General features: G+C 36.6%; 2 protein-coding genes across 2 annotated transcripts in view; both read left to right on the forward strand.

Moving 5' to 3' along the window:
- LOC113331032 (putative vesicle-associated membrane protein 726) overlaps nucleotides 1-2,570 on the forward strand; it is a 3,173-nt gene extending 603 nt beyond the window's left edge. Inside the window, exons 2-5 of the mRNA XM_026577804.1 lie at nucleotides 1,040-1,181; nucleotides 1,294-1,414; nucleotides 1,596-1,658; nucleotides 2,077-2,570. Coding sequence (XP_026433589.1) covers nucleotides 1,040-1,181; nucleotides 1,294-1,414; nucleotides 1,596-1,658; nucleotides 2,077-2,220 — 470 coding nt within the window. The 3' untranslated portion in view covers nucleotides 2,221-2,570. The remainder of the gene's footprint in view (nucleotides 1-1,039; nucleotides 1,182-1,293; nucleotides 1,415-1,595; nucleotides 1,659-2,076) is intronic.
- Nucleotides 2,571-27,666: 25,096 nt separating this feature from the next.
- Nucleotides 27,667-54,117, forward strand: LOC113331046 (coiled-coil domain-containing protein 1-like). Its single transcript, XM_026577831.1, has 5 exons — nucleotides 27,667-28,033; nucleotides 42,419-42,460; nucleotides 42,831-43,223; nucleotides 43,368-43,498; nucleotides 53,572-54,117. Exons 1-5 carry the CDS (start codon nucleotides 27,667-27,669, stop codon nucleotides 54,115-54,117), a joined length of 1,479 nt encoding a protein of 492 aa, XP_026433616.1.
- The last annotated feature ends 17,972 nt before the right edge of the window (nucleotides 54,118-72,089 follow it).

Here is a 72,089-nt window from a genome sequence, read left to right on the forward strand (position 1 = left end):
GTTTGTTTGCACCTTGTTCCCGATTCATCTCTTTTTTGTTCGTTTCATTTATCTGGATTGATAAAAGTCATGTTGAGAATAGAATAAAACAGGTCAACTTGGTACATTCAGATCTTAGAGAAGCCCTCAGTTTGTTCATGTTTCGTATGATATACTTACTGATTTCAATCTCTTAGATCTTCAAATTTAAGTTTATGGGAGTAAAGTTCTTAAATAGGAGAATTAATATATGGATTTTTAGTTGTATTCATTTAGAAACATGTTATATTGTCTTATTTTTTCGTTGTTGCGGGAAAAAAGGAGTGGGGGTAGGTGTCATGGTTGTATGCGCGTCTCGGTTGCTGAAAAAGTCTGTTTTTAGTTGAGCGTTTTATGCTTATATTGGTTTTGTAGTGATAACGTCATTTTCTGAATTTGTTTCAAAAGGCTCATTATTGTGATTACATGTAGTCGCATTGTTGCTCTCCTATGCAACAAGGCTTTTGATGTATTAACTAGAAATGTCTATTTATCTTCTTTGAGTTAACATGGCAGCATCTTGGATCTGTAATGCCAGTGTGCCTGATCCTGACCAATATTTTGCATTTCTATATGTGTTTGATACTAAACTTTGGAGTTCAGTTTTTGTTGGCAATTAGATTTTCTTTATTACACATTCATTTTATCACAGTATTAGCATGGTCTGATTTTGGTTGCCATCTTTTTATGCATGCTTTGGTGTCTCATGCAAGTTAAAATATCATGTGTGTGAGGACAAGTAACCATAGTTTTGAATCCATTATCTGCTATTTAATTAGCCGGAATATCTCGTCAACGCATCCAACACTGCTGTGCCTACTATTGATTAATATCTTCACTTCTGTTTTTTGAGATCTCGAAGCCAGGGTACCCTTCTGTTCTTGAATGAACTTTTGCATTTCTTTTTTTGGGACCTCTCATTTTATGATACTTCTGTTATAGTTAGTCTATTTCCTCTCTTGTATTTGCAGTCGGAGCTTTGTCTTGTTTGTCAGATTCTTATGCTTTATGAATTCTGCAGCCTACTGTGTGGTCGCAGTCGAATCTGCCGGTAGACAAGTACCTATTGCATTCCTAGAACGTGTTAAGGATGACTTCAACAAGAGATATGCAGGAGGAAAGGCTGCAACTGCTGTTGCACACAGCCTTAACAAGGAGTTTGGGTAATTTTCTTACAATTTACCTGGCAATAGGAAACAGTAATGTTAGTATTCTTTTTAATCATAGCTGTGTGTGTTAATGCTAAAACCCTGTCACCGCCATCCACATTTTCAGGTCAAAGCTTAAGGAGCATATGCAGTACTGTGTGGATCATCCAGAGGAAATCAGCAAACTTGCTAAAGTTAAGGCTCAGGTTACTGAAGTAAAGGGAGTGATGATGGAAAATATTGAGAAGGTGAATAACAATCAGTAATATCTTCATTTGAACTGCAAAGTGCCGTGTCATTCAAAGCTGATTGTCCCTCTCTTCAATTTCGCATAAATCACTTGATTCAAGGCACACGTAGGATGTTCCATTTGGACATTTCTTAAAGTAGTGGGTTGCCTATCTATAAATGAATCTTTATGTCATGCAGGTTCTCGACCGAGGTGAAAAAATTGAGCTTCTGGTTGACAAAACAGAGAACCTTCGATCACAGGTTAGTGTGTCTGTGGCTGCAGCTGTTATAGTGTAGTTTACTTGGTGTCATTGCTGGCATCATTATTAGTTTGGTAATTACCGACCTTGTATATATTTGTGTAAACCTGAACTTCATTTGGAACCATATATTTGTTCTGGACTGTGGTGAAACCTTCGATCACAGGTTAGTGTGTGTGTGGCTGCTGTTATAGTGTAGTTTACTTAGTGCCATCGCTGGTATCATTGGAACCGTATGACATAATAACTTTATTAGTTTGGTAATTTCCGAACTTGTATATATTTGTGTAAACCTGAATTGTATGTCCCTGAAACTCATCATAAGAAAAACTTATGCTTGTTTATGTATGAACAGTGAATTATGCACTATTTATTCTCTTTTTATAGTAACGAGGACGGTATTATTTGGCTCTTGGCAGGCACAAGATTTCAGGCAACAGGGAACAAAGATGAGGAGGAAGATGTGGCTACAGAACATGAAGATAAAGCTTATAGTTCTTGGTATTCTCGTTGCCTTGATTTTGATCATTGTTCTTTCTGTTTGCCATGGATTCAACTGTTAGATGTACCCCTACAAAGAAGACAGACAGCGTATCATTCAGTCTCACTTTCTTTCCAGTTGCTACTCTACTCTATCCCTTGATTAGGAAAAACAAAATATAGCAGTCTTTACTAGAATTAGCGCGTGCATTATCCATCCGTGTTCTGTGAATTATTTGTCCTTTTTTTTCTTCTTCTTACCTGTGATTCCTTTCTGGTTATGGTCAGCAGTTCTTTTGTTGTTTTTTTTTCTTTTTTTTTTCTGGGATGGAATGGTTGTTTGTATTTTGTACGACTATTTGCGTGTATAGATAAATGTAGGCATGAATTCATTATTTTGCGGAAGTAGAAGAGCTACATTATATTTTGATCATTTCAGCAATTTGCATTCCAATTTTTACATTCTGCTAGTATGTAACCCATGTAACCAGTGCTACGCACCGTTTATGACCGGAACTGACCAACATGACCCTATTTGGTGAGGCTTTGCCCCGCACTGGAGGAGGTCCCAATTAACAACTGTAGTGTATAATAGATTAACAATTGGAATTGGGTCCAAAGAGCATAGCCGAATGGTATCCTATCAACTCCAGTAAGGAGGAAGTCAGCGGTTCAATTCCCGTCGCCGTAAAGGTTTGTAGTTGATTAGTTGTATAGTGGGCCGTAAAGGTTTGTAGTAGATTAGTTGTATAGTGGGTCCGGCTTTCTTGTATCAAAAGAAAAAAAAATTAACAATTGGGACCAAATTCACAATTTACATGTTGTTTAAGGTGTTAACCTTTGAAATTAGTAAGTAGTCCTTCAAGGTTAATCTTTGAAATTAGTAAGTAGTTCTTGACATTGAAAACATCAGTACTATTTGCACTTCAATGAAAAGTTACACTTGTTATAACTGTATTAGATACATTAAAAAGAAAAAAATATAAAATAGATTATCAACTCTAAATAGCACAAATCATTTGAAATGAAAAATTACACTTGTTATAACTGTAATAGATACATTAGAAAGAAAAAATATAAAATGGATTATCAACTCTAAATAGCACCAATCATTTGAAGTGCTCCTGTCAAAGAAGATGTAACAAAGGAAATGCCTTGATATATCTTTCTTTCCTCAGAATTCATATATTGAATACTCTCATATCAACCTTATTCATCTTAACCATAACTAGTTCAAATGACTCAAATGAAACTAGTTAAAGAGTTGTTCAATTGCTATATTCTCATAGAAGTATACAAGAACACAATTGAAGTAAAATCGGTTTGATTCACTCGAATCAATTCATGAACATTATATCCACGGTTTCCAAAGAATGCATTCCTTAATATATAAATGTATTAGTTCATGAGCCAACCGATTTTAGAACTTTAACCACTCAAGTATGCAAACGGGTACACATATTTAAGTAGCCGGTCTGGGTTTGTGTTCGCCAGTATGCAAATGGGTATGCATACTTAGTACACTTTCAAATCTTAGCAGAAATTCCTGGACGTATACCTTACGCAAGTATGCGTACCGATATGTGTACTTGGTACACGGAATTTCACAACTTCAAGTACGCATACTAGTATGCATACTTTAGTTCCGGTCATGGATCACATACATGTAAGAACGCACAATATGTTTATAATCCAATGATGGTTAAGTATTCTAAACTCTTATTTCAATCATTGAAACTTTCTTAGAGGATGACAATAGCCATTTTCACACACTATTAGCATCAAAGCAATTTTCAAGTTATTGAAATAATCATAACGAAACATTCCAAGTTTACACCAAATGATTGTATCACACAAACCATGTAAGATGTTACTCGGCGATTTTCACATGATCTTCAAGATGAACTTAATTGAAGTGAAAGCTTACCAACACATATCCCGATAAATATGTAAGCGAGTTAAACTCAGCTCGAAATCTCAAATGTGTATAATAGAAAACTATATCGTAACACGACTTATGTCTCAATATAGGAGATAGAGTAGAAATAGACTTTCCAAGTGATAGATGAGTTTCAGTCTCCACATACCTTTTGTTGATGAAGTTCCACAAGCTCGCCTTAGTAGTTCTTCGTCTTCAATTGATGAACGCCGTGAAGTCTAATGCTCAACTACACAATCTATCCTAGTCCGAGACATCTATAAGTAGACTAGAAATCAAGACTTATAGTTTTGATCACTAACATTGACAAACAAGCTTGAGATAGCAACTCTTGCAAGTTCGACCAAGAAGTGCTCTAACAATCTCCCCCTTTGTCAATTTTGCTGACAAACTATCAATACATATGGATTACAAAATAAATAAACTTTGTAACTTCTCATCCAAATGCTTGATCTCCTTGGTTCTTCAACATTACTCGAAATCTTCGTCACTTCCAAGTACTCCAATGATTCCAAATGTGTTCAGTTCCGATTCATTGTTGTTGATGATCCGTAGAAATAACAATGAGAAAAACAGTTGCTCTCAATCATTGTTATACAGTGTCATATTATCATTCTACAACATCAAAGTCCAATTGTATCACAACTTTGATAACAATACTATGGTGATATGTATCACTCGCCCTTAGTCAATACTTCATCTCAACATGAAAACATCTCCCCCTTACATAATGATCCGTAAACCATATGTATCTGTAGTGTGAACTACACATTAATTATCCCCCTTTTTGTCAATATAAATTGGCAAAGGTACGAAAACTAGTGGGATCCTCATGAAATTTTCATAGAGATACTTCATGACCAAAAGAGAACAACATATCAACTTGTTTAGATGCAATCATATAGTCGAAAATAAATGCATTCATCAAAGAGTTTATAAAGATACAAGATAATCCCTACAGTATTCCACAACCGCACTCCCCACAAAGATTTGGAAGTTAACCACAAGTTCAACTAAGAACTCCCCCCCATAAAATGCCATTCCCGAAAGAACAACAAGAGCGACCTTACTTTTACAAGAAAAGAAGGATTGCTTTGGACATTAACAAATCACATAAAAATATGAATTTGTATCCAAAAATCTCAATTGAATTAACCACAAGGAAAATGATCAGTTCAATTGGTCATGCTCAACATAAGAAAACTTACGGAACAACACAATATATGCACAAGGATGTGGATCAGGTAAAGACCAATACTGCGAAATAATCAAATATTCATTCCATTTTTCATCATTATTTGCACAATGACATATAATAGACTTGATTTTTGTAAAAAAAATTTCATCATTTCTTCCATCAATATTTTCATAATGACATAAAAATGCTTAACTTTTGTAGTCAAAAGTTCATTCTATATTTTATCAATACTTTCATACTGACATAATAGAGATAACTTTTGAACAAATATGGGACAATCAAGGTTCACAGACGTAAACTACATATCCCATAACAATTTGCAATATATAAAACCATAAAGATTAATACTGCAAAAATCATCTTCCAAATAAACTTTAGAATTTAAACAAATAGATCTAAAAACATTACAAAATGAAAACGTTGGCAATAGATATGTGTACTCACAATAATGGCTATTCCAAACCCTAGTTATCCTTCTTAAAAACACAAGAATAAATTCTCATAAGAAGTTTCCTAGACATTGAGATCTCTGAAAAATTCTTTATCGTCCCCGAACTCCTTGTTGTCAACAACCATGGGAACATAGGTTCATGAAGAAAAGAGTCAATTCTAACAAACCTTTTGAACTGATGTCGAACCAGGGCCTTCTGAATTTCAAGAGTTCTCAGAGAAATATCCTTTATTTCCTGAATCTCCTTCCTTGTTTCCTTCAACTCTTCAAGAACACCAGAAAACTTCTGAGAATTTGAAGGAACAACTCTTGGCTTCCTCACATTCTTTATTTTTATTTTCAAAGTTGGAGGTAACGGAGATTTATCTTTTTCCTTCATGATTGATGGCTTAAAAATCATATTAACATCTTTTCCATCAGACGACATAATGCTTGAAGTATCCATATGAGCGTAATTGTGAGAGAAAATCACAAGGTAATATCAAAAAGCAGTCTTATGATAAAAAGAGTTTCAAGAGAAGGAAACAGGAATATAAGGTTACAGAACTGAAAAGACGATGGTACCCAAATATACCTCAATCTAAAGCTTTTCCACATATAATTTCTTTCTCCGAAAGTGATTGTCTATGGAATGAGTCGAGACAATACAACAAATCGGTTCACACTTCGTGTGATCGTCTATGGATACGAGATTGAGACAATACAACAACGAAGTATGTTTACTTGATAAAAGGTTCGGACTTAACCAAACACAATATGATTGCTTATCAAGTAAATACGAATTAACGTTTTTGTAATTTACTTTAAATTATAATAACGACAATTACAATTGCGGAAAACAAAAGTAAATGACACAGCAAGATTTTGTTAACGAGGAAACCGAAAATGCGAAAAAAACCCGGGACCTTGTCCAAAATTGAATACTGTCAAGATTAAGTCGCTATACAAAATCAAACCAAATTCGTATAGTTGAGACCAAGCAACTAAACCTATAGTTCACCTAGTTCCGTCTGTATTCCCACACCTCTGACCTATAATAAGTCACGTACTTGGAACAATTCCTTTTGTTCGTATTTCAAACAGTAAAGGAACAACAAATCTGTTTGGTATCAACTCTTTTCAACCAAGTGGTATAAGTTCGACAAAGGCTCTTCTGTTTATCGTAATAAACTCCTTCATCAGGTTTTTAGATCTATCTTATTATCAACTACCAAAGTAATTGTTAAGATTTTGCAATCAGTACTTTTAATCACAAAGAATTGTATTGATGCCGATCAACACAACTAATCAATCTAATCTACCACAAGGATAAACCGATTATAGTTGGATCCTCTTTCACCGAAACAAATATTGTGTACACCAAAGATTATGAATCCCAAATCAGAAATCTTTAAAGTCTTTTTTGTCTTCAAATCTTATTAGATCTTCAATAAACACCTGCACACAATCAACTTGAATCTCTTGTGATCAATCACGCATAGAACGGAGTCTGTTAACAATGGATTATCACAAGACGTCTTTAGATCTACAAACAGTCTAAAGATCCCCGTCGAAACTTCGATCTAGTTTGAGTGAATCTTATATCATAAGAGAAGATTCTCAAGCATAAACAAACTATGTGCAATCAAAGTTCAACCACCGTTAGTCAATTAAATCAATCGAAAACAAAACAAAAACCGTAATTATCTAGTTTCCCACCAACAGTACTAATAGAGCTTCTCAATCCCAAAGAAGTCTTTAAACTGAGCGGCCGTAAGAGATTTCGCCTAATTAGGTTACTCTCCTCTCCGAATAGGCGGCTTCACCAGCAGCAGCACAACTGAGATAGTTCTTGCTGTACGAAGGATTAGTTTGCTCGAAATGCAAACTTTCGTATTAATAAACCAAGGAATTTCCATAACCGAAAATATTCTCAAGATATGCAATATATTCCAGATTCGGTTTCCATAATTCCTGTAAATGCTTTGTCCAAAATAATGACCGAAAATCTCTTGGAAAATCTCCAACTAGTAAATGCACATTTCTAATTTTTATTTTCCTAAAATAACATTAAAAACCTTAAATAAAAGATTCTCAATTTATTTTTTTCGATCTGGGATTTTTTTCCTTTAGCTATTAAGGAATAACTTTGAACAATATAACGAGAAGCGTTACTGCACATGTTCAAAGTATGTCGACATCCTTACTTTGTAAGTCCTCTTTCATACTTACAATCTTGAAACCGATTTGCCACACTTCCAAACAAGTTTAGAATTGGTTCAATGACTTTCAAGAACTACGTGATTGATCAAGAACACTCAATCCAAATCATGGGTTTAACAGTTCTACCAAAACAAGTTTCGTCTCTACCTCCATGTGAGTACTGTGCATAGTCACACTAGCTTTCCAAAATTCGGTTGACTAGGTACTAGGATCGGTTCCCCACATATATATGGTATCTAACTTGTACTTTCTGCACATGTCCATAGGATCGGTTCCCCTTTCTGCTAAAAACTTGTTGCACCTCATACAAGGATCGATTCCCCTTTGGGATAGATTGCACCTCTTACTAGGATCAGATCCCCTTTACCCAGAGTTGGTCATACCAATAACATAAAATCGATCATACCATCTCAGGTGATTACTTAAGATCGGTTCACTAATAAAAGTCATACCAATACAAAAGTCAGGCCTTTGTGAATAGTTTTACCAAGAACATCAAAAAGTCATGAGCGGTTATACTAATCACACATATTGGTAGTTCAAAATATATGCAATGAATAAGTTCATGAATTTACTTCCTTTAAACAAATGTAAAACTTTGTTTCCTAGGATGAAATCTTCACCTTATAGCCATACATAATCACAATAACATTCAAATGATTATGTGGATGTCTTATCTACATAGTTTAATGGTTAAGCAATAAACCTCGTATTGTATTCCTTAATACTATGTCTAAATAAAGTATAATCATTCATGCTTCGCAGTTTTTTTTTCAATATTCATGACTTGAAAGACACATTAGGAAATGAAACAGTTCAACTCAAATATCACTAACCTCAAGAGGAAGAATGATGTTTGAAAAAGCGGGGGTCTAACAACACCACCCAATATTTCGATTAGCAATTTGTATGGACAAACTCGAATATACTTTTAAGAGAATCAACAAGAATCAATCAATTAAACGTTTCAACAAGTTTATATCTCTCTTCTTGATTTGATTTACTCAAGCAAGAACTGCGAGTTAAAATCAAATACAAGAAATAACTTGGATGGTACCAAAGACCAATATCCAAGGATCAATCAATATCAATCAACAACCAAAGGTCGGATTTCCAATTGATTGATTCAAACACACAACTTGTATTATTTCAATTATATAAACAAATATAATGCGGAAATAGAAATAACACAGATACCGGAAATTTTGTTAACTAGGAAACCGCAAATGCAGAAAAACCCCGGGACCTAGTCCAAATTGAACACACACTGTATTAAGCCGCTACAGACACTAGCCTACTCCAAGCTAACTTCGGACTGGACTGTAATTGAACCCCAATCAGTCTCCCACTGATCCAAGGTATAGTTGTACTCCCTACGCCTCTGATCCCAGCAGGATACTGCACACTTGATTCCCTTAGATGATCTCACCCACAACTAAGAGTTGCTACGACCAAAAATCGAAGACTTGACAATAAACAAATCTGTCTCACACAGACAAGTCTATCAAAGGATCAATCTGTCTCCCACAGATAAACCCTAAAATGTTTTGTTCCGTCTTTTGATAATAATCAAGGTGAACAAGAACCAATTGATAATGCGGCTTATATTCCCGAAGAACAACCTAGATTTATCAATCACCTCACAACAATCTTAATCGTATGGTAGCGAAACAAGATGTTGCGGAATCACAAACAATGAGACGAAGATGTTTGCCATTACTTTTTATATCTTGCCTATCGGAGATATCAATCTCAAGCCAATAAATTCGATTGTATTCGTACGATAGAATATGCGAGATCAGATAACACAACTACGATAAAAGTAGTATCGGTCTGGCTTCACAATCCCAATGAAGTCTTTAAGTCGTTAACCTGGTTTCAGAAGAATAAAACCAATGGTTAAAGGAGAATCGACTCTAATATGCAAACTAGTATCACAGGTGAGGTCTGGGGATTAGTTTTGCACAAATACTAGAGTTCCCCTTATATAGTCTTTCAAATCAGGGTTTGCAATTAAGTTACCTTGGTAACAAAGCAATCAATATCCACCGTTAGATAAAAACATGATTTAGATTCAAGCTAATATTTCTCAACCGTTAGATCGAAAACTTATCTTGTTACACACACTTGATAATGCACGCTTTTAGGTTTGTTAACCGTACCCAAACGTATGCACTTGTTGGTTCAACAATAGTTAACCAAAAGGTTAGCCATATGATCATTTCATATCAACCACGTTAATCTTCACCATAACCAGTTCAAACGATTTCAAATGAACTAGTTAGAGAGTTGTTCAGGTGCAAGGAAATCTCATGTACTACACAAGACACAATTGAAGCAAAGATGATTTGATTCACTCGAATCGGTTCATGAACTTTTATAGCTACAGTTTGCAAAATGCATTCCTTACTCTTTTTAAGTTTAAGTTCAGAAATCATCTTCAGATATATAACCTTCTCAAGTTCGCATACTAGGTTCGCGGACTTAAGTTACCGGGCAGAGTTTACAAACTCCAGTAGAAATTCTCGGGTATGAGAACCTCTCCGGTTCGCGGACTTAGTTTCGCGCAAATAGTTTGTCAACTCCAGAAAGAAATTCTTGGGTTTGAGAACTTCGGTAGTTCGTGGACTTGGCTCACGTCATTCTTCCGGTTCTCTTGATCAACAAAGTTCGCAAACTTTGGTTCAAGGAATATGACTTATACATAAATGTGTTTCCATAACAATGCTTATGTCCACCATTGGTTATGTAATCTAAACTCTCGTTTGAATCATTGAAACATTCTTAGAGGACGTTATATAGTTGTTACACCATTTCTCGTCAAAGAAATTTTCAAGATGATTGAAACATATCATGACTTTCGTCACATGGTAAAGATAAACTTGGTTAAAGCGAAAACCTTACCAACTCATATTTCGAGATATAGATAGGCGAGGTATACTCGGCTCGAAATACCAAATGTGTATAATCAAAGTCTATATATATAGCATACGACTTATTGTCTCAAAGAGTAGGAGATAGAGTAGATAGACTTTTGAGTGATAGATAAGTTCAAGTCTTCACATACTTTTTTGTCGAGAAGTTATACCGGATTCTTGAGTAGTTCTTCTACTTGTATGATGAATCGCCATGAAGTCCTTGAGCTCAACTTTACTTTCTATCCTAGTCCGAGACTTAGCTATAATAGACTAGAAATCAAGACTTATAGTTTTGATCACTAACATTGACAAACATGCTTGAGATAGCTACGCATGCGATTTCGACCGAGCAATGCTCTAACAATTTCCCCCTTTGACAATTTTAGTGACAAAACTATCAATACATATGGAATACAAAAAAGATAAAGAAACTTTATTAGCTCCTATTCCACATGTCTAATCTTCAACATTCCTCGAAATCTTCGTCACTTCCAAGTACTCCAATGATCCCAAAGGTTGTAAGTTTAGCATCACCGCTGTTGAAGATCCGTAGCTATAACAATGAGAAAACATAGTTCTCGATCATTGTTATACAGTGTCATAGTATTATTACACAGCGTCAAAGTTCAATTGTATCATAACTTCAACAATAATACTTTGGTGATATGTATCACTCCCCCTTAGTCAATACTCCATCTCACATGGAAACCACTCCCCCTTACACAATGATCCAAAAACCATATGTATTTGTAGGGTGAACCACATATTAATTCTCCCCCTTTTTGTCAATAAAATTGGCAAAGGTACAAGAACGGGATCATAATGAAATTTCCGAGAGAGACATTTCATGATAAAAGGAAAAATACATACCAACTAATTTAGATGCAATCATAAAGCCGAAGCTAAATGCATTCATCAAGGAGTTTAAAGATACAAGATAACCCCTCTAAAATTCCACAGCCGCACACCCCTCAAGATATGACCATTAAGCACAAGTTCAAAAGAACTCTCCCCCATTTGATGCCATTCCCGAAGGAACAACAAGAGCGACCTTAATTTCGAAAGGAAAGAAGGATTTTTATTGGACACAAAAAACCATGAGAATGATTTCCTATATCCAAAAACTCAATCAAATTAATCACAAGTAAACCCATGATTAATTTAATCGGAATAAGCAATCAAATTAAACACAAAAAGTGATTAATTCAATTGATTATGCTCAACGTAAGAGAACTTATGAAGACACGAAAATACTCAACTAGACTAATTACAAGAGAACCCATAATTAATCTAATTGGAATACACAACCAAACTAATCACAAAAGTAATCAATTTAATTGTCATTTGTTTTGCTCGACATAAGAAAACTTATGGAGCAATAACTAAATAACCAAACAAGATGATTAATTTAGTTCAATATGCTCGACATAAAGTATCTCACGGAACAACAACTAAGCTAGAAATAATCAACTTGGTTGTATAGTGCTCAACATAAGATACATTACGGAGCCTCACAGTAATACATAAAATATGGAACATGGATGATCAATACTGCGGAATACACAAGGATTCATTCTATTTTCCATCACTGTTTGCATAACGATATTTAATAGACATAATCCTTGAAAACAAAAGATTTTAACCTATCTTCCATCAAATATTTGACGATATAGGCTTAACTTTTGTATTTATCAAAAGTCCATTCATTCTTTTATCAATACGTGAATACCGATATACGAAAGACTTTACTTTTGACAAAGTATGGGACAAACATAGTTCACGGACGTAAACAAAAATATCCCATAACAAATTGCAATATAACAAATCATAAAGATTAATACTGCAAAACATCATCCTTCAAACAATTTTAGAATTTAAACCAATAAACCTAAAAAATAACAAGATGATGAAAAATAATAGCTATGCGTAGTCACAATCATTGCTATTCAAAGCACTAGTTATTATTCCAACTAAATCAAAAAGAAGACATACTAGGCAACAACGTCTTTGAGAAATTCTTTATCATTCCCAAACTCCTTGTCGTCAATAACCATTGGATCATAAGGTTCGTGGAGATAGGAGTTAATATCAACAAACCGTCTTGGATGATGATGTCGAACCAGGGCTTTTTGAATTTCCAAAGATCTTAAAATGTAAGCCTTTATTTCATGAATCTCCTTTCTTACTTCCTTCAACTCATCAAGAACATCAGTAAACTTTTGAGAGTTAGAAGGGACATCCCTTGGCTTTCTTGTATTCCTCCTCTTTATTTTCAAGGACGGAGTTACTGGAGATTTATCTTTTTCCTTAATTGATGGCTTAACAATCATGTTGACATCTTTTCCATCCAAAGACATGATGCTTAGAGAACAGTTATAAACAACTGGTTTTTGTCAGTAAAATTCACAATCTCATCAAGCAGTCTTAAGATATAAAGGATATCAGAGAGGAAAAATGAATGTAGGGTTCGCAACCTTTAAACAGGTTCGTGGATGTCCAACTCTAAACCCTATAAAGAGTAGAATTGTCGATAATAACCCTTTATTTGATAGACATGAAAAACAACCCTAAGAAAAAAAACTTTTCCTAAAGCCTTAGCGGTACACAATCTTATCTCTTTTGATCAGGCACATGAGACAAGATTTATCAAACAACACAATTAATTTGTGTTGTGGTGAACGACAATTTGTCCACCATTTTCCTCTTGAGAGGAATCCTCTGACTTCTGTATATCAAAGCGATTTGACCATACCTTTTTCTATAATGGTCTTATTTTGTCTTTGGAAACCGACTTCTTAAACGAAGATAAAATACTACATACCTCAGCAGTCTTCTGGGCAAGTTTAAGCTTCCTTGCCAATCGATTTGCTCTTCGTTGAAGTTTGTTGGCGTGCCTCACTTGATGTTTGAACTTTTAACATCTTGATAGTTCATGACCCTTCTGAGAACAAAACGAGAACGTCAATCTTGGATAGTATTCAAGCATCTGTGATGTGAAAGCAGCTAGACACATAGTAGATCCTGAAACATTACAAACAGAGTTTCCAAAGGATGGATCAATTGATTCTTCCAGCTTGATTGGTTCTCTTCTTCACCGAAACCATCAAGGTTTATATATGTATTGCTACAACTATCAAAATCAATTTTTTCACACAGAAGCCAGACACTCGATTTCCTATCTTCATCAGAATCATAGATCTCAGACATCTCGTCAAGTGTTACAGCAAGACCTTTTTTCCCAGTGTATTTTCTACGATTTAGGCACTCGTTTGCAAAATGACCAAAACCTCTACACTTAAAGCACTGTGGCATATCCTCGTTATAAGCCTCGTCAGCATCCCTGTTTTTAGGAGGAATGCGATTGTGAGGTTTATCTGACAACCTAGGTTTGTCTCTTGAAAACCGTTTACTTCTCTTCAATAGAAGATCCCTAAATTGTCTTGTGATCAAGGAGACTGATTTGTCAAGATCTTCATCTGAAAAATCACCCTCAGACTGATCATCCTCAGAGACATAAACACTTTTACTTTTATCAAGTAATTTAGTGTTCTTCTGTGCTTCAAAGGCAACATCCTTTCCGATTTTGGATGTATGATCATGATCAAAGATCTTTAGATTTCCAACCAATGTATTTCTGGAAATATTATCAAGGTTATTTCCCTCAACTATGGCATGCTTCTTAGACTCGTATCTAGATGGCAGCGATCTGAGAATTTTTACCACAATGTCCTTTTCAGGAATAGTCTTACCCAATGCAAAAGATGCATTAATAATTTCAGACACTTTGTGATTAAACTCATCAAATGTATCTTCATCTGCCATACGAAGGTTCTCCCAATCAGAATTAAGGTTTTGAAGCGTAGCTTCCTTTTTACGGGAGTTACCTTCAAATACGGTTTCTAAGATATCCCAAGCATCTTTAGACCTAGTGCAATTTGACACATGGTGCTGAAGACTTGGGGGTAATGGCATGTATGATGGCATTCAAATCGTCGGAATTTTGCTTTGCAACAAGTATCTCGGCATGACTATATTCACCAATATTCTTGGGAACGTTTACATCTCCAATTGCCACAACGGGAGCACCATAGCCATTAACAACATATACCCATGATTGAAAATCACGCGCTTGAAGAAAAGCTCGCATAGCAATTGATAGACACATTTTTGTGTTTAATTTGATCTCAATACTATATATTGATGGCACTCGAGTTTGTACTAATTTTGGTGTTTTATGTGTTTGTAGGCACCTTTGGAAAATAAACATTTTTTGGAAAATTCGGCTCGAAATGTTGGTAAAAGCCCCGGAGGACACGTGTTATTCGGACTCTCACCGTTAGATAAGGGGCACCTCAATTACTAAGGGGCACCCCAGGTCACCCCAAAAGGCATCTGCTATTCGCACCCCAGTACAAGATTAGGGGGAGGTCATCTTCTCCATTTGAATTTTGTTTTTGGCGGGAAAATGGAGAACACTTCTGCAGATTTTTGATCGAATTGTTGAACGTGTTCTAGGGAGATTCAATGGATGATTTTTGGTAGATAGTTGTGATATGGCCTATTAAACACACTGTGGGCGTTTGGTTCGACCAGAATTGGCTAGAATCAGTTAAACAATTCACGGGTTGAAAACAGGGCAGTTCGTGTATATCACGGGTTTCACGTGATTTGGAGAAGATTCAACGTGTTTTGTGCGTGCATGGAAGACCCTCACAGCCTGTTGGAGCGTGAAGGAGTTAAAAATGGTAATTTGGAGGCTTGAAAACGCGTGAGAAGATGAAACAGGAAAGAAAATATTCCCAGAAATATTTTCTTTACTGCCGAGTTAAAGAGAATTATATGGAGTGAATGAGCGAGATTCGATGGGTCTGTTGGCTATAAATAGGTTGCTGGGGTTGAGTAGAAAGGGTGTCGAGAGTCTGGGGGGCTGAGGAGAGCCAGAGAAGAAGAAATTCGAGTTTTCCCAAACTCGGTTTCTTCTTCTGCTGCTGCTGAAGAACATGAAGAACACGAAGAACGGACCTGCACCAGCAGTCGTTTTTCTACAGTAATAACGACTCACACCTGTGGGTCGTACATCAGGCAGACTTATTTGCTACAGCGTTTGCGACACAGCTGCATCAGTCTTATTTTGTCACTGAGGGTCGTAGTTCTCTGGTTTGTAACAAATATAATTGTTACAAACCCGGTTTTATTGTATTTCTCATATTCTCATCATTTGTAAACCATTTTTGAGCATCAATGAAATATTTTGAGAGGTTTTCCAACATGATGAGCGGCTAATTCCCTCGTAACCAAGGAAATGGAGGAAGCTATTCACGCAACATAAATGGGTAACTATTTCATTTAATTATATAATTCACCTAATCGCTGCTTTTGCAGAGTTTTAAATTATTTGAATGATTGTCTTAATTATTTGTTATTCAGTTTGATAGGTTATGCTTGGTTTAATCTCTTGATAATCTATGCTTAAGGTTTACAAATAATGTTTGAGAATCTGTATGATTGATAGTGAATTAAAGATAAAAGAGGACTTAAGAATTGAATAGAGTTTTGAAATATTTATCATTCAATTTTGCATAATAGTGGAATCTAGTGTCTTGGTTACCTCTCGCACCCATTGTTAATATTTTTGTATATATAATTTTATCAAATATTTAAATTTAATCTTCACAAGTCCGAGAGTGTGAACCTCATTACTACAACATCATCAAAAAAAATATTATCATTTTGGCGCCGCCGACGCGGATTTGTTCTTAGGTCGAATTTTTAGGTTTTTATTATTTTTTATTATTCCATTTGTTCTTTTTACGTCTCTTTGGTTGTGTCTTTGTATTACAGGTTTGAAGTTGGATACTAAAGACCTTGGAATCAAAGCTTAAAGCTAGAAGAGAAGGAAAAAAGACAAAGCAAAAAAATAAAGAAAAAAGAGAGAAAAAAAAAGAGAGAGATTTATTTTATTTTATTTTTTTAAGAGACTTTCCATTTTTTTTTTGTAATTATTATTATTATTTTTTGTATTTCTTTTCATTGGACTGGACTTTGGACAATTTATTTTAATTTTAAACCCTACGGAAGGGTTATATAAAAAAAAATTAAATATAAACTGTTTGCAGGGAAGGACGACGATTACAATATCGTCTCGGCCCCTCGGGTTCGCACACTGACACCAGAGTCAGTGGCCCGAGTCGACTACAGCGGTTCTTCGCCCGTCTGGTACGGGAGGTAAACTTCTAAACACCCGCGAATCTCCTGTCAGCGGGTTTACTGTCTGCCTTAAGGTGATTATATGTTAAGGACTGAACCGACTACTTTAATTTCCTAGTAAAGGGCAAGAACTGGCCATATAAGATAAGGGTTCGGATTTCATCACCGTTCCCTTCTTGCCCGCCTTAGGTAAACGAAACCTAACGCGAACCCAAGCTTAAAATTTGATTAGAACGAGACCGATAGGGTAACGAGCTTGGTAGGAAAATCTTTCGAAAAATATTGGTTACTCTTAAGCATACTTAAAAGTTCTTGATGGTTTCTGTAAGTTGAATGCGTGACTGCGCCGCCTTGTACCGGTGAGGCTTTGTGTATCAAAGCTCCACTGAGCTTCCCTCGCCTCGATTCAACTTACTTTAACTTTGATTGATTCCAGAGGGGTTTGCTTAAATTGTAACGAATTCCCGTTCGAAGGATTAGAAGATGGTATATAAACAATCTAAGTGGATCCATCATGCTTGTTGTTTGCTAGATTTTATAGGTTTGATTTGGTCGAGTCAGCCTTGTTTGTGATTGTGTAAAATTCCTTTGCAATTAAGAATGTCGAACTGGTGTGATAGAAGCCAATACAATGATTATCGACCTGAATTTGAATATGGACATCATCCTTTCTATGACCATGTTGGGAATAGTGGTTGGGAACGCCATCCTTTTCAAGGTTATGGTTCATACCATAGTGAGCCCAATTACTATCCACACACGAATTGGTCTTACGAGCAAGAAAATCAAGAATATTATAGTACTAGTTACGCGTTTTTGGAAAATTACTTAAAAACTAGTCCTGATTATGATATTTCTGAACCTGTTCCTTCTGGGTGGGATTGTCTATAATGCTAGAGAACTGAAACGCTCCCTCATGGTTTTTATCCATCTACCTCATTTTTTAGGTTGTGGATTAAAAGGACATATAAACGTTTAGTTGCAATGAATAGTTTAAAAGAAGAGTGTACACGGTATTCTGAGATGATAAACGAGAGTAGTGAACGTATAAGTGTTATGCTCAGTGAAATCCAGGCACGTCTAGAGGCAGAAAATGAACAGTTAGCTAATGCTGCTCGAAATGATCTAAATTTCCAAAATAGTGTTTCTAATTCTACCCTTGATATCAATAGTGAATATTTTCCTAATTTAGAGGACGAGGTTAGAATAAAAGACACTACTTATTTAGATAAGGTTCAATCATCTTCGTACTATTATGATGAGGATAGTAGTAATGAAGAATCTGAAATGTGTAGGCATAGTGATCAGGAATCTATTAATCCAATTGAGCTTTATAATGATTCTAGTTCAAATCCAAATAATTTTTATGATTATTCACCTATTCAAAAGGACGAGGATTTGATTAGGGATACCACCGTTTTAGACGATGTAGTTTTTCCTTTTGATTACGAAGCCGATAATGCTTTAGAGGAACGTTTTTATTCCGAAAATGCTGTTTTAGAGTCTAGCGACTTAGAAACAATAGTCTTAGACGAAGAAAATGAACTCGTAGAGCTATTAAATATGAGTAAGGATGCATCGCTTGAGTATAACCTCGAAGGAGCAATTGACTATTTTCAGGATTCCAATGATCTAGAAATTAAGGAAATTGTAGCTAGTCTATCTAGAGATACCCAAAAATCTAAGTTTGGGGGTGATTATCATTCTCCTTGTGCCATACCTTTAGCTCTTACAGAGATCCCTCATTTTGGACTTGATATCTCTGCCTCGACCATTTTACAAAATTACCTTCATACTCGTTCTCCCGAACCTAATGATGTCCAGGAAGAAGTTGAGTCGTTAGAAACCCATCCTCTGGTTGATGTGATTTGCCCAGGCTATGATACCCAGATTGACTTTGTTTTCCCACCAAATAGTTTTCTTCCAAATGTGGGAACGTTTATATTTCAAATGTGTCGAATATTAAGTTGTGAGACTAAACCTAAATGCTTTAGGAAATTAGAATCGACACATTTGCTTAAGAGTGACCACTACTCTCATTGTGGTCAATTTTGTAAGTCAAATCTTATTGACTTAGAGGATCCTCAGTAATTTAGGTTATTATTGTGCGCTTCTAAGATCATATTTGAGTTTTTCAAGACTCTAGGACCTAATGATTCAGATCCCACCCATGAAGAAACGCAACCAATGAAAATATTTTATTTAGACCCTTTCTTAGAACCTGAACCTGAACCACAATTAGATATAAATATCTTAATCAGGAAACTAGATAAGGGCATGCTATCCTTGTTCACTTTCTTGGGTTATTGTAGTTTCCTTTGGTCAGCTCTTTTTGGTTTTGAAGACCCACAGTTATTTCGGCTGTTACTTTTTGATTCTATGAGGTGACTAATTCCTTCCGATGCCTGGTTGAAGACTTTAAACTTAGCACTTCTTGGGAGGTAACCCAATCTCATACGACACGGTAATATCTTTCCTTAACTCTTTTGCTTCAAATGGTAAAAATTTCTCCTTGTTCATATGCTTTTAATTTTATCTTTAGAACATTGAGGACAATGTTAGATTTAAGTTTGGGGGTATGGGAGAAACTTTTTAGTTGCACTTTTGAAACTTCTAGCGTCACATGGTATCCGGGTAGCTAAGTTTACATACGGTTTCTCACCGAAAATATAGAAATTGGAATGCTAGGGATAACAACTTATTGAGACATTAGAGAAAAAGACTTTGAGATCCTTGAAATTCAGGAGAGAACTTGTTCCTTTTAGAGGGTAACCATGATGGACTTAACCATACATGATGGAAAGGCAAGTAGGTCAGGGAAATGCCAGAAAGACAAAGCAACCTCACAATGTAGTCTTAGTTACTGAATTGCGACTCTCTCTCAGTAGAAACTTATCATCATCAACAAGCGGAGCGACATCAAAATCTATGAAGAAAGTGAAGACGTTTTAGGTTTAGAAGCAACAATAGAAGAGAATAATTCAAAAATCAAAGTTGAAGTTATAAGAGCAAATGATATAAGTTGTTAGAATCCATGATACCAAGACATCACAAGTTGCGAAGATCCAAGTTTTGAAAGTCCTTATCTCATGGCCATGTAAATTTTTGTCTTGTAAGTTTTTTGTTCATCAAAAAAAAAAATGAAACATCATTACGTTCTTTTTGTTCAACAAGGCCATAGGGAAGAAGAAATTTATAAGTCAAGCAAGAAATCGAAGAGAAGAGTTAATTGTCAAGGTTCTATGAGGTTCGAGAGTTTATCATCAACAGTTGAAGACCGAAGAAGACGTTATTTGTACTGAGCACTGTGAGAGAGTCGAAGAAAGATGCATTTTGGTTGCTTTGTTAGTCTGTATTCAATCTGGCACAAGATCTTTCTAGCACTGGTTTAACTCATCACACGTAATTAGTCCAGCTGTGTAGCAGATGTCCCTCTCATTTTTATCTCTCTCCTAATCTTATCCAGCTGTAAAGCAGCGGACGCATCTTACAATGTTTATCTAGATGTGTAGCGGATATCTCTTTATCTAGCAGTGGTGCGGATGTGTCTCCCCTTTTCTTCAGTCAGCTTTAGAGCTGACACCTTTAATTTCTCTGGCATTCTACTTACTTGGAGATAGGTTGAGAATATGTATGTCCTCATATCTCTTTGGATACTTGTGACCAATTAGGAGTAAAGGTTTTGTGGGTACACCTCTGGTAAACCCTCCGGAGACAATACTCCGCCGCTAGGGCCACCTAGCGGTTTAACGGCCTGCTGCACGTGCTAAGTGTAGTCTTTTTATCTTTTCAAAAATAAATTTTGCTCGAGGACTAACAAATAATAAGTTTGGGGGTATTTGATAGACACATTTTTGTGTTTAATTTTATCTCAATACTATATATTGTTGGCACTCGAGTTTGTACTAATTTTGGTGTTTTATTTGTTTGTAGGCACCTTTGGAAAATAAACATTTTTTTGGAAAATTCGGCTCGAAAAGTTGGTAAAAGCCTCGGAGGACACGTGTTATTCGGACCCTCACCGTTGGATAAGAGGCACCTCAATTAATAAGGGGCACCCCAGGTCACCCCAAAAGGCATCTGCTATTCGCACCCCAGTACAGGATTAGGGGGAGGTCATCTTCTCCATTGGCGGGAAAATGGAGAACACTTCTGCAGATTTTTGATCGAATTGTTGAACGTGTTCTAGGGAGATTTAATGGCTGATTTTTGGTAGATAGTTGTGATATGGCCTATTAAACACACTGTGGGCATTTGGTTCGACCAGAATTGGCTAGAATCAGCTAAACAATTCACGGGTTGAAAACAGGGCAGTTCATGTATATCACGGGTTTCACGTGATTTGGAGAAGATTCAACGTGTTTTGTGTGTGCATGGAAGACCCTCACAGCCTGTTGGAGCGTGAAGGAGTTAAAAATGGTAATTTGGAGGCTTGAAAACGCGTGAGAAGATGAAACAGGAAAGAAAATATTCCCAGAAATATTTTCTTTATTGCCGAGTTAAAGAGAATTATATGGAGTGAATGAGCGAGATTCGATGGGTCTGTTGGCTATAAATAGGCTGTTGGGGTTGAGTAGAAAGGGTGTCGAGAGTCTGGGGGGCTGAGGAGAGCCAGAGAAGAAGAAATTCGAGTTTTCCCAAACTCGGTTTCTTCTACTGCTTCTGCTGAAGAACATGAAGAACACGAAGAACGGACCTGCACCAGCAGTCGTTTTTCTACAGTAATAACGACTCACACCTGTGGGTCGTACATCAGGCAGACTTATTTTCTACAGCGTTTGCGACACAGCTGCAGCAGTCTTATTTTGTCCCTGAAGGTCGTAGTTCTCTGGTTTGTAACAAATATAATTGTTACGAACCCGGTTTTATTGTATTTCTCATATTCTCATCAATTGTAAACCATTTTTGAGCATCAATGAAATATTTTGAGAGGTTTTCCAACATGATGAGCGGCTAATTCCCTCGTAACCAAGGCAATGGAGGAAGCTATTCACGCAACATAAATGTGTAACTATTTCATTTAATTATATAATTCACCTAATCGCTGCTTTTGCAGAGTTTTAAATTATTTGAATGATTGTCTTAATTATTTGTTATTCAGTTTGATAGGTTATGCTTGGTTTAATCTCTTGATAATCTATGCTTAAGGTTTACAAATAATGTTTGAGAATCTGTATGATTGATAGTGAATTAAAGATAAAAGAGGACTTAAGAATTGAATAGAGTCTTGAAATATTTATCATTCAATTTTGCATAATAGTGGAATCTAGTGTCTTGGTTACCTCTCGCACCCATTGTTAATATTTTTGTATATATAATTTTATCAAATCTTTAAATTTAATCTTCAAAAGTCCGAGAGTTTGAACCTCATTACTACAACATCATCAAAAAAATATTATCAGCAATTTTTCACCATAAGTAATTAGAGCCATCGAAGACTGGTGGTACATTAATAGAGATAACACCTCTGTCCATAGAGTCAGATCGCTATAAACACAGATTTGTAAGGTCTTAAACGTGTTTGCCTGCTCTGATACCAATTGAAAAAGCGGGGGTCTAACAACACTACCCAATATTTCACTTAGCAATCTGTATGGACAAACTCAAATATACTTTTAAGAGAATCAACAAGACTCAGTCAATTAAACGTATATTAACGAGTTTATATTTCTCTTCTTGATTTGATTTACTCAAGCAAGATCTGCGAGTTCAAATCAAATACAAGGAATAACTTGGATGGTACCAAAGACCAATATCCAAGGATCAATCAATTTCAATCAACAACCAAAGGTCGGATTTCCAATTGATTGATTCAAAAGCACAACCTGTATTATTTCTATTATATAAACAAATATAATGCGGAAATATAAATAACACAGACACCAGAAATTTTGTTAACGAGGAAACCGCACATGCATAAAAACCCCGGGACCTAGTCCAGATTGAACACACACTGTATTAAGCCGCTACAGACACTATCCTACTCCAAGCTAACTTCAGACTTGATTGTAGTTGAACCCCAATCAGTCTCCCACTGATCCAAGGTATAGTTGTACTCCCTACGCCTCTGATCCCAACTGGATACTGCGCACTTGATTCCCTTAGATGATCTCACCCACAACTAAGAGTTGCTACGACCCAAAGTCGAAGACTTGACAATAAACAAATCTTTCTCACACAAACAAGTCTATCAAAGGATCATTCTGTCTCCAGAGATAAACCCTAACAAGTTTTGTTCTGTCTTTTGATAATAATCAAGATGAACAGGAACCAATTGATAATTCGGTCTTATATTCCCGGAGAACAGCCTAGAGTTATCAATCACCTCACAACAATCTTAATCGTATGGTAGCGAAACAAGATGTTGCGGAATCACAAACAATGAGAAGAAGATGTTTGTGGTTACTTTTTATATCTTGCCTATCAGAGATATCAATCTCAAGCCAATCAATCTGATTGTACTCGTACGATAGAAGATGCAAGATCAGATCACACAAAGACGATAAAAGTAGTATCGGTCTGGCTTCACAATCCCAATGAAGTCTTTAAGTCGTTAACCTGGTTTAGAATAAGAAAACCAAAGATTAAAGGAGAACCGACTCTAGTATGCAAACTAGTATCACACGTGAGGTGTGGGGATTAGTTTTGCACAAATACTAGAGTTCCTCTTATATAGTCTTTCAAATCAGGGTTTGCAATTAAGTTACCTTGGTAACAAAGCAATCAATATCCACCGTTGGATGACAACCTGATTTAGATTCAAGCTAATATTTCTCAACCGTTAGATCGAAAACTTATCTTGTTACACACACTTGACAATGCACGCTTCTAGGTTTGTTAATCGTACCCAAACGTATGCACTTGTTGGTTCAACAATAGTTAACCAAAAGATTAGCCACATGACCATTTCATATCAACCACGTTCTTCTTCACCATAACTAGTTCAAATGATTTCAAATTAACTAGTTAGAGAGTTGTTCAATTGCAAGGGAATCTCATGTACTATACACTACACAATTGAAGCAAAGATGATTTGATTCACTCGAATCGGTTCATGAACTTTTATAGCCACGGTTTGCAAACTGCATTCCTTAGTTTTTTTAAGTTTAAGTTCAGAGATATATAACCTTCTCAAGTTCGCAGACTAGGTTCGCGGACTTAAGTTACCGGGCAGAGTTTACAAAATCCAGTAGAAATTCTCGGGTATGAGAACTTCGCCGGTTCGCGGACTTGGTTTCACGCAAATAGTTTGTCAACTCCAGCAGAAATTCTCGGGTTTGAGAACTTCGGCAGTTCGCGGACTGAGTTCGCGGACTTGGCTCACGCCATTCTTCCTGTTCTCTTGATCAACAAAGTTCGCAAACTTTGGTTCAAGGAATAGGACTTATACATAAATGTTTTTCCACAACAATGCTTATGTCCAACATTGGTTATGTAATTTAAACTCTAATTTCAATCATTGAAACATTCTTAGAGGACGTTATATAGTTGTTACACCATTTCTCGTCAAAGCAATTTTCAAGATGATTGAAACATATCATGATTTTCGTCACATGGTAAAGATAAACTTGGTTAAAGCGAAAATCTTACCAACTCATATTTCGAGATATAGATAGGCGAGGTATACTCGACTCGAAATACCAAATGTGTATAATCAAAGTCTATATATATAGCATACGACTTATTGTCTCAAAGAGTAGGATATAGAGTAGATAGACTTTTGAGTGATAGATAAGTTCAAGTCTTCACATACTTTTTTGTCGAGAAGTTATACCGGATTCTTGAGTAGTTCTTCTACTTGTATGATGAATCACCATGAAGTCCTTGAGCTCAACTAAACTTTCTATCCTAGTCCAAGACTTAGCTATAATAGATTAGAAATCAAGACTTAGTTTTGATCACTAAGTCCGCGAATCCAATCCGCGAATCGCCGAAGTTCTCATACCCGAGAATTTCTGCTGGAGTTTGTAAACTCTGCCCGGTAACTTAAGTACGCAAACCTAGTCTGTGAACTTGAGAAGGTTATATATCTGAAGATGATTTCTGAAATTAAACTTAAAAATACTAAGGAATGAAGTTTACAAACCGTGGCTATAAAAGTTCATGAACCGATTCAAGTGAATCAAATCATCTTTGATTCAATTGTGTCTTGTGTAGTACATGTGATTTCCTTGCAATTGAACAACTCTCTAACTAGTTCATTTGAAATCATTTGAACTTATTATGGTGAAGAAGAACGTGGTTGATATGGAATGCTCATATGGCTAACCTTTTGGTTAACTATTGTTGAACCAACAAGTGCATACGTTTGAGTACGGTTAACAAACCTAGAAGCGTGCATTGTCAAGTTCTTGTAACAAGCTAAGTTTTCGATCTAACGGTTGAGAAATATTAGATTGAATCTAAATCAGGTTTTCATCTAACGGTGGATATGGATTGCTTTGTTACCAAGGTAACTTAATTGTAAACCCTGATTTGAAAGACTATATAAGGGGAACTCTAGTATCTGTGCAAAACTAATCTTCACACCTGACGTGTGATACTAGTTTGCATACTAGAGTCGGTTCTCCTTTAACCTTTGGTTTTCTTCTTCGAAAACCAGTTTAACGACTTAAAGACTTCATTGGGATTGTGAAGCCAGACCGATACCACTTTTATCGTTGTTGTACGATCTGATCTTGCATCTTCTATCGTACGAGTACAATCAGATTGATTGGCTTGAGATTGATATCCACGATAGGCAAGATACAAAAAGTAATCACAAACATCTTTTTCTCATTGTTTGTGATTCCACAACATCTTGTTTCGTTACCATACGATTAAGATTGTTGTAAGGTGATTGATAACTCTAGGATGTTCTTCGGGAATATAAGACCAGATTATCAATTGGTTCTTGTTCATCTTGATTATTATCAAAAGACGGAACAAAACCTTTTAGGGTTTATCTGCGGGAGATAGATTGATCCTTTGATAGACTTTTCTGTATGAGACAAATTTGTTTATTGTTAAGTCTTCGACTTTGGGTCGTAGCAACTCTTAGTTGTGGGTGAGATCAGCTAAGGGAATGAAGTGCGCAGTATCCTGCTGGGATCAGAGGCGTGGGGAGTACAACTGTACCTTGGATCAGTGGGAGACTGATTAGGGTTCAACTATAGTCCAGTCTGAAGTTAGCTTGGAGTAGGCTAGTGTCTGTAGCGGATTAATACAGTGTGTGTTCAATATGGACTATGTCCCGGGGTTTTTCTGCATTTGCGGTTTCCTCGTTAACAAAATTTCTGGTGTCTGTGTTATTTCTATTTCCGCATTATATTTTTTTATATAATTGAAATAATACAGGTTGTGCATTTGAATCAATCGATTGGAAGTCCGACATTTTGTTGTTGATTGAACCTTGGATATTGGTCTTTGGGACCATCCAAGTTATTCCTTGTATTTGATTTGATCTCGCAATTCTTGCTTGAGTAAATCAAATCAAGAAGAGAGATATAAAGTCGTTGATATACTTTTAATTGATTGAGTCTTGTTGATTCTCTTAAAAGTATATTCGAGTTTGTCCATACAGATTGCTAAGCGAAATATTAGGTGGTGTTGTTAGACCCCCTCTTTTTTCAATTGGTATCAGAGAAGGCAAACACGTTCAAAGACCTCAAAAGTCTGTGTTTGTGGCGATATGGGGATGGACGATATTATCTCTGATAACGCAACATCAGTTCAGAGTCACTCTTGTGAGTTTCAAAGTCTTTTTAACTCTGAGAAAAACTCTGTCTCTTGTCCCTCAACTGAATCTGCGTTCGACTGGGAAAAATCTTTTGATGAACAGTTGGATGATCTTTCAGATGACAGTGATTCAGAAGAGGGGCAGAGCATTGATGAGGAAGTTGCTCAATATATCAAGCTATTTGACCGTGCTTTGAAAGAAAAGAAGTCAACATCTTGCTTGAGTAAATACATGGCTCCTCTTTGTCAAGAAAACAGAAAACTGAGAAAACTCTTTAAAGGATATGATGGTGGTTACAAACTCTTAAAATCTATCGTTAAAGATCGTGATGAAGATGTACGCACAAAAAGGTCCGAATGTGATAATCTTATCCGAAATCTCTGTGTGTTGAAAGAAAGACCTGCAGATGCTAATGCAAGATATGACTCTCAACAAAAATGCTTTAGTGACAGAGATCTCAGCCTTCTTTCCAAAGAAAAATCCTTGGGATCTGACCTTGCAGCTGCTCTTGATAAAGTAAAATCACTGGAAGAGAATCTTAGAAGGTTCAATTCTAGCTCTACAAAATTGTCTTCTATGATTGGAGCATGTAAAGAACATCGTGATACACGTGGTCTGGGATATAAAAGAATAGACGCTCCAAAAACTAGTAAGATTAATTTTGTTAAAGACGTTGATAATTCTCCATGTGAAAAACCCTTGACAGTTTGCAATGGCTCTAAAAACAAGGATTCAAATTCTTCTAAAATTGCTCACAAGAGATCGGTCAAAACAATTTCTTTAACTGCTATTACTGCGGGAATAAAGGACATTCTCAGCAAAGATGTCGCTTTCGGTTGAGGAATGAAAAGCTTCATAACATTCTTACATGGATGTCTAAGGAAGTTATTAAACCGATGACACACATTATTGGAAAAGGCACTTTCAACACTCACGGGATGTACTGTGATAAATCCTTTCTTAATTGTATGCTCAATTCAAAAAATGCCTACATTGGAAGAAGGAAGAATAGTGAAAAAGTGTCTAACCCCGCAAAGAGAAAAAGGGATATGAGAAAGAGAGAAAAGTTGAATTACTCATCTCTCCCTGAAGAAGGCTGCAGATCCAAGACTTCCGTTCCAGACTTCATACATATCAACAATCGACTCTCAGGTCTGAAAATCAGCGTAAACAGACTCAAACGGGGCATCAAGAAAACATGGAAAGCAGTTGATTCAGGTACTCCTAACACTTCTCTTGATAAAACTTCTTCTGCTATGACAAGTAATTCTATCCTTATACGCCTGAAAAGGGAAAAGAATAAGTGAATATTGATGAGCAAGATGCTCATCTTAGTACACCATGACTGCATAAGGTTGCATCCTTCTTTTAACAAAGAAGGATTCTCCTTGTTCTCAAGATGCTCATCTTGAGAAAGCTAGCAGGAGTGTATTATGTTATTGTTTAAAGTTTTTTTTTTTGTTTTGTTGTCTCTAGATTTTTCATCCCTCCACTAATTGTTTGCCGCTTGACAACACTCTCTTGTACTTATTTGCTTCTTCTTTTTCCCGGGTCTCACATGAGTTTTGACCGCAAGCACACGTACCGGACCCACACGAACTCCATGGTTCCTAAGGTTTTTGGAATACCTTACAAATATTGGGTTCCGTAAGGTCAGAAGATTCTATTGGAATTTATGTGCACAATAAATGGAAGCAACAAGATTGTTGAAGTCGAGCAGGGCAAGAAAAGTGAGTTGATTGATGTCTCCATCACATGCTTTCATGCAGTTGATCATGAAAACAACCTACCAGTTCAGATGTATTCACAACTGGTAGGAAATCTTCTTCAAGACTTTGGAGTAGTACGAGAACATCTCGGGATTGCTACAAGAAATCTTGTTTTTCTGAAAAATGAACTAAAGAAGGCAACTGATGAACTCGTCCATGTTCGATCTCTAGTTGCTGACAAGGCTTAGTTTCTTTGGTTTTTAAACTGAGTTTTATTTATGTTTCCTAGTATGTATTCTTTTTGATTTAGTTGGAAGAATAACTAGTGCTGGAATAACAATGATTGTGACTACAAATAGCTATTATTTTTCATCTTCTTGTTCTTTTTTAGGTTTATTTGTTTAAATTCTAAAACTGTTCGGAGGATGATGTTTTTGCAGTATTAATCTTTATGATTTGTTATATTGCAATTTTGTATGGGATATTGGGGTTTACGACCGTGAACTATGTTTGTCCCATACTTTGTCAAAAGTAAAGTCGTTCGTGATCGGTATTCACGTATTGATAAAAAAATGAATGGACTTTTGATAAATACAAAAGTTAAGCCTATATCGTCAAATATTTGATGGAAGATAGGTTAAACTCTTTTGTTTTCAAGGATTATGTCTATTAAATATCGTTATGCAAATAGTGATGGAAAAATAGAATGAATCCTTGTGTATTCCGTAGTATTGATCATCCCTGATCCATATTTTATGTATTACTGCGAGACTCCGTAATGTATCTTATGTTGAGAACTATACAACCAAGTTGATTATTTCTAGCTTAGTTGTTGTTCCGTGAGATATTTTATGTCAAGAATATTGAACTAAATTAATCATCTTGTTTGGTTATTTAGTTATTGCTCCGTAAGTTTTCTTATGTCCAGCAAAACAAATGAAAATTAAATTGATTACTTTTGTGATTAGTTTGGTTGTGTATTCCGATTAGATTAATTATGGGTTCTCTTGTAATTAATCTAGTTGAGTATTTTCGTGCCTCCATAAGTTCTCTTATGTTGAGCATAATCAATTGAATTGATCACTTTTTGTGTTTAGTTTGATTGTGTATTCCGATTAAATTAATCATGGGTTCACTTGTGATTAATTTGATTGAGTTTTTGGATACAGGAAATCATTCTCATGGTTTTTGTGTCCAATAAAAATCCTTCTTTTCTTTCGAAATTAAGGTCGCTCTTGTTGTTCCTTCGGGAATGACATCAAATGGGGGAGAGTTCTTTTGAACTTATGCTTAATGGTCATATCTTGAGGGGTGTGCGGCTGTAGAATTTTAGAGGGGTTATCTTGCATCTTTAAAATCCTTGATGAATGCATTTAGCTTCGGCTTTATGATTGCATCTAAATTAGTTGGTATGTATTTTTTATTTTTGTCATGAAATGTCTCTTTAGAAAATTTCATTATGATCCCGTTCTTGTACCTTTGCCAATTTTATTGAAAAAAAGGGGGAGAATTAATATGTCGTTCACACTACAAATACATATGGTTTTCGGATCATTGTGTAAGGGGGAGTGGTTTCCATGTGAGATGGAGTATTGACTATGGGGGAGTGATACATATCACATTATTGTTGAAGTTATGATACAATTGAACTTTGGCGTTGTGTAATAATACTATGACACTGTATAACAATGATCGAGAACTATGTTTTCTCATTGTTATAGCTACGGATCTTCAACAACGGTGATGCTAAACTTACAACCTTTGGGATCATTGGAGTACTTGGAAGTGACGAATTTTTCGAGAAATGTTGAAGATTAGACATGTGGAATAGGAGCTACTAAAGTTTCTTTATCTTTTTTATAGTCCATATGTATTGATAGTTTTTTCACTAAAATTTACAAAGGGGGAGATTGTTAGAGCATTTCTCGGTCGAACTCGCATGCGTTGCTATCTCAAGCATGTTTGTCAATGTTAGTGATCAAAATTATAAGTCTTGATTTCTAGTCTATTATAGCTAAGTCTCGGACTAGGATAGAAAATGTAGTTGAGCTCAAGGACTTCATGGAGATTCATCATACAAGTAGAAAAACTACTCAAGGAACCGGTAGAACTTCTCGACAAAAAGGTATGTGAAGACTTGAACTTATCTATCACTCAAAAGTCTATCATACTCTTTGAGACAAGAAGTCGTATGCTATATATATAGACTTTGATTATACACATTAGGTATTTCGATCCGAGTATACCTCGCCTATCTATATCTCGAAATATGAGTTGGTAAGATTTTCGCTTTAACGAAGTTTATCTTTACCATGTGACGAAAGTCATGATATGTTTCAATCATCTTGAAAATTGCTTTGACGAGAAATGGTGTAATAACTATATAACGTCCTATAAGAATGTTTCAATGATTGAAATGAGAGTTTAGATTACATAACCAATGGTGGACATAAGAATTTTTGTGGAAACACATTTATGTATAAGTCCTATTCCTCTAACCAAAGTTTGCGAACTTTGTTAATATAGAGAACCGGAAGAATGGCGTGAGCCAAGTCCGCGAACTGCCGAAGTTCTCAAACCCGAGAATTTTTGCTGGAGTTGACAAACTATTTGCGTGAAACTAAGTCCGCGAACCCACGAAGTTCTCATACCCGAGAATTTCTGCTGGAGTTTGTAAACTCTGCCTGGTAACTTAAGCCCGCGAACCTAGTTTTCGAACTTGAGAAGGTTATATATTTGAAGATGATTTCTGAGCTTAAACTTAAAAAGACTAAGGAATGCAATTTGCAAACCATGTCTATAAAAGTTCATGAATCGACTCAAGTGAACCAAATCATCTTTGCTTCAATTGTGTCTTGTGTAGTACATGAGATTTCCTTGCAATTGAACAACTCTTTAACTAGTTCATTTGAAATCATTTGAACTAGTTATGGTTAAGAAGAATGTGGTTGATATGGAATGCTCATATACCTAACCTTTTGGTTAACTATTGTTGAACCAACAAGTGCATACGTTTGGGTACGGTTAACAAACCTAGAAGCATGCATTGTCAAGTGTGTGTAACAAGCTAAGTTTTCGATCTAACGGTTGAGTAATATTAGCTTGAATCTAAATCAGGTTTTCATCTAACGGTGGATATGGATGGCTTTGTTACCAAGGTAACTTAATTGCAAACCCTGATTTGAAAGACTATATAAAGGGAACTCTAGTATCTGTGAAAAACTAATCCTCACACCTCACGTGTGATACTAGTTTGCATACTAGAGTCGGTTCTCCTTTAAACTTTGGTTTTCTTCTTCCAGGTTAACGACTTAAAGACTTCATTGAGATTGTGAAGCCAGACCGATACTACTTTTATCATGGTTGTTTGATATGATCTTGCATCTTCTATCTTACGAGTACAATCATATTGATTGGCTTGAGATTGATATCTCCGATAGGCAAGATATGAAAAGTAATCACAAACATCTTCGTCTCATTGTTTGTGATTCCACAACATCTTGTTTCGCTACCATACGATAAGATTGTTGTGAGGTTATTGATAACTCTAGGATGTTCTTCGGGAATATAAGACCAGATTATCAATTGGTTCTTGTTCATCTTGATTATTATCAAAAGACGGAACAAAACCTTTTAGGGTTTATCTGCGGGAGATAGATTGATCCTTTGATAGACTTTTCTGTATGAGACAAATTTGTTTATTGTTAAGTCTTCGACTTTGGGTCGTAGCAACTCTTAGTTGTGGGTGAGATCAGCTAAGGGAATCAAGTGCGCAGTATCCTGCTGGGATCAGAGGCGTAGGGAGTACAACTTTACCTTGGATCAGTGGGAGACCAATTGGGGTTCAACTACAGCCCAGTACGAAGTTAGCTTGGAGTAGGCTAGTGTCTGTAGAGGATTAATATACAATGTGTGTTCAATCTGGACTAGGTCCCGGGGTTTTTCTGCATTTGCTGTTTCTTCGTTAACAAAATTTCCAGTGTCTGTGTTATTTCTATTTCCGCATTATATTTGTTTATATAATTGAAATAATACAGGTTGTGCGTTTGAATCAATCAATTGGAAATCCGACCTTTGGTTGTTGATAAACATTGATTAATCCTTGGACATTGGTCTTTGGTACCATCCAATTCATTCCTTGTATTTGATTTGAACTCGCAGTTCTTACTTGAGTAAATCAAATCAAGAAGAGAGATATAAAGTCGTTGATATACTTTTAATTGATTGAGTCTTGTTGATTCTCTTAAAAGTATATTCGAGTTTATCCATACATATTGCTAAGCGAAATATTAGGTGGTGTTGTTAGACCCCCGCTTTTTCAACAACAATTATAATTACGGAAAATAAAAGTAAATGACACTGCAAGATTTTGTTAACGAGGAAACCGTAAATGCATAAAAACCACGGGACCTTGTCCAAAATTGAATACTCTCAAGATTAAGCCGCTATACAAAATCAAACCAACTTCGTATAGTTGAGACCAAGCAACTAAACCTATAGTTCACCTAATTCCGTCTGTATTCCCACGCCTCCGACCTGTAATAAGTCACGTACTTGAAAAAATTCCTTTGGTTCGTATTCCAAACAATAAAGGAATAACAAATCTGTTTGGTACCAACTCTTTTCAACCAAGTGATATGAGTTCGACAAAGGTTCTTTTGTTTATCTCAATAAACTCCTTCGTCAGGTTCTTAGATCTATCTTATTATCAACTACCAAAGTAATTGTTAAGATTTTTCAATAAATACTTTTAATCACAAAGAATTGTAATGATGCCGATCTACACAACTAATCAATCTAATCTACCACAAGGATAAACCGATTATAGTTGGATCCTTTTTCACCGAAACAAGTATTGTGCACAACAAAGATTATGAATCCCAAATCAGAAATCTTCAAAGTCTTTTTTGTCTTCAAATCTTCTTAGATCTTCAATAAACACTTGCACACAATCAACTTGAATCTCTTGTGATCAATCACGCATAGAACGGAGTCTGTTAACAATGGATTATCACAAGACGTCTTTAGATCTACAAACAGTAGAAGCACAACTGAGATAGTTCTTGCTGTACGAAGGATTAATTTGCTCGAAATGCAAACTTTCATATTTATAGACCAAGGAAGTTTGGACACCAAGGAATTTCCAAAACCATAAATATTCTCAAGATATGCAATATATTCCAGATTCGTTTCCATAATTCCTGGAAATGCTTTGTCCAAAATAATGACTGAAAATATCTTGGAAAATCTCCAACTAGTAAATGCACATTTCTAATTTTCATTTTCCTAAAATAAAATTAAAAACCACAAATAAAAGATTCTCAATTTATTTTATTCGATTTTGGATTTTCTTCCTTTAGCTATTAAGGAATAACTTTGAACAATATAAAGATAAGCGTTATTGCACATGTTCAAAGTATGTCGACATCCTTACTTTGTAAGTCCTCTTTCATACTTAAAATATTGAAACCGAATTGCCACTCTTCCAAACAAGTTTATAATTGGTTCATCTGACTTTCAAGAACTACGTGATTGATCAATAACACTCAATCATAAATCATGGGTTTAACGGTTTTACCAAAACAAGTTTCGGTTTTACCTCCATGTGAGTACTGTGCATAGTCACACTAGCTTTCCAAAATTCGGTTGATTAGGTACTAGGATCGGTTCCACACATATATATGGTATCTAACTTGTACTTTTTGCACGTTTCCATAGGATTGGTTCCCTTTGCCTAAAAATATGTTGCACATGTCCAGGATCGGTCCCCTTTTCTGCTAAAAACTTTCTGCGCCTCATACAATGATCGATTCCCCTTTGTGATAGGTTGCACCTCTTACTAGGATCGGTTCCCCTTTACCCAGAGTTGGTCATACCAATAACACAAAATCGATCATGCCATATCAGGTGATTACTTAAGATCGTTTTCACTAATAAAAGTCATACCAATACAAACGTCAGGCCTTTGTGAATAGTTTTACCAAGAACATAAACAAGTCATGAGCGGTTATACTATTCACACATATTGGTACTTCAAAAGATATGCAATGAATAACAATACCAATAATGCCTGGCGATTCTCTTTCGATTCACAAAACAAGTTCATGAATTTACTTCCTTTAAACAAATGTAAAACATTGTTTCCTAGGATGAAATCTTCACCTTATACCCATACATAATCACAATAGCATTCAAATGATTATGTCAATGTCTTATCTACAAAGTTTAATGGTTAAGCAATAAACCTCGTATTGTATTCCTTAATACTATGTCTAACTAGAGTATAATCATTCATGCTTCGCAGTTTTGTTTTCAATATGCACGACTTGAAAGATACGTTAAGGAATGAAACAATTCAACTCAAATATCACTAACCTCAAGTGGAAGGATGATGTTGTCATTGTAGCTCCTTAATTCTTCACTTCTTCAAGTCTTTACAATACTTGTAATGTCTCATATCTTAATACTTTCAAGCTAACCTATACGAAGTTGACTCTAGTACATAATCAAGCGACTCTTAAATGAGTTTTGGCTCGCTAAAATATGACAACCAAACTTGACATACCAACGCTTGGTGGGTTCAACCGATCTATGCTCTAACAATCTCCCCCTTTGTCAATTTTATTGACAAAACTCTTACATCATATGGATAAACAAATTACAAGAATTCATTACACATACGCTTGATTCCCGAATTCAACAGCTCAATAACCTGTATACATTCAATCCTTAAATGCCGCTGTTGACATTATAATAACAAAGCTAATACTCCCCCTAAAGGTAAGATAGGTAGATTTTATCAATCTGCACGTCTTTGTTATTTCCTTTGTAGTCCATATAACTACAAGTATATGATATGTTACTCCCCCTTAGTCTATGCTTTCACTCTTTCGTTAACTAAACGCTTAAGCATCAATTTCCTTTCCCTTAGTGATACCAATCAATATAAATCAATACCAGTGTCACTTGTTTGCTCCATATATTTCTCCCCCTTTTTGTCAAAAAAATGACAAAGAAACGAAAAAATAAAGGACAAACCGAAAGGATCTTACAAATCTCAAAATAGACTTGCAACCCATAGAGTTAAGCAAGAGGGTTCCACACACCATTTTTTATAACCAATATCAAAACTGAAACTACAAAGTAATTTATTTTGATATGTTACCAAGGAAACAATTTCCCGAAGAAATTTTCCCTAATAGTTTAGCAAACCAAAAATCAACTAAGCACCTTAGTTCCTTTGATAAACCGATTGTACAAATACAATCGCTTGTTCGACAAGACCAAAATAAAGATAACTCTATTTTTCTCATCAGATTCTAATTATCCATATAAATTAGACCTTTGACTTTTAAACAAGACAAGTACTAGGTTAGTTAACTAGCATTTCTTGTTAAGGCATTCGATTAGACTTGAATAACCGAAACCTCCACTTTGATAAGTCTAACTAAGATCAAAATTAACTTAGTTTCTCTTATCCGGAATCGAATTCGACTAAACAATTCATCCCGTAAACATTTTCTTTCGTTAAGACATAAATAATTCATACAAACCAAATAAATCAACTTGCATAATTATTCACCTCTACCGGAAGCAATTGAAACAACATAGACATTAAAGCACCACAATTGCATCGAAATTTTGTAAGCCTAAACAATTGATACCACACAATAAAGCAAGATAACAATAGTTTTTCTTAATCGGAACCAATTTAATCATACACACATACATACATAAATAATGGAATAAAACATCAATTGTACTGAAATTTTGTTAAGCAAAAGCAATAAATATATGAAATAAATCAGGCTTTTCTTAAATAGGAAAACAATTAACTAACAACATTGTTACCTCAAATTTCGCCATCCACTTCTCCAATATATTTGCATCTTCTTCTAGGGAGAATTGATATCGAAATATCATTATGTTGTCATCCTTATGCAAAACAAAAGAATAACAACAACCAGCCTTTACCAGAGAAAGGTTGAAAACCGGTTTTTAACTATTGCAAGCAAAAGTTGAAAACCCCGAAACACATATGCTTTTATGCTAAACCAAAACCGATTCAACATGTTGTGACTTTTTCACATATTATTTCTATCAGAACCCCTCATGATCCTTTGATAAAGCCTACCATCATGGCCTCGAACTTAGTCCTGCTAAATCAAAAATTCACCCAAACCATAAGAGTTCACAACATATGAGATCGAATATTAAGGTCATGAAAACCGAAATCATATATCTCATAAATCAATTTGCAATACACCATAAATATTCAGGATAAAATAAAGTATTGCAATTCACTCAATCTTGTAGTAAATTGAATTATGAAATCAACGCAAAAAGAATGAGGTCATTCCGAGTTCGGACGAAGAAGTTATAGGCAAAATAGTTTTACACTCCTTCGTATTGCACCTCTCACTAGGATCGCTACCCATGTGTTGCACCTCTCACTAGGATCTGTACCCATGTGCTTCTAATGAAGGATCACAATATACTAAACTCAAAATTACCGTTTCTATCAGAAGCTCAAATATAGATAGAGAAGGTATGAATATAGAAGCAAATAAATCTCCCTAAAGATGTTAGTTAGTCATATAATAACTGAGAGATCATGTGCTCAGTTTTTGATGTGCTTTCTCACCTTTCAAAAGATTGAGCACTAAGGTGAGCATGCACATTCTAACACGACTAGGTTTTGATGATTTGAGCCTTGTCTTATTCGTCACGAGTGACTAAGACAGAATCATCAATCTTGACCTCTTGCTTGGTTTGTTTTCTCTTGTTCCATCTCTTGTTTTTCTTCTTTGACTTGTGATGAAGAGTGTCATTATCACAACGTTCACTAGTACAAGAGATTTTAGACATGATGTCTTTCTTTAGTCTTTCAAGAAGACTCTTATAATTATTGTCACCAACAATTAACAGGTGAGAGTCACTCTTGTGACTAACTTTTGGTCCCTTCTTGGCTATAGAGGACTTCGGGACCCATTTAGAATTGGGTTTCGCAAGAGAAGGCTTCTCCCTCATACCATTGTCCTTTTGAATATTTTGTGAAACACCATTTCTCCAATTTGGAACATCATATCTTGTATTTGCATTTACAACGTTATATCTCTTTCTAAATTCGAGCCTTTTATAAGATGACCTTGTCAAGTGATATGCAAAATTTGAACTATCATTGTAATAATTCTTTTGCCTAAATTTAGGAAAATACCGATCTGAGTTCTTATGAGGAGAAAACTTAGCCAATTCGTTTGATACAAAAGAAAGTGCATCGTCTATCTTACGAACTTTGCATCCCCATTGCAAGTGTCCTTTATTACCACAATAATGACAATGCTTAGTATAAATATACGAAGTATGAGTTTTGATGTTACCTTTTTGTGGATCCTGTTGCATTGGAGCTCGACGAGTTTTCTTCTTATTTTTGTCTTTGTTCAACGTTGTTGCTTTCTTGACATTAGCAGAAATACCTTCTTTGATTACTGCTGGTTGAACACTATTCTTAGGCTTGACAGACTTTTCTTCTTTACAAGAAATATGAGCATCTTTGTCATCAGTGTAAGCCTCTGGTTGAGAAGAATTAGTAGCTTTAACAAATTTTACCTCTTTGTTAATATTTGAAGCATCTATTCCCTTATAGCCCAGTCCTCGTATACCACGATGATTTCTACTTGCTTCTAACAGTGAGGTTAAATTGTTTGAGCTAACATTGAACTTTTTAAGGTCCAAAATTTCTTCTTCCAATGTCTTGATTTTATCAAGAGCACCAGCTAGATCAGCCTTAAGATGTTTTTCTCGTGAGAGATATAAACCTTCTTTCTCTTCAAAACTCTTTGGTTTTGAATTAACCCTTGCTTCAGAATTAACAAGTTTCTTTTTCGACAAAAAGAGATCTTTTCGAAGAATTTCACATTCTAATTTCTTAGAATTTAGCTCGTCAGTACGATCTTTAAGAAGAGAATCACTGATTTGACAACCAATATAATATCCTTGAAAAACCTTCTTCAATTTCTTGTTTTCACGACAAAGAGGAGTCATAAGACCAACAAAATCTGAAGAACTCAATTTTTTATTTTTCAAAGGATTCAGTAGTTTAGAGTATTCTGAGATATCCTCTTCTACTTCTCGTTCAAAATCTGAGTCATCATCATCGGAAATTTCATCCATCCTTTCTTCTAGACAAATTTTCCAGTTGTCATCGGTTTCTACATCATTAACAAGATTAACTTGTCTCATAGAATCTCTAGAGATGATTTCTTTAGATATTGAATCGTACATGCCATCATCAATTGTTAATTCAAAACTTTTGATGTCTTGCTTTAAGTTAACTGAATCATTCATTAGATTCAATTCTTATAGGTTGGATCGCACCAAACACATATTGTTAGATCTTTTGGTGTTTGCCTACTATGATACCAATTGAAAAGTCGAGGGTACCCAAGTATACCCCAATCTAAAACTTTTCCACCTATATGTCCTTTCTCCGAAATTGATTGTCTATGGACTGAGTCGAGACAATACAACAAATTGGTTCACACTTCGTGTGATCGTCTATGGATATGAGATCAAGACAATACAACAACGAAGTATGTTTACTTGATAAAAGGTTCGGACTTAACCAAACACAATAGGATTGCTAATCAAGTAAATAGGAATTAACGCTTGTGCAATCTTAAATTATAATAACAATTGTTAGAGCATTGCTCGGTCGAACTCGCATGCGTTGATATCTCAAGCATGTTTGTCAATGTTAGTGATCGAAACTATAAATCTTGATTTCTAGTCTATTATATCTAAGTCTCGGACTAGGATAGAAAGTGTAGTTGAGCTCAAGGACTTCATGGCAATTCATAATACAAGTAGAAGAACTACTCAAAGAACCGGTTGAACTTCTCGACAGAAAGGTATGTGAAGACTTGAACTTATCTATCACTCAAAAGTCTATCATACTCTTTGAGACAAGAAGTCGTATGCTATATATATAGACTTTGATTATACACATTTGGTATTTCGAGCCGAGTATACCTCGCCTATCTATATCTCGAAATATGAGTTGGTAAGATTTTCGCTTTAACCAAGTTTATCTTTACCATGTGACGAAAGTCATGATATGTTTCATTCATCTTGAAAATTGCTTTGACGAGAAATGGTGTAACAACTATATAACGTCCTCTAAGAATGTTTCAATGATTGAGATGATAGTTTAGATTACATAACCAATGGTGGACATAAGAATTGTTGTGAAAACACATTTATGTATAAGTACTATTCCTTGAACCAAAGTTTACGAACTTTGTTGATCAAGAGAACCGGAAGAATGGCGTGAGCCCAGTGGTTAATTAGTTTAGTCTAAGAAAGTATTTCCTGTTCAAGACAGAGCATGGTCAGTTGGGTTTGAGATGGAATTCAAGAGTTTGTATGGCAGTAAAATGGTTCGTATTTTGGATAGAATGGATAGAACTTTGAGCCATGAAAACAACAGAAAAAGTGGTGCCGCTGGATTGAATTTTCCTGATGAAGGGTGAGGATTAAAGACATGGAATCGAAGTTTATTGTTGCCATGGGACTGGCTCATTTTCCAGGTGATAAGAAGTAGTTGGAGCTACAATGTTTGGGTTGGTTCAGGGTTAAGTTCAGGTCTCAAGGACTATATTTAGAAACTCAGAAGTATACAACACATTGGGTACAAGTATGAGGAGGTTCTGGGTTTGTTTTCGCAGCAAGAAAGTAACCAGTTGCACTCGACTGCACCATTCCCTAGCCAATTATGAGTCTTAGGGTTGTGTACAAGGCAATGGTTGGTCGGCTAGGACTTATTTTAGAGTTTTAGATAAGAAAGGGTAATAAGTTTCACCCGAGAAGTCAGGGAAGATTCGGAGCTAAGATTAGCCGAGAAATCTATGGAAATAATGGGTTCTGCTGCGGTTGAAAAGAGATGAATGGTTGAGATTCGAAGTTGCAGGAAGATTTGAGATATAAAAGAAAAAAAACTAAAGTTAAGAAGATCATCTCTTACCCTCTCGCACCTGTTTTGCATTACCAACATAGAAGATCTCTCAGCTCCTCTCCAATCATCACCGCCTCCTTTCGCATATCCATCATCACCTGCATCTCATATCACCACCAGTTGCATCTCCATACCACTGCCTTTCACCACCAGTTCACCTGCACGATCCATCACCAATACCTTCACACCACAACAGAATACAAGGCAGCCATATCAACAACAAGGGGCATCCACAGTTCTCTCACCCAGGCCGTCACCACCACTACACCACTTCACAAGCTGGACACTTTGTATCATTGGTTTGAATTGCTTTTTAGTTTTGTTTTTAGTTTGCTTTTTTTATTTATTTGACCATGAACTCCAGTATGTACGCATTCTTGATTAGGGACGACTTCGACGTCCGGGCATGAACTCGTATTGATATTTAAAATAGCCTGTTTTCTTGCAGTCTATCTTTTTATTGTTCATTCTATATTGTGTCAATATTGCTTATGTGAATTGTTTATGAATCATTTAATTTTCAAATTAGATGGTGAGTTCATAATTCTCATACTATTTCGAGAACTCTTCGACCCGTAATTGTCTAGATGTTCCGAGTACAAGTAGTAATATGTGGGTATTGACGATGGGATTTTTTTAAGTATCCATATGTATTGAATGGCGCTAGTAGATGGGTCAATCTTTTGTATTTGTCACTAGGAGCAACCTTATCTCACGGAACTTAATGCACTTGTTTAACAGGGGTGTATTGGATTAGGATTTAAATGGATATTTAACAATCCTAAAAACTCCTAGGTATTAGATTAGGATTTATAATGAATCATTAAATATCCATGGTATTCAATTAGGATAGTTTTAGATTCCACAAATATCCTAGGTATTCAATTCATTTAAGATTTCTTAGGATAGTTGAGGGACAAGATACATATGAATTCTTATGGATATTTGTAGGCAAAATATGTATGTTATTATCTTATATCAATCTCAACCCACACCGCAAGAGTTTCATGGATTCTTACGAACAATTTTTTTATTTGTTATTTTTTTATCACATCATGCTATGTTTTTACACCGCCCACCACCAACCACCACATCACCACCAATAACAACCACCACTGACCACCACCACCACCAGTAACAACCATCACTAAACACCGCCATCGACCACCAACTAGCACCACTGAAAATAATCACCATAGTCACCACCAACCACCATCACTGCCAACCTCCACACATCACCCACCACCTCAACTTACGTATGGTTTTTTTTTTTTTTGAAAGGAGTATATGATGCAATTTGTAAATCTGAACTAATCCTAACTTATCAATTATAATACACAATTATATATCTATAAGATTCATTTAAGAAACATTATAAATCCACTAGATTTAGGCAAACGACTATCTGTTTTTATCCATACAAATCCTGATCCAATACACCCATGTAACTCACACCTAGAGAGCGTACTTCTAGGAAACTTGATGAGTAGAGTCCGGTAGTCGAGCACTTTCGTATCCGGTGAACTTAGAAGATAATAACGGAATAGTTGAGCGTACTAATTATTCTAGGGTTGTTAGTAACAAGGTATTTTGCAGAAACATAGCTATATTGATAAGATTCATGTTCCATGAATGAGAAATAGTCCTTGATCATTCTCATCCTCATATTTGCATTATTCTTATTCAGAAATTGTATTGAAAATTTTAGCTCAACTCTCCATTGGGACGAACCTGCTTATCCGTATACTACTAGTTAGTTTAAAGAAAAGTAAGGAATATATTATTTGCGAGTTGACATCTCGTAAAAATTGGCGCCGCTGTCAGGGAGCAGTCGGTAGTTTGAGTTGTTATTTAGTTTTCTGTTTTTGTATATACTTTTTTTTTTTAGCTTTTACTAATTTATCTTTTTAGAATCTTATTTTTCAGGTACAACAATTCTTCTTGCGTGTGTACAACTGGGAACAAGAGGTAAGTTTCTAAACGAGTTGTGTGCATAATATTTCTAGATGTATCCTTTTGGAAACAACATATATAGTTCACAAGACCATGCATATTATGGTAATAATTATGATTTTCAATCACACTCTTACAATAGCTTTCAACCATATGTGGGATATAATCAAAATCAATGTTTTGGCTATGGTGACTATTCTACAAGACCTTGTGATTATTCTCATACATCGCAACAACCTTTTAGTGGTTATGTAAGTGAAAAATCACAAGAATGGGGGATAGTTGTACTTCTCATACGTTCCAATCTAGTTTCATGCAGATGTTTGAAGAATTCAAAGATTTGCGACGTACATGGAACCAGATTAACTCAACTCCCAACGTGCAGAGTTTCGTGAAACATCTGATAGTGTATTTAGACATGTTCCGGATCGTACTTATGATCTTTCACCCATTCAACGGGAAGAGACATGGTCTAAAGAACCTATTGTGAGTAGTAGCGGAAAATGTGTTAACATAAAGAAACTCTTTAAACAATATGAGCAGTTGGACGAAAAGGGAGCAATGGAAGAGACTCTTCAAGCAATTTCTAGGGCCATACATATGGAGGTTAACCGCCGTGTGGATAATGGAGAAGAGCCCGGAGAAGAAGATTCCGAGGACGATGAGCCTTTGGAAAATGTTAATAATGATGGTGCTACTAGCTCAACTCATGATTATAATGATCATTCTCCTATTCAAAATGAAGAAGCTGAGTCTAGAAACACCACAATTATTGATGGTAAGACTTATGTTGTATATGAGAGCGATGATGATTATGACTTCTTTGTGCACCGTACCCCAAATTCAGAGATAGACGATACTTTGAATGAGAAGTCAACTTGTGGTGAATAACATAAGGATTACGATAATTTGCTTATGGAAGATTCTGATTTCTTTTCCGATGAGGAGGATTTGGTTATAGAAGAAACCAATGAATGTCTTACCAAGAGTTCGAGCGAGAATGATGATACTTGTGATGCGAGAATGGAAGTGTCCAGCAGTACCGAGAATTCTGTAATACATGAAGTTTTGCAAGTTTTGTCTAACCCTATACATGAATCTTTATCTAATGATGATCCTCCCAAACTAGTATTAGTTTCTCAAAGAGTTGTTAATCCATTTTTTAGGAAAATACCTCATTTGGGCTGAAATTATGTGCTTCTAAAGTTATTTAAGAATTTCTTGCTTCTAAGTGTCCACCATATATGGTTGAGTCTAACACCATGCAGGTTTGCCGAGAGGAACGAATAGAAGTGCCTTCCACTTACGTTTTGTATACACTTCCGAGTGTATAAAAGACTAAGTGTGGGGGTGACTCTCGTGGGATGATAATTTTACTTTTCCCACCATTTGCTAACATTCTTTTGAAGCTTTTACTATACATGCAGATTGTTTTGTGGGTGGATCCTCAAATTTTCAGATTGTTGATATATGGGGAGTCTATTTTGAATGTTTCTCGTATGCGTCAATCAGGTGAACACTTCTAATTCTTACTTCCTTGTCTTTTTCAAGTATTCCTCTTATTCTTTTTAAAATGGTTTGAAACATTGAGGACAATGTTTGATTTAAGTGTGGGGGTAGGGTATAATATGAACAAAAAAAAATTGACGTATACAAAACTCCAACTTTTAGAGATTTTTGAACAATTTAGAATAAACACTAGCCTTTCTAAGTAAATGGAATTTTTTCTTGACGATGAGGTATATATTGGCTGAGTTGGGATTAGATGCCAACTAAATAGCTTGTTTAGTGTTCATCCTCTATTGTTCAGAAATAACTATGAGTTGGAGTATCAGTTTATGTAATTTGTATATAATTTGTAGAATTTGATGGCCTTTAGTTAAAAAAAATAAATTAAATTTGCATGATAAACTTCAAAATCTAGAAACTTGTACCTGCAGGATGACACTAAACAATATAAGTGGATGGAACCATCTTGGTTGCAGGAGTTGAGGAACCCATTAACTAAAAGGACATAGCTCAGGTATTAGAAATAACATGATAGTTGTTACCATATCTCGGAATCGTCACCATGTTACTTTCTGTTTTTATTTTTGCAAACTTTTTGTTTCTCTAAGTGATTTGGTGGGTTACTAACATCGAATGTACTGCTAGGATGAGATAGAGTGATTGAGTTACTAAAAAAAAAAGAGACCAGACCAATTCGACCAATCGGTGTATATATATTTTTTTTTAAAAAGATTGACACTTGGATAGCAATATGTGTGTGTTCTCACCGTCTCCGTCGTCTAAACAAGCGTGGAATGCAGGATCCATAGGAATTACCATGTAATATGCTGAAAAGAAGCATGCGCTTGGATCCAAAAGATCTAATCATGTTGTCAATTCGATGGAAAAAAAAGAAAAAAAAAAGAAAAAAGAAAATAAAAGAAAAAAAAAGAAAAGAAAGGAAAAAGTTATTATTATTATTGTTCAATTAATAAATTGACCGTTGGTTCCCTTGTATTTGCCAGTCGAGTTGATCTAGAATTAGGATTATCGGTCATTGGTTCCCGTATATATGCCAGCTGAGTTGACATTAGAATTCAGACCAGTATCTCAATCCGATAGGATTTTTAGGTTCATCTCGGCAGTGACCTTCAGACAGATATGGGAAACACCGTTCACTTTAGTCAACATCGTAACCATCTATCTCTATATCCATCTTCTTAATCCATTCATGTATGATTCTGGTTAATTAGATTTCGAGTATTGTGGTTTGATCAACTTTTTGAGTAGAGATTTGTCACATATATATGAATTTGATTCGCATCTGGGTACTTCCTCCTGTAACCATTTTGGATTCGTTCATAGATTTTTCACAGGTAGCTGGAATTTGGAATAAAAGGTTTTGTAGGTACACCTCTTGTAAACCTTCACGAGACTGTAACTCGTCCACTAGGGACACCTAGGGGGTTCAAAGGCTTGTTATTTATGCTAAAAGTAACCGTAATCTCCACGACACGGAGTTGTTGTATTTTAGTTCATTTAGTTTGCTAGAGGACTAGCAAAGAATAAGTGTGGGAAAATTTGATAAGTGCCTAAAATACATCTTTCGAATATCGATTTCTTATGCTTTTCTTAGTTATTTTTCTTGTATTTTTGTATATTACGTTGCTTTTGAGTTTTATAGGCATTTTGGAGTCATTGGAATAAAACAAGAAGGAAAAGGTATAAAAGGAGCAAAACTGAATTTCATAGGCAAGTGTTATTTGGAGCCCAGCCGAGGATAAGGGGAAACCAGCTGAGTGATACACCAAGGACAGACTGCAGATCGTTAGGGGCCACCTGCCTGTCCTTTACTAAATCCAAAGAGTTATTGGTCGAGCCAGCACTACTACCACTCACTTCAGTTGTATCCTCGGTAAAACTAAACAAGAGCAGCAGCTGCACCAAGTCATTCCATCGTTCGAGCCAAGGTTCTTGTGGTTGTTTGCGAAGGTTTAGGTTAGCCATTGAAGCCGAAATGAAGAAGGAACATGTACTCGAGTTTGGTAGTGTTTGGCCGGAAAAACAAGGAGCAGAACGTTGCTACTGCCGTTAGTTATTGATGATCAATGGAGAGGATTAAATGAAGTTTCCGAGCACTGCAATCATAAGGGGAGATGGGTTAGCATCAAATACGCGTTTGAGATGATCTGGGTACATATTTACAGCCATTGAAATTGATACACAGGGTGGAGGAAGAAGTTGGCTGCCATTGATATTTGATGATGAACGAAGAGGATTCAGAGCTATTTTTCTTTTTGTGAATGATTTATGAATGTGGGTTTGTGTTGAATGTAACATTGCTGCAGGGAAGGAGATGAAATGATTAGATATCAACAGCAAAGCCATGTCTTTGGTTTACCAGATTCAGGCGCACAATATGCTCGTAAAAATGCCTGAACGAATTCAGCAACGACCAGTCTACAGCTCCAAGGTTGCCAGGGTTCGATGGCTCATGCCTGTGTACAAGGATTGTCGACTATGGCAAAGGAATTGAGTTATAACGAAGCAGGGAAGAGAGTTGAGTTAGTCTGCGCACAGGATTGTTTGGCAAAAGCTAAGACTGGATTTAGAAGCCGAGACAGAGACTGAGCTTTGGGTCACGATGGCTCATTAGTTTAGGCTAAGAAAGTATTTCCTGTTCAAGACAGAGAATGGTCAGTTGGGTTTGAGCTGGAATTCAAGAGTTTGTATGGCATTAAAATGGTTCGTATTTTGGATAGGATGGATAGAACTTTGAGCCGTGAAAACAGCAGAAGAAGTGTTGCTGATGAATTGAATTTTCCTGATGAAGGGTGAGGATTAAAGACATGGAATCGAAGTTTATTGTTGCCATGGGACTGGGTCATTTGCCATGTGATAAGAAGCAGCTGGAGCTACAATGTTTGGGTTGGTTCAGAGTCAAGTTCAGGAGGTTCTGGGTTTCTTTTGGCAGCAAGAAAGTAACCAGTTGGAGCAGCACTCGACTGCACCATTCCCTGGCCAGTTATGAGTCTTAGGGTTGTGTACAAGGCAATGGTTGGTCGGCTAGGACTTATTTTAGAGTTTGAGATAAGAAAGGGTAATAAGTTTCAGCCGAGAAGTCAGGGAAGATTCGGAGCTAAGATTAGCCGAGAAATCTGTGGAAATAATGGGTTCTGCTGTGGTTGAAAAGAGATGAATGGTTGAGATTCGAAGTTGCAGGAAGATTTGAGGTATAAAAGAAAAAAACCTAAAGTTAAGAAGATCATCTCATACCCTCTCGCACCTGTTTTGCATTACCAACATAGAGGAGCTCTCTGCTCCTCTCCAATCATCACCACCTCCATTCGCATCTCCATCATCACCTGCATCTCATATCACCACCAGTTCCATCTCCATACCACTGCCTTTCACCACCAGTTCACCCGCACCAGCACCTCCAAGATCCATCTCCAGTACCTTCACGCCACAACAGACTACAAGGCAGCCATATCAACAGCAAGTGACATCCACAGCTCTCGTACCCAGGCCATCACCACCACTACATCACTTCACAAGCTGGATACTTTGTGTCATTGGTTTGAATTGCTTTTTAGTTTTCGTTTGTAGCTTGTTGTTTTGCTTTATTTGACCATGAACTCCAGTAGCTAAGCATTCTTGATTAGACACGACTTAGACGTCCGGGCATGAACTCGTATTGATATTTAAAAGAGCTGTTTTCTTGCAATTTATCTTTTTATTGTCCATTCTCTAATGTGACAATATTGCTTATGTGAATTGTTTATGAATCGTTTAAGTTGCAAATTAGATGGTGAGTTCATAATTCTCATACTAATTCGAGAACTTTTTGGACCCGTAATTGTCTAGATGTTCCGAGTACAAGTAATAATATGTGGGTATTGACGATGAGATTTTGTTAAGTATCCATATGTATTGAATGGCGCTAGTAGATGGGTCAAGCTTTTGTATTTGTCACTAGCAACAACCTTATCTCACAGAACTTAATGCACTTGTTTAATTCACACCTAGAGAGCGTACTTCTAGGAAACTTGATGAGTAGAGTCCGGTAGTCGAGCACTTCCGTATCCGGTGAACTTGGGAGATAATAACGGAATAGTTGAGCGTACTAATTATTCTTAGGGTATTTAGTAACAAGGTACTTTGCAGAAACATAGCTATATTGATCAGATTCATGTTCCATGACCGAGAAATAGTCCTTGGTCATTCTCATCCTCATATTTGCATCATTCTTATTCAGAAATTGTATTGACAACTTTAGCTCAACTCTCCCTTGGGACGAACATGCTTATCCGTATACTACTAGTTAGTTCAAAGAAAAGTAAGGAATATATTATTTGCGAGTTGACACCTCGTCAGATTGTAAGATGATGGCTGAGAAGTTGATGGTGAATTTGGTGATGATGATTAGAAGATGGTGGACGAACAATGATATCTTCTCTTCTCTGAGAGGAAAGCCTGAGACGGAGAGAGGGAAGAAAAAGAAGGAACTGAGAAGACACCGAGAAATGGAGGAGAATACGATATACAAGGGTATAACCCCTACTAACAATGGCCTGGATTTAATCCCTAATATCAACGGATAAATATCTTCGGTACCATGGGACGGGACGAGAATAGCCTAGGACCGCTACTTGTACCTACTCCCGGCCCGGTACCGGTTTTTGGTACTTGTACCTGTTTCATCTGACTACGGTTTCGGGATGGTACCGGTATGGTTCCTTCGGTTCCGGTACGGTTCCACGGGACAGGACGGTTCCTGTGCAGCCCTAGCTCCTAAAGTGCCAATGACATATCATAAGTCAGTTTCTCAAGTTTGGAACTTGTAAACGACACCGCACTTGTTCCCATGTCATCTAGGGGACCTGATGATAATTTTCTAGGTACACTTCCAACTTATGGTTCTGCATCATCTATTCCTCCCACTGCTCGTAATGACAGGGGTAAAAACCTTGTCTATGTTGACCACCATCCTCTCAACCCTAACAAAAAGCTAGAGTAGACGACCAATAAGATAACCGAGCTAGGGCAGGTAACCAAATTCATTTTAGCGGTTTTCGAGGTTCAGACGGTAGTCATTCAACCTAGTTTCTGCCTCTATGTTTTCTTTTAGGTCTAGTGAACGCTACTCCATTTTACTGAAATGGTAACGAAAATTCGTAACGACCTAAGAGCAGTTACGAATTTCGTAACATAAAACTGACGTTACAAAAAGGTTGTAACTCTAACAATCTCCCCCTTTGTCAATTTTAGTGAAAAAAATATTATTACATATGGAGATAAACGAATTACAAATAACTCATTCTTCATACGCTTGATTCCAAGTTTCAACAACATAATATCCTACACATGTTCAAAAAATAAATTTCGTTGTTGAAATTTGAATAACAAAAGCTTTACTCCCCCTAAAGGAAATCTAGGTATATATTCAATTCGAACATCTTCGTTTTTTCCTTTTGTAGTATGAAATACTATATAGCTTTCCTAGTGATCATAAATCACTTGTTTACTCCAAATATTTCTTCCTCTTTTTATCACAAAAATGATGAAGAAACGAATAGACATAATAGTAATCCGGAAGGAACTTACAAATCGATAAGACTTGTGCAACCTATAAGAGTTAAGCACGAAGATTTCACATACCATTTTAGATAACCAATACTAAAACCGAAACTACCAAGGTAATCTTTGTTTTAATATATTATCAAGGAAATAAACCGAACCGATTATGCTTTATTTGATAAGACGCAAAAAGAGATCAGAATTAACTTAATTTATCTTATCAGGTTCTAGTTATTCATAGAATAACTTAGACCTTCATTCAGATAAGAAAAAAACTTGGTTAGTTAATTAGTCTTTCTTATCAAGGAATCGACTAGACTTGAATAATCGAAATCCTATGTTTGACAAGCCTGAACTAAGAACAAATCTAACTTAGTTACTCTTATCAGGGATCAAAGAGACTAAAACAAATGATCCCTTATATCGTTAAGAAAAAATAATTGATACCAAACAATAAACAAGATACCAAAACAGTAAGTCAACAATCCAATTGACATAGTTTTTCTTAACCAAAAAAATTGAATCACAATAATCAATCCATTCATCATTATGGAAACATATCTGTAGATGGGGAAAAACGATTTGATGGTTTTTAGGGAAGTGAAAAGTCGAGCATGCGGACGAGACTCCTCAACCGAGCAAACTGTTGAACCTCACACAGATGCACTGCAAAGGGAATGCTTAGATTCGAGAGATAAATCTGTAAGACTCCAGCCTAAACCAAGTCAATGGCCGTTCCAGAGTCAATTCGGTCACAAAGATGGAGATGGGTTGTTCTGTAGGAGGGAACCTGAGAATGGGATCAATGATGATCAAGGATTGAAACGTGTTGAGGTTTCTGCAAAATTGATGGACTGCTGAATGTTGAGTTATGTGAACAGGTTTCAATCAAGTTGTTGTGTAGACGAATGTTTTCGTGAAAAAACCGAATGTTGTAAAACACGAATGGCTGTCTTTTTTCCTCGATTTAAGACTTATTTATATATCCAGAATAACAAACACATTGATCCCTGTAAGTGTGAAGGTTTCTTGAGTGAAAGAATGGCAAAGTGGGGAATCGTGGTGAAACCAATTCCAGGTCGTGCGGAGACTTGGTTAACCGTCCACCCACTACTTTGCTAACTCCTTCAACCGTTTGCACAACTTACTCACATTTCTCATCGTGGATGAATGCACGTGCCGTAGGCCACCAGACCAAACCCTAATCGATATCCCCCATGTGACGTGATTTATGTCTCACGAATCGTGGAGTCTGCATGAAAGACGTGTATTTTATTAGTCAGTTGTTGACTGATTAGACAATGGGTCTAGGTTTTGTTGAGTTGAGCATGATTTTTGAATGCTCAGTGATTCATGGATCGAACATGTCTGCTGAGACTATAGTTCTTTGAATGGTGTTGACATTGCGCGTATTAGCAAAGATTGTAAATTCAACGACTGGGCATTGATTCGATGAATTACTGAACATTGATAGTTTGATCAATATTCAAGCAACTGAGTAAGTATTGCTAAATTCGACAAATAACTGAATATTGATAGTTGGATCAATATTCGAGCAACTGAGCAAGTATTGCTCAATTCTGCGAATTACTGATAAATTATTGAATATTGATAATTGGATCAATATTCGAGCAAATGAGCAAGTATTGCTCAATTCGGTGAATTACCGATAAATTACTGAATATTGAGAATTGGATCAATATTCGAGCAACTGAACAAGTATTGCTCAATTCGACGAATTATTTATTGGTGACGTGACCCAATAAAATATTGGTAGACTACTAAATATTATATAATTAATTCAGATGTTGGTTGCTGGATCAACATAAATTTACTAGAGTTTGAACTTGCTCAGAATGATGATTTGTTGAGCGTTTGTTCAAAACCCTAATTTTTGATCAATTGTTCGTCAATTGATGAATTGCTGAAAATAGGTCATGAGTGAGGGAGGGACCGACCACATGGGATAATGGACGACATGTGATGCCCAATTGCTAGAGTGAATGTGCACCAGGGTTCTGAGTTTACCAGTTGGTGAAAGAATGATGATTAAATGTCGGTTTCATCATTTATTAAAATAGTGCTCGATTGAGCATTAGGTGATAAAACCTAATGGTGAATATCACGGTAGAATGTCAGTGGTGAATGTCACGGTATAATTAATCTATTGCAGAAGGAGTATTAGCCAGTTAAAGCGTCATACCCGTTCTGAAAGGTGCATAGTCAGGAAACAGCGAGTATTGCCGATGTCCTGAAGGAGTTTTTCCCTATAGACAATCATGTATGGAGAACCGCCTGAATCTACACACGGTCTCTCTACATAGTCAGGGAACAATGAGTGTCACCAACGTCCTGAAGGAGTTAATGCTCTCAATCTTACAGAGAACCGCCCAATCGTTCTTCTATGTAGAGGGGGGTCTCTCTATGTAGTCAGGGAATAGTGAGTATCACCGACGTCCTGAAGGCGTTAAGTTCTCAATCATACGGATAACCACCCAATTATGTTATTCTACATAGAGGGCATGATGAAATGAGAGGCATCAAACGCTCAGATAGTGGAGCCTTTTCGAGAAACATATTCATCATGGCTCGTAAAACACGAATCGTCACATGCGTTCCTGAAGCCATGTTAGGAACATGCAGTATCATGATTTTATGATTTTGACTTTTGTCGAAAATCCACCATCAACATTAAGTCCCCTGCTTAGTGAGGGACAGTCATGTTCCGCAGTAAGCATTAGATGGTGATTTTCAGTCGACGAGATCAGTGGTTGACCTCGGTCGTACAAAGGTATTCTCAGAATCCTTGATTTGCTCCAATGGTGTCATGTACGAGCAAATGGACAGATAAGGACCCTGATAATATGATAGAGTGTGATTTCGTGAGTGCGGAGAGATGAGGCACCGCTGATTTGGTCGGTCAAAAGTCCAATTTTGGTCGGTTTAGTATTACGGGCCCGAGCCCAAAAAAGGAAACCCATGTTTTATTAGGTTTTGGAAATAAATTTGATATAAAAGGGAAGAAACCCTAAAATAAATTGTTTTTGATTGACCGACCAAGCACCTCCCTCTCTTCACCATCTTCACGCGAGTAACAGCAGGAGAATAAAATTTTCGCCGGACTTCAGTCACCGCCGACCATCACCGATTACAAGTTCCGGCCAGCGCCGACCAGGTAAGTCCAAACCCTTTTTTTTTTGTATGTTTTGTGTTTTCATGAGTTGTTCATAAACAAAATTTCATGCATGTATGTATACATAGGGTTTCATGAAAATATTATTTCAGAAAGCGTATGCTTGTTCGTTCGTTAGTTTAAAAACAAGCAATAATTCCTAATATGAAAGAGATACATATATTTTTGAATAGACATGGTCTAATTGCAGTAGAGTAAATTTTATTTATGAAAATCAAGAGTTATTTTTTCGAAGCATGAACTTTCGTACAAGTACTTTGGTTTCGTTCGTAAGTTCGTAGTTATAGTAATAAACATTAATCCTAAGATACTTTCAAAATAAACCTGCACTTCATGATAAAATTTTGCATGTGAACTTTCAAAATTTTATTTGGGAATATGTGGACTTTTACAAAAATAGAAAATACCCTTGTTTCATAGACAAACGCTCGTTTGAGTGAAAATAAGTTTTTTTTATTATTATTTATTATTAACTCACGTAAGCGATTTTTTTTATATATACGTGAGTTTTTAAAATAAAAGGAATTTTATTAAGAAACTCAAAATTTGATTTTTGAGAAATCGTTGAAAGCAAATAATATTTTCATGAGTTCGTGAACTCATAGTGTATGTACACTAAAAATCAGTGAATGTTCACATGAAGGGTTATGTGAATTATTCGTAGTTTCGTGAAAAGTCAGTGTCGACTCTTGAATGATAGATTTTGCTCGTCTTCGTAGGTATGAAGGAGTGAGCAGGTTTTTCGAAAGTTTTACGTTATTATCACTAAGTTCGTGAAATCGTAAATAGGTAACAATTAAGGATTACCGTTTTTTGTTATGAATTCGATATTAGCATATCTGTAATTGTGTGCTTCTGGTTCCAGATAATGGTGACTTCCAGCATCAGTGATTATGATTCTTCTTCTATCTCTTGTGAAGAGGATTACAAGATTTCTGCGGCCAAAGCACGTGCCAAGACGGATCATGCTAAGGAGATAGTAAATAGCATGCCTCTCAACGATCTAAAAGTTTCTCATAATGATCTCTCGAAGAGGAAATCCAGGGAGGAGATAATAGCTGATTATCAGGAGAAGAGGCGTAGAATTCAGCGAAAAATATTAGAAGCTGAGGAAAAACTCCGATCTCGTCCTGATGGTGTAGCCTCAGATTCAAATGCTGAAGAAGAGGAACCCGTGTGGGAGCCGATGGAACGCAGAAGTAAGCCATATCCACCGTACAGGGAGATTAAGCGACTGGTTAAGGATGATCTCCAAGCTGAACATGATGAAGAGGACTACTGGTATGCAATATATGGCGATCTCGAGGAGGAAGAATTCCCTAGTTCGGACAGTGATTCCGAGAAAGAATCTGAAGAGGATTCCACGGACGATGATGATGATGACGATAAATCCAACGATTCTGACGATTAGTCTTGCTTGCGAATATTTCTGAGATCTTTTATTTTCTGTTGAAATAAATATTACCCCATTATTTGAGCGGTTTGGCTGTAGAGATATTCAGAGATTATTTTTTATATTTTTTGAACAATCCCTTATCGTATTTTCCATTCCATTCTCTGCATGCCTTCAATTGGATGAACCCATATTCGCTTGTGTGAAAATTAGTCGTGATCTTCGGGAGTATGACTGCACGAACAAACCGAAGAATCATGATTCGCACAAATCATCAATTTCTGTTAAAATATTGACTGCGCTTGGTTGTACCATCATTCCCCAGTCCCCAGTATTGTCGCTCTTCTTCCATATCACCAACGGAATTTAGTTTGAGATCTAGAGTCTCAGTAGAAATCACAACTGATTTGACCGTTCATAGAAGATAAGTATCCACCGTCTTCTGTTTTGACTTTTGAAACTTAGGGTTTTTTATTTTATTTATACGACACATCTTCTTCTGTTCCTGTATATTTTTCAGAAGAAATTTTGATCACGGTCATACCTCTCATTATCACCATGTCTGGTAGCAGTGTTTCTTCTCAAAATAGATCTCCGGTAAACCATGAGGTTGGGACGTCCATCTTGGTAAGTTGCACACTTTCTATTATTTTCATGTAATCATAATGGCCGACTGAAGAAAATAATTTGTTGCAGGGCAATCAGGGGAATCCTTCTTCCTCTTTACAGTTTAAGGCCTAAGCGGACTGTTAAAGCTCCTGCTCGTTATAGGCCTGCTTGTGCTACTGCTGGGACGTCTGTGAATCTCTCACCAAATATTTCTTTCGTTCAAGCGTTTTTCCAATTTCACTGAACTTGAACATTTCTGTAGGTTGATGTTCATGTCGTCGTCGATGCTAGGAAGAGAAGAAATGGAAAGTCTGTAGTTGCGGCTGATGATGATGCTGATAACCGTGCTGATGAAAACTCAAACAACTCTGTAGATGCTGACTCCAGGGTTTCTGCTCGTGAGTACCCAGTGGCTGGACTCCCATTCGATACTCCCATGGTCAACATTTTCCCGGACAATCAACTCATTGGCGTTTTCACCGTTCCTAAGTGTCACACATCCCTTTAAACCAAAATTTGGAGGAAGTATGGGCACATTTCTACCACTGAAGTGTGGAGAGGTTTTCTGCCAACTTTATTGACTACAGTTGCTGGATTATTGCCTTTTATTGACGAGATGAAAAAATAAACCTGCGTGATATCAAAAACGAAGAGTTGCACAGATGCGATGATATGATCTCAAACTGTGAGGTCTTGCAGTTCAATATAAGCTGGCTTCGTTGTCGACTCGAGAACATTAAGATTGATGGAGCGGCCGCTGCTGCAAATATGATTTCTGTTACGTCTGCCATCATAGAAGAGGAGAAGGCACTTGCTCTGGAGTCGGCAAGTGTTGGGAAAGCTGTCCAGGATTTGAGAGTGGGGAATGAAAATTTTCAAAAGAGGCTTGACATGGCTTTCAATAAGAACTATTTATTGTTGGATGGTTTGCTCTGAGTGAGCGTTTGAGAGAGATTTTTCTCGTCAGATTGAGACTTCTTTAATAAAGTAGATGACTGGAAGAATTTTATGAGATTCATGAAAATTTTGAGTTTGAACGAATGAGCATATTACATACTCTTTGAAGGAACAAAAATTACATTTTGAAATTTAACATATAATTGTTTGTTTGATCGTTTAAGCATAGTATGCCTTGAGCCACTTGTCATTGATGATGTTCCCTTCCACTCCTCCATTAACAGCTAAGATTTTGTAATATCCACTGGATACTGCCTTGATGATTACATAAGGCCCTTCCCATTTCGGAGAGAACTTGGGAACGGACATTTCTTGTTGAATATGCTTTGCTGTTTTCAAAACCAAATCTCCTACTTGAGATGTTCGAGGTCTTACCATTTTGTTGTATGCCTTGGAAACCCTTTGTTTGTAGGTTTCCACGTATTTTTCCACCTTGTCCCTTCTTGAATCGAGCATGTCCAATTCATCAATTCTTGAATTAGTCATTTCATCTTCATTCCACTGCACTCCACTGGCCGCTGCGATTCTTGCAGAGGGAATCTTGATCTCAGCTGGGAGAATAGCATCAGCACCATAGACGAGAGAATACGGTGAAGTACCATTGAGCTTCTTGGTGCGGTGTGATAGGCCCACAAAGCCATGGGAAATTCTTCATGCCACGTTCGTGGATTATCATGAACTGTTCGACTAAGAATACAGATCAAGGTTTTGTTGGTGCTCTCCGCTTATCCGTTTCCTTGGGGATAGTATGGTGTGGAGAAAATCTATTTGATTCCGTATTCCTCGAGCAATTCTGCAACATGTTTGTTGGCAAAATGAGTTCCATTATCCGTGATGATGTGTTTAGGAATGCTGGATCTGCATATGATGTACTCTTTGATGAAGGATGCAATTGTGACTCCAGTGTTGTTTCGAAGAGGAATAGCTTCGGCCCATTTGGTCAAGTACACCGTTGCTGTGATGATGTATTCATGATTCTTCGAAGATGCTGGATTGATTTTTCCAATGATAAACAGTCCCCAACTATAGAAGGGTCATGGACTGCTCATAGAATGTAATGGAAGACAAGGAATGTGAATGAGGTTACCATGAACTTGGCATTGATGGCATCTCCGAACATAGGATGTTGCATCGTCTTCCATGGTCGGCCAATAATATTTCTCATGAATTTGGAGAAATAATTTCTTCCTTCCTTGGTGTTCACCTTCGTGCATCTCTTTCAAGATTGTAGGAATTTCATGTTCGGCCAAGCATCTCGGGAGGTTCCCACCAAATCTTTTGCGATACAAAATCCCTTCCAAGTAGATACAACGTTTGTCCCTCTGAATGAGTTTAATCGTTCCTTTATTCTCCGACGGCAGATCATTGTCACGAAGATATTTTATGTAAGGTTCTCTCCAGTCCCCATTATGGTGAATTATTAGAACCTCCATATGATGAGGTGGTGTCTGACAATTGGGACATGACCCTTGTAACTTTCTAGACCGAGCCTCCATGGAGGGCCAATAGTACCCGAGTCTTTGAAGTCTTCTGTAAAGTGTGACTACCAGGGTTTGTCCGCATATTTCCCCATGTATGCGTTTGAGTTGCTAGATCGCTTCCTCATCTCCAAGGAATCGTGACAAGGATCCATCAGGATTGCGATAATACAATGCTCCATGCAGCAGAAAAAAGTTCTTCAACTCCTTGAGGCTGATTTTTCCTTATGTAAGAGAACTGCTCAATTCATGAATAATGGGTGCCCGCCAGTCGCTCGATTGAGCATATTCAACTTGGGTAAGCCAGGTAGTCTTTCCACAGTGATGGATTTTTCTGACCCTTCAAACTACAGCTTAGACGCAAGAGTCGCTGGCAGTCAGCGTGTCTGTTGTTGGATCGGCCAGTATGCACAATTGTTGCATCAGAGAAATGAGCTAATAATCTTTGTGCTGTGGCTCTGAATGGAGCGATTGTTACTTATTTGAGAGAGTACATGCCATTCATTTGGTTGACCAGCAACGTTGAATCTCCTCTTATCTCCAGATGCATTGCTCCTGCTTGCTTGGCCAAATATAACCCCAGGAGGAAAGCTTCATATTCTGCCGAATTGTTGGTGCAGTGGAACTCCAGCTTGAATGAATGTGAAAATACTTCAACAGATGGAGATACTAGTACAATTCCCGCACCGCCAGTATCATTACTCGGAGTGGAGGATTCATCAAAGTACAATAGCCATGTTTCTTCCTGAATGATTGAGATCTCTAGAAATTCTCCGGGAACTTCTTCATGCAACATCGTGATGTCTTCTCCCAGGAAAGCGTCAAGTAGGTCTGCAAATGCTTTCCCCTTGATTGCTCTAGGCGGAACACATGTTATGTCAAACTATGACATCTGAAGTAGCCACTTTGTCGGTCTTCCAATCAAAGCAGGCTTCGACAGTAAGAACTTTATGGGATCAACTTTGGCCACCAACACAACTCTGTTTGATAGAAGATAATGCATGAATCTCTGAATTGCGTTAACCAATGCTAGGTACACTCTTTCAGCCTTTGGGTATCGGAGTTGGGCATCCCTCATTGTGCGACTGAAATAATAGATCAGGCGTTCGATGCCTTCTTCGTCTTCTTGAGCGAGGAGTGCTCCAATAGAAACATCACTGGAGGTTTTGTAAAGTATTAGTGGTCGTCCTTGCACCAGATATTTCATGACAGCAGGTGATAGTAATATCTGCTGTATTTTATGGAACGCTTCTTGTTGAACGGTTGTCCATGTAAAACTTGTTACTTTCTTCAGCAGAGGAGTGAATGAAGAAATGAGTTGAGCCAGTCCGAGAATGAAACGCCAAATATAGTTTACCTTGCCCATGAAACTCTGGAGCTCTTTCACAGTTCGTGGAGGAGGCATGGTAGTAATGGCTTTCGTCTTGTCTGGATCGACTTTGATTCCTTTTGAAGTAACCAGAAATCCAAGGAACTTTCCAGAAGAGACACCAAAAGCGCACATCAGAGGATTCATCTTTAGTTTGTATTCTATGCATCTTTCAAAGACCTACCTCAGAATGTCTATGTGAGATATTTTAGTCCTTGATTTCACCACCACATCATCAATGTAGTCTTCTACTTGCTTGTGCATCATGTCATTGAATATTGCAGTCATGGCTCGCTGATAAGTGGCTCCTGCATTCTTCAGGCCAAAAGGCATCACTGTGTAGTGAAAGTTTCCAATGGGAGTTCGGAACGCAGTCTTGTTAGAATCATGCTCGTACATCTTGATCAGGTTGTATCCACTGTAACCATCCATGAATGAGAACATGTGGTGACCACTGGTTGCATCAACAAGCATATTAATGTATGGCAATGGAAAGTCATTCTTCGTGCAACACTTTTTCAGGTTCCTGAAATCCACACAACATCGAATCTTGCCATTTTTCTTCTTGACTGGGACAATGTTCGCCAGCCATGTTGGATGTTGAATGGGTTTGATGAATCCTGTTGTTAGTAATTTCTGGATCTCCACTTTGATTTGTTCATCAACATCGTGTCTGAACTGCCTGGGCGGTTACTTGACAGGTTTGGATCCGGGAGTGATGTGGAGATGATGAGTGACCAGTTTTTCATCTAGGCCGGGCATCTCATCGTATGTCCAGGCGAAGATATCTTGATACTCTTTCAACAGACCTATCAATCCTTCTCTTCCCTTGGAGGAGAGAGCAGAACTGATTAAAATCGGCCTTGGGTTTTCGTCTGTTCCGATGTTGATAGTCTCAAGATCGTCAGTTGTGGAATCCGTGCCATCTTGCAGCTGTCGTGGTGCATCTTGAATTTTTCCATAGGGTGATTGCTCATTCTGGCATGATTCTTCATTGCAGGGAGACTTTTCATCGACCTCCCCTGTTAATTGCTAATATTTTCGACGGAGATAAATGACTCCCTTCCACATCATAATCAGTAATAAAATTGGACTTTTTATGATTCGTACCTTGACTCTGAAGACGCTTGAGCGATGTGGTAGACGGTTTGACGGATTTAGCATCCGTTGATGATGATTTGTCGGTTTTCTCAATAGATTTACAACTTGAGAGTGGAGCACTGCAGATCTTGTTTGGAGGTTCGGGGATACTCTTTGGAGGTTCCAAGAACTCGGCATCATAAACCGGAGCATAAGGATACACTGAAGCTACAATGCAGACGATTTTGTTGTTGAGCAAAGCTTTCATACATTGATGGTATGTCGAAGGAATAACCTTATTGTCATGGAGCCACGGTCTTCCGAGTATCATGTGATAATTAGGATCTTTCTCGATCACATAAAACTTGACAGTGGATTGAATCGGCCCTACTTTCAGATCCACATAGACATACTGGTATTTGTGACTTTGGCTTCCTTCAAAACCCATCATTAATATGGGATGATGAACGATCTTGCTTTTCGAAACCTTGGCCTCCTTGAGAGTCTTCATAGTATTGACATTTGTAGAAGCACCTGTATCAATGAGAACTCTCCTGAATTCGGAATCCTTAATAGAAGCAGTTACGAACAGGGCTCGGTTATGTCTTTCCTATGCCATTCGGTCTTCCTCAGTGAAGGTGATGTTATTGATCGAAGGTTCAGACACCATGGTCACTTGTTCAACCATCATAGATGATGGAACTATTCGCGCGTCAGACGATATTTTGTTGAGTGCGGAAAACATGTTCGTCCGCTGATCTATGGAGAAATGTAGGAGTTCACATACACTCTCAATTAAATGTGCAACCTCCTGTTCCACCGGATTTTCATAAGTGGTGAAACTGTTGGCTCGAGGACGATCATCAATTGAGAGATTATCCATCAGCGCCGGAATTTCTTGAGCAGGGGCGCCGCTCAAATCCGATGTCAGTCTGATAAGGAAATTCAATATGTTATTCAGCGTCTCTTTCATCAGGTCCATGTTCCTTGTATGAATCTCTTGTACTCGTGCCAACTCGATCAAGGTCGGGTTTCCGCTTCGACTGTTCCATTGGATGGAGTGTTGGAAGGAGGAACAGTTTCATTCAAAAGATTCTGATTGGAATTTGAAGTATTTGAGTTAGACCTAAGACCAACCATTTTGTAAAAATGTGAGATTGCGACCGAGAGATTAATCTCCCACTGTGGTCGCCAATCTGTAGAGGGGAAAAACGATTTGCTGGTTTTTAGGGAAGTGAATAGTCGAGCGTGCGGACGACACTCCTCAATCGAGCAAACTGCTGAACCTCACACAGATGCACTTCAAAGGGAGTGCTTATATTTGAGGGATCAATCTGTAAGACTCCGGCCTAAACCAAGTCAATGGCCATTCCAGAGACCAATCACACTCAGCTTCCCTCCTACAACCCATCTCCCTCTTTGTGACCGAATTGACTCTGGAATGGCCATTGACTTGGTTTAGGCCGGAAAGAGTGAGAAAGTTGAAGATCATGGTGAAACCAATTCCAGGTCGTGCGAAGACTTGATTAACCGTCCACCCACTACTTTGTTAACTCTTTCAACCGTTCGCATAACTTACTCACATTTCTTATCGTGGATGAATCCACATGCCGTAGGCCACCAGACTAAAACCCTAATTGATATCACCCATGTGACATGATTGACGTTTCACGAATCGTGGAGTCTACATGACATACATGTATTTTATTAGTCAGTTGTTGACTGATTAGAAAATGAGTCTAGGTTTTGTTGAATTGAGCATGATTGATGAATGCTCAGTGATTCATGGATCGAACATGTCTGCTGAGACTATAGTTCCTTGAATGATGTTGACATTGCGCGTATTAACAAAGATTGTAAATTCAACGACTGAGCATCGATTCGATGAATTACTGAACATTGATAGTTGGATCAATATTCAAGCAACTGAGCAAGTATTGCTAAATTCGACAAATCACTAAATATTGATAGTTGGATCAATATTCGAGCAACTGAGGAAGTATTGCTCAATTCGGCGAATTACTGATAAATTAGAGTTATATTGATAATTGGATCAATATTCGAGCAACTTTGCTCAATTCGGTGAATTACTGATAAATTACTGAATATTGATAATTGGATCAATATTCGAGCAACTGACAAGTATTGCTCAATTCGACGAATTATTTATTGGTGACGTGACCCAATAAAATATTAATTAAAATATTGGTAGACTACCGAATATTATATAATTAATTCAGATGTTGATTGCTGGATCAACATAAATTTATTAGTGTTTGAACTTGCTCAGAATGATGATTTGTGGAGCGTTTGTTCAAAACCCTAATTTTTGATTAACAATTGATGAATTGCTGAAAATAGGTCATGAGTGAGGGAGGGACCGACCACATGGGATAATGGACGACCATGTGATGCCCAATTGCTAGAGTGAACTTGCACTAGGGTTCTGAGTTGACCAGTTGGTGAAAGAATGATGGTTAAATGTCGGTTTCATCATTTATTAAAATAGTACTCGATTGAGAATTAGGTGATAAAACTTAATTATAGAAAAGTGAGGTACCAACCAATAGGGCATGAAACCGGACCTTGGTGGCCGTGGGACCAGCGGATGGTCGTTTGAGCAAATTCCAAGTTGGTTGGAAAGAGTTTGGACCTAATATGAGCAATTGAGCAAATTAGGTCAAAATTATAAGAATGTGTGGGACCGGCTCCTTGCAAGCCTTAGGGCCGGCCTTGGTCGGTCAAGGAAGCATGCCCGTGTCACCATTATGTCATGTCTCAATCCTGAGAGTTTCAGTATTTTCTGATGTGCGTTCGAGCAATATCTTGGATTTTCAGAAGAATTTGATCTTTGACTGAAATTCTTGTTTTTACTCGAAAGAGCAAGTAGAACTTTGCTCGTTTGATCAAAATTTGGAAAATATTAAAATAATGATATTTTAATAATTGGAGTGAGTAGCCTAGTCGGTCATGTGACCATTTGACTTTTTGGTTTTTTCATGGTTTGAGCAATATTTGAGAAAATATGAAGAAACCATGATTTTTGCTCAAACTGAGGAGTTTCATGAGATGAGGGAAATAATAATTATGAAAGATTATGGATTGTAAGGTGTGGGACCGGTCACGGCTAGGGCATGGCTGATCGGCAAGATAGCCCGACTCCACAACACCTTTCCCTATTTTTTATTATTTTTCATGAAACCGTGAAAATATGGAGAAACCATGAGTTTTGCTCGAACAAGGAAAATTGCTAGAATGAAGGAGTTTTCATGAGTTCATGAAAATAATAAAATAATTTAAAATAAAGGAAAAAGGCATGGGGGACCGGCCACGGCGGCATGACCGGCCGGACGGTGGACCCGGCCCCCTAGGCGCCACTTTTATTATTTTAATATTATTTTCTCTCTCCTATTTTGTGTAGGATTCCTCGTTTGTCCATATTTTCGAATGCTCGTTCGTGCACTCGGATGCTCGGTCGTGCATCATTGTCGAGTACACTTGCACTATTTTCTTGGGGCTTACTCAGTGATGGTCCAGATGCCCGGTTGTTGAGTATTTATTACTAATTCATGAAATTTAGTAGAGAATGATTCATGAATTACTAAGTAATAAAGGTGAGTAGTTATTTATTACCAATCCATAAGATCAGCCGTGGATTCAATTATGGATTTGGAATAATAATAAAATGAGCATTACCATCCCATATGATCGTGGATTTGACTACATAATCGGAGTAATAAAATTATCTATTACCATTCATGATATCAGCCGTGGATTCGACCATGAAATCGGAGTAATGAGATAAAATAGATTATCTTCTAGGAATTCAGTGGTGAATGTCACGGTAGAATTAATCTATTGCAGAAGGAATATTAGCCAGTTAAAGAGTCATACCCGTTCTGAAAGGTGCATAGTTAGGAAACAACGAGTGTTGCCGATGTCCTGAAGGCGTTTTGCCCTCTCAACAATCATGTATGGAGAACCGCCTGAATCTATACACGGTCTCTCTACATAGTCAGGGAACAGTGAGTATCACCGACGTCCTGAAGGCGTTAATGCTCTCAATCTTACGGAGAACCTCCCAATCGTTCTTCTAGTGGAGGAGGGTCTCTCTATGTAGTCAGGGAACAATGAGTATCACCGACTTCCTGAAGGCGTTAAGTTCTCAATCATACGGAGAACTGCCCAATTATGTTATTATACATAGAGGGCATGATGAAATACGAGGCATCGAACGCTCAGCTAGTGGAACCTTTTCAAGAAACATATTCATCATGGCTCGTAAAACACGAACCGTCACATGTGTTCCTGAAACCGTGTCAGAAACATGTAGTATCATGATTTTACGATTTTGACCTTTGTCGAAAATCCACCACCAACAATATCAATTCTACCGAATTTCGTTAAGCAAAAGAAAAATACATGCACTAAAATCAAGCTTTTCTTGATCAGAAAAAACGATTAACTAACAAAATAAACGGTTACCTTGGTTTCCACAACCACTTCTCCCCAGAAAGATATATTATTAAGTAACAGTTCCATGTTAGTTGTCATCCTGAAAGAACAACAACCAAAAAAAACTTTACCAGAGAAAAGTTAAATCGGTTTTAGCTATTACGTGTCAATAATAAAAGCCTAAACCGAAACTCACATGTTATGCTAAATACACAACTTATATGTAATAATTAATTGATAACAGCATCATTGTGACTTTCACACATGAATTTTCATCAATATCTCCTTATAATCCTTTGATAAAGCATACTAAAAAGTTAGAATTAAATACGGTTATATCAAGAAGCCACACAAATCATAAGGGATAAAATAATATGAGACCGTAAATTAGGGTTAGTTAAAACCTAAATAACATCTCATAATTGAATGCAAAGCATAAAAATATTCATTCAAATCAAGCTGTGCTATAGAAACAACCATGAAAAACGAATGATACACAAAGATTTAAAATATGAAAATACGAAGGTACCCAAATACATCACAATCTTTTATTTATCAACCTATAAGTCCTCTTACCAAGTGTGATCGTTTATAGACAAAGTCGAGACAATACAACAACTTCGGTGTTCTCACTTTCTGTGATCGTATATGGATACGAGATCTAGACAATATGACAACAAGTAACTTGTATGATTGACTATGGATACAAGATCGAGACGAAACAACAATCAAAGTGTGCTATTTGATAATATGTTTGGTAATAACAAAACTCTATAGGTTCACTATCAAGTATAACGGAGTTAATGTATATGTGTATTTTACTTTATTATAAAAAACAATTATAATGCAGAAATCAAAGTAAAAGATACAACAAGATTTTGTTAACGAGGAAACCGAAAAAACAGAAAAACCCCGGGACCTAGTCCTGTTTTGAATACTCTCAGAATTAAGCCGCTATACAAAATCTGAATCAACTTCGTGTAGTTGGGACCAAGCAGACTACCCCTAGCTACTTAGTTCCCTCAGTATCCCCGCGCCTTCGACTTCTAGAGTCACGCACGTGAATATCAAGTCCTTTGGATCGTATTCCAAACAACAAAGGAAGAATATTTTTGGTAACCACTCTAATCAATCTTTGCTACAAGATATAGATGAGTCGTTGACAAAATCTCTTATGTTTAATCTAATAAACTCCTTTGTCTGGTTAGATCAATCTAACTTTAACTAACGAAATAGTCAAGTATAGATTCGCACTCAATCAAAATAAATTTCAAAGAGATATATTGAGAATGCCGATCACACGTAACTAATCAATCCAATAAATCCTATTCTAGTTGGATCCCAGCCGATCAATGTTTGTGCACACAAATTCACAAGATACGAAAACCAATAAGAAATCTTCTTCGCCTTCAAATCTTCTTTAATCTTCAATAACCTGCACAACACCACTTGAAACTCTTATGATCAATGATGCACAGAACGGAATCTGTTAACAATGGATTATCGCAAGGTGTCTTTAGCTCTACAAACAGTTCCAAAGATCCCGTCGATACTTCGATCTAGTTTGAGTGAATCTTATATTAGAAGAGAAGATTATGAAGAATAAACAAACTAGGTGCAATCAAAGTTTCAACAACCTTTAGTAAATCAAATCAATCGAAAACTAATGACACTGCAATTATCTAGTTTCTCACCGACGGTACTCATAGAGCTTCTTGATCCCATAGAAGTCTTTAAACGAGCGGTCGTAAGAGATTTCTCCTGATTAGGGTACTTTCCTCTCCGAATAGACGGCTCCACCAGAAACAACAAGAAATGAAGTTTTCGTGGCTCTTAGGATATTTTGCTAGAAATGCAGTCTTAGGTATTTATAGACCAAGGAAGTTTTGACACCAAGGAATTTCCAAAACCGAAAATATTCTCAAGATATACAATGAATGGAAAAATTTAGTTTTCATAAATAACAATAATTGCTTGTCCAGTATTTCCAAAATCTCTCAATATAAAATCTCCAACTAGTAAATGCACATTACTGATTTTTATTTTCTAGAGCTACAAATTAAATGCTGGTAATTAATGTATATAAAATCAAAAACATAAATTAAAAGATTCTTAATTTATTTAGGCTCATGATCACCTTGAGTACTAAGGAATATCTTTGAACAATTAATGATAAGAGTTTGATAGGGTGTAGAATACATCCTATTTATTATCTATTGTTTATGCTTTCTCTGCTATTTTTCTTGTAAATTATGGATTTTACGCATGCTTTTGAGTTATTAGGTACTTTGGAGTCGCACGGAGGAAAAGAAGAAGAAATCACCCAATTTGTGCGAAATGGGCAATATTGTCATTTCATAGGCGACTCATTTAATGAAGAATTTTCTAGACTCATCTAGACTCATGGGTTTGAATAATTGGGCTTGGATTTGGAAAGAGAAGATGGAAGATTTGAGAAAGACTTGGATTTGGAAGTTGAGCTACAAAGGGAAAGTGGTGTTATTATGGAATGAGGTTTCTATTCCTAAGAGGATTGATAGGAAATTGAAGCCTATAAATAGAGAAGTTCTCTACACAATTTTTACACACCTTTTACACACACAACACTTCTTTTTTATTTATTCTTTGTGTGAACTCCTTAGCATGAGTAGCTAATTTTATTGATTGAGGATGAATTCCTAGTTCTTAACATGTTTTGAGTTTTGTTTTTAAATTTACTTTGAAGTTTTTCACATGATTATCGTTTGTTTTTACTAGTAGGAATGTTTATACATTCATGGTTGATTGATAGGTCGTATAGGATGCATACTAAATTGATTTGTTAATTGATCTAAAGATAGTGAAAGTTAGGGGATAAGTAATCGTTTCTTGACTCTTTACATAAGTGGCAAACACGAGACCTTGCGTAGGGATTCCGTGGAGTAATTGTGTGTGAGAACAACGTTAGCAAATAGACCTTGAGCTAGGAGTCTAACTACTAATATCAACCTAATAAATTCATAAATCTTAATGCGTTTAACTAAATTACATCTTGAGTGAGCTACTACTAGGTGGTTTGGTGAATAGAATCCGGTAGTCGAGAACTTCCGTATCCGGTGATATTAGGGATTTAGGGGTTTAGCACTGAGCTAGCTGCTTTACCTACGGATGGTGATAATTTGTGACTAATAAAAAGTGGAAAAGAACATAACTTGAATCATTTTTTTGCAACGAAGAAGGATTCCTTGATATAATCTCTCTTATTGATTTCAACTTAAACTTTTAATTGCTTTATTTACTTTCTTTTGTTTTTAAAATCTAAAACCAATCCCCCCTTTTTTGTGACAACTAAAAAACTAAAACCTCTTGCTCCTCGTGGGAACGAACTTGAATACACTATATTACTTGTTAATTAGGTGGAAAAACATTAATTAATTTTTTGTGGTTACGACACGCATCAAATTTTGGCGCCGCTGCAGGGGAGCAGCGGAGCAGCTTTAGTTGTTTTTATTTTCGTTTTTTTTTTTTTAACTTTGTTTTCTAGAATTTTTATTTCAGGTACCAGTTTTCCATGTACGGTGGACAAGAGAAAGCATATTACAACAATCAATATGGTTTTCAACCTCAACATTATGTCAACTTCCAACCATCCTTAGGATACAGACTTTATGGATATTCTCATACATATTAACAACCTTATGACGGGTATGTAAGTGAACAATCAATATGAGGGGAGGATAGTTATGCTTCTAAATCTATGCGTGATCTCCTCGGTGTAAGGCAACCTAGTTTGAGGGAACCTGAGAGATGGTTTTATCAATTGATTGATGAAGGCCTAGCATCGGATGAAGAAATTCTTGAATCTAAAAGAGCTTTAAGAATGGAGCGTGAAAAACGTTATTATATGGGCTACGATGATGATTTTTAACCTTATGGAAATTATTGTAACAAGGATAAAGTTATTCCAACTCCGGATCATAATAACGATCCTTCACCTATTCAAAAGAAGGAGATTGGGTGTGACTTACCTATTGTTATGAACGGTGTAACACTCTCACAAGAAGATCTTGAGATTTACACCGAAGAAGATTTTATGAGAGAGGAATGGCCCGATTCCGATGATGAAAATGTTGAAGAGATGATGCTCGAGAATGAAACTGAATTGAATGATTTTATGGAAGACCCAATTGAACTTTCCAATGATTAAATGATGCCAAGACTTTGGTTAAGGTAGAAAACGACAAAGAATGATTGCAAGGTTTGATAGAGGACCACGATATACAAGAGGTAAGTAATTCACTTGAATTTTTTAAGGATGAAGAGGATTCTGTAATATAAGAGATTGTGCAAGGTTTGTCTAACTCTTTGCATATTGATTCTTCTCCTTTACCTCTTATTGGTTTGAATGTATATGCTTCGAAAGTATTTTTGGATGATTTTGTTTCTAGATATCCACCATTGGAAGCACTTGATGCTAATACTATCCAGGTTTGCCAAGAGAAATGCATGGAAGTTCCCAAATTCTATGTTTTTTGTACACTTCCGAGTGTGGACAAGAATAAGTGTGGGGGAAGTTTCTATCGAGCGATAATTTCACTATTGATTTCTTGTGCTAATATTTGTATGAAGCTATTGTTTGCAAAACAGGTACTATGGGTGGATCCCCAAATTTTCCGATTGTTAGTATATGGGGAGTGAATCTTACAAGAGCCAAGTCGGGCCGTCGACTTTAAAACAAGCGCTTAATGGGAGGCAACCCATAGGTTTTGTATTTCTTATCCTTTTGCTTTTTATTTTCTTTTTGTTTCGTTTATTTAATTTTCTTGTTCCATATCATGTTAGGATTTCCCACCTTGACTTTACTAGGAGGATTCAATTACATTGAGGACAATGTAAGGTTTAAGTGTGGGGGAGTGGTTAAGCATATTAAAAAAAAAAAATTTTTTGCATAAAACCTCCAACTTTTAGAGATTTTAGAGTCACTGGCTTACTTCTAGGTATGTTTACATAGAGAATTCTAGCCGACATAACTGAACTTGGAAGTGTTAGGGAACTACGTTCGGATTTCTTGCTTGTTAGAGTGTTAAATAATGGATTTAATCATGCCAGTGATGCAGATTAGGAGCAGGGAGACATGCATTATTAGAGTTGCTGATCAATCATTAGCGGAGACTACCCTATTTATATCATGCGAGGCACCGACCAGATTTCTTTATAAATAACTAAAGAGCTTTCTTTTGAGTGTGTGTCACCGTATGTTAACTCCGGGTAGAATGGTGAGCTACCCAACCTCCCACCAATAGAAGCACTATTCTTTGATCTCTTGAGTGCTAATTTTGTCAATCATGAGGGTGACGTCTATAGATGAAAGCCTCCTTCTTGTAGTTCGATTTGCAGTTAGCACCATTCTCTCTCTCGACAACAACGGATCCATAGAAACACCATCATCATCAACAAGGGAGCGACATCAAAATCTACAAGGAAAGTTGAAAAAGTTCAAGGTTTACAAGCAACGGAACAAGAAAAGAGCAAATTTCATATTCAAGTAAAGCAACAAGGTAATGAGAAGATTTTTACATATATGTTGAAGACTTACAATATAATGAGGTAATTATATATCCAAGTATGAAGACTTATTTACGAGAGCAAAGAAAAATCAAAAGGTGAGAATTATTGAAGTTTATGATTTCGAGACGATACAAGTTGTGAAGAATAAGCGGTAAAGTACTTTTCCCACGGCCATGGTTTTTTTTGTTTTCACTTTGTTTTGTATTTTATTTCTCTTGTCTCTAAAAAAAAAATTGAAAAAAAAGAGACAAGAGAAAATTTTTATCATTATTTTTAATATTTATTTAATAAGCCGTGGGGAAGGAAAATCTATAAGGAAGTTTCAAGCGACAAGGATTTTGAGGAAGAAAGTTACAAATTGTCAAGGAATTACGAAGTTCGAGCATTTATCATCAATAGTTGAAGCCGAAGACGACGACCAAGAAGATGAAAACGAGGAGCGAAGACGTTTCTATTGGATGCCGTGAGAGTGGTGTTATCATAATTGGCAATCGGATGTGAAGGTGAGTAAGTAATCTTATCCTCGATAATAGTGGTTGATTTCCTTTCTTAGAGATCGTCAGAAAAATGGTTTTTCAAAATGTTAAAAGATGTGGGTTTTTAAAATATTTCGGAAGTTGTCCTTCCCACCATTCAACGTGTTGCAGGATTTCTCTTTTCGTTCCTACCTGCACACATATGAGAACCATAAAGTACGTCTTTTGAGTGCAATTTCATAAAACCCTTTTTGGTGAGGCAGAAGTCAAGGCGAAATGCTTATTGATCGCTCTCAAACACGCGTTCTCTCATTATGGTGTGGTTATTTCTCACTCAACAATTAAGAATGAGAATATGTTCTTTAGTATGTCTAATTTCTTATTACTAGCATGCAGAAACTCTATGTCCTCATAACTCTTTGGATGCTTTGGACGCTAGAACGCTTTGAAGTTGTAAGTTTCAGTTTGATTTTCTCGAGGACTAGCAAAGTCTAAGTGTGGGGGAATTTGATAGGGTATAGAATACATCCTATTTATTATCTATTGTTTATGCTTTCTCTGCTATTTTTCTTGTAAATTATGTATTTTACGCATGCTTTTGAGTTATTAGGTATTTTGGAGTCGCACGGAGGAAAAGAAGAAGAAATCACCCAATTTGTGAGAAATGGGCAATATTGTCATTTCACAGGCGACTCATTTAATGAAGAATTTTCTAGACTCATCTTGACTCATGGGTTTGAATAATTGGGCTTGGATTTGGAAAGAGGAGATGGAAGATTTGAGAAAGACTTGGATTTGGAAGTTGAGCGACAAAGGGAAAGTGGTGTTATTATGGAATGAGGTTTCTATTCCTAAGAGGATTGATAGGAAATTGAAGCCTATAAATAGAGAAGTTCTCTACACAATTTTTACACACACAACACTTCTATTTTCTTTATTCTTTGTGTGAACTCCTTAGCATGAGTAGCTAATTTTATTGATTGAGGATGAATTCTTAGTTCAACATGTTTTGAGTTTTGTTTTTAAATTTACTTTGAAGTTTTTCACATGATTATCGTTTGTTTTTCCTGATAGGAATGTTTATACTTTCATGGTTGATTGATAGGTCATTTAGGATGCATACTAGATTGATTTGTTAATTGATCTAAAGCTAGTGAAAGTTAGGGTATAAGTAATCGTTTCTTGACTCTTTACATAAGTGGAAAACACGAGACCTTGCGGAGGGATTCCGTGGAGCAATTGTGTGTGAAAATAACGTTAGCAAGTATACCTTGAGCTAAGAGTCTAACTAATAATATCAACCTAATAAAGACATAAATCTTAATGCGTTTAACTAAATTACATCTTGAGTGAGCTACTACTAGGTGGTTTGGTGAATAGAATCCGGTAGTCGAGAACTTTTGTATCCGGTGATACTATGGATTTAGGGGTTTAGCACTGAGCTAGCTTCTTTACCTACGGATGGTGATAATTTGTTACTAATAAAAAGTGGAAAAGAACATAACTTGAATCATTGTTTTGCAACGAAGAAGGATTCCTTGATATAATCTCTCTTATTGATTTCAACTTAAACTTTTAATTGCTTTATTTACTTTCTTTTGTTTTTAAAATCTAAAACCAATCCCCCCTTTTTTGTGATAACTAAAACACTAAAACCTCTTGCTCCTCGTGGGAACGAACTTGACTACACTATATTACTTGTTAATTAGGTGGAAAAACATTAATTAATTTTTTGTGGTTACGACACGCATCAGAGTTATTTCTCGTGTTCAAAGTACGTTGACATCTTTTTACTGCAGATCTTTATTTCATATTTACATGGATTTGCATTATTGGAATCGGTTATACCACACTTCCAAACAAGTTTAAAATTGGTTCACCTGTATTCCAAGACTACTATGTGATTGATTAAATAACAAATCACATTTATGGGTTTCATTCGGTTCTACCAATCAATAAGATCGGTTATACCTATATATGGAAACACTTGTAATCGGTCACACCAGTCACTAGGATCGG

This window comes from Papaver somniferum, unplaced genomic scaffold (assembly GCF_003573695.1).
Source record: "Papaver somniferum cultivar HN1 unplaced genomic scaffold, ASM357369v1 unplaced-scaffold_123, whole genome shotgun sequence".
Lineage (NCBI taxonomy): Eukaryota > Viridiplantae > Streptophyta > Magnoliopsida > Ranunculales > Papaveraceae > Papaver > Papaver somniferum.

Excerpts from the sequence above, each read along its gene's own strand:
- LOC113331046 (XM_026577831.1), top strand. The coding sequence starts at position 27,667 with ATGACACACATTATTGGAAAAGGCACTTTCAACACTCACGGGATGTAC. Across the intron at positions 42,461-42,830 it reads TGTACAACTGGGAACAAGAG|AGTTTCGTGAAACATCTGAT; the intron begins GTAAGTTTCTAA and ends CCCAACGTGCAG. Across the intron at positions 43,499-53,571 it reads CCAGCAGTACCGAGAATTCT|ATAATGGTGACTTCCAGCAT; the intron begins GTAATACATGAA and ends TTCTGGTTCCAG.